The sequence below is a fragment of the Gymnogyps californianus genome, chromosome 8 (genome assembly GCF_018139145.2).
Source record: "Gymnogyps californianus isolate 813 chromosome 8, ASM1813914v2, whole genome shotgun sequence".
In the NCBI taxonomy this organism is placed as follows: Eukaryota; Metazoa; Chordata; class Aves; order Accipitriformes; family Cathartidae; genus Gymnogyps; species Gymnogyps californianus.
Window position 1 is genome coordinate 26,341,399 of NC_059478.1, and position 70,904 is coordinate 26,412,302.

Below are 70,904 nucleotides of genomic sequence, written 5' to 3' on the forward strand. Positions count from 1 at the left end.
TTATCTCCTGCGCTCCCTGTCCCCGCCTTGAAGAAGCAGGGCACAAATTCACGTGTTTTGACCTTCCTGTGGAGGATGCTGTGGTATCCATCGTGACCTACAGTAAGGCTGTATCTGCCCTGATTCGAGCTGATGTCACCCTTTCCAGCCCCACAGTACCCGGGCAGAGAAGAGATGGCTGTCTTACCTGGGATGGTACAAGAGCGACTACAACCCTCTGTTCTCTGCCTGAAGCACCCACTGACATGAGCTGCAGTTTCATCGGCATCTTTTATTACTTAAAGAAGAGCTGAAGTCCAGATCTGGTCTCACTGCCAATTTACCACCCTTGTTCGCTTCATCAGCTCAGTCTAGACTGGTACCAGGGAACAACATCGGAACGGGCGTTAATTAAATTTGCAGTTGCTCTGCTCTGGCAAAGCAACTCCATAGCCTACAAATGCACTGAGGTTAGCAGGAGGCAGAAAAAATAAAGGTGAATATAGTTTTTTGAAGAAGGAGGAGGAGAAAAATTAAAGCTTTGTTTGGTGTCCCTGGTTTGGGTGACAGGCTACAAAAAATGAAAGCTGAGACTTTCAAAGGATCTTTTTGGAGACAGTAAATGTACTTTGGAGCTTTTAATTTAATCAGACTCCTTTGAAAGCAGCAGCCAAAAATCTACTTCCTACGAATACATTTGGTTTTGGCAAAGTGGAGAATTCTGCTGGTCATGGGGCTAATTTGACGAAGTCAGGAAAACTAAAGCAGGAGAGAAAACCCCAAAACTGAAGTGTTTGGCACAACAGAAATATTTAAGGAAGATGCTCCATTTTCCTTGGAAGCTGGTGCAGTTGATGAGCTGCCCCCTCCGGAGGTCTGCTCTTGCTACAACTTTATGAGGGATAAAACACCGTTTCCCATCAAACTTGGCTATTCTTACGTCTCTATTTGCAGGAGTTAGATGCTTTTTCAAGAGACATTAGTGGAGTTGAAAACATTCATTCCCCCCATGTTTAAAGAGGTAATTTGACCCCTGGCTTCTGCCCTGGTATGAAGCAAAGTGGGAGCAAGAGGGGCCATACGCTATGGGTCTACATTTCACGGTTAAATCAAGTATGGACCAGCTGATCATCTGCATTGAATTAGCACAGCTCTGCCCAGTGTGTTAGTGGCAGACCCAGATGACACCCTTGGGATTCAAACGTAGCACCTGCCACAGAGTCAGTCCGGATTTTTTGGTCCAAGGCAATATTAGAGATTAGATCTGGATATCATCCCTCCCTAATGCTCAGGATAACAGCAGTGGGTTCAAAGGATTTATTTGGTTTGGCAAAAAACCCCCATGATTTGAGTTGGCAGAAACATTGCTTCTCAACAAGGAAAACCACCCTAGGTTGAATGATGGGTCATTCCAATGAAACGAGGCTGAAACTGTTCACTGAAATAATTTTGAAGCTGGTGAATTTTGGTTACTTGCAAACCCTGCATTTTTGGCAAGTTTATCTATTCCCCCTCAGCTCCAGCGAATACAAAGAGAATATAAAGCCCCTGCTTATCACCTGCTTTGCCTCCAGCATTTCAGCATTTTTCACTTGTTACATTTTCACTTGCTAAGCAGTTTCTGAAGCTGCAGGGCTTGAGGGTAGAATTTGGTGATCAGAGCTTTTTTCTAGACACAGCTTGCATTAATCAAGTTTTTGTCAGAGAACCATATAATTCATGGTGTATGAACACACCAGGAGTTCATACAAAGTTTTTATTATTCTCTATTGTCAGAGTTAGACCAAAATGCTCTCCAAAAAGAAAACCTCGTAATTTCTAAATAGAGGAGTTTACACTTCACTGAAGATCAAAGAGGAAACAATCTAGATCAAAAATAATCCTGTGAATTTGGCTTTCATTTTTCTCCCCAGCCAGCAGCATTTGGCCAATATTTTGTCCTCTGTCTTTGAACAAGTGCTATTAAAAAGTAAACGAAAAATGCTTGCCTTATAGGAAGTGCTTAAACAGGAAATTCACCTTCATATCATTTCCCGGCTGTTATAAAATTAGCTTTAGCAGAGAAGGGAGAAGTGGAGCAGTGAAGTGCACAATCGTTTCTCTTCGTTGTAAACACCTTTAGGATGCTGACCCAAGAAGAGCAAATAGCTACGAGCTGAGGTCGGGAGGATGGCTGATTTGTAACTTTGATACTAGCTACTAAAATTGAGAAGGAAGGGGGAATAAATCAAAAGAGGTCACAGTTCTGTAACACTGACAGTAACACACAGGTGATGGGTGCTGTCAACATTATAAACTATATACAAGACAAAGCAGGACTCTTTCTTTTCCCAAAGAACGCAACAACAACAAAAAAGGTGTATATAACACAGTTGGCACATTATCGTGGGGATGAGGAAAGGGGGCTTCTCCTGAACATTACAGGCTTAACTCATGGCAGTCCAGAGGACAGTTCATTTGTCTAAAGATACATCCTGTCCCCCTTCCTCCTTAAATATTTAGCGAAGACCAGGCCAGTAGCAATGTCTGATGCAATTGTGGTGCTAATAAGACGTTAATAAATGCAAAGTTTTCCCTGAAAGGGAGCACCTTACTCCAGGAAGAGATGAGGGTGGGTGGGGGTTCAAGGAGTGACATGTCTAGTGCCAACCTCTGATGCATCTTCTCATGGGCAATGGTAGCTCATCTGGCAGTCAGTTGGGTAGGGTGTCAAGCCCAAGGGACGCCGCGTGCTGCTTTGCCCGGAGCCTTAGGTTCTCAATACTCGTCGTTTTACTGTTCAGGCTTGGAAGGGAGCTGGAGGCCTGCAGGATGGGTGAGGACCAGACCTGCTGAGCGTGGGAGAGCGACTGGTAATACGACTGACAGTGCAGAGAGCTCAGCGGCGCCATGTTGACGTTCATGCCCAAGTAGGGCATGGCAGACGGTGTCCCCATTTCGAAGGAGGAGTAATGGACCAAGTTGTTGGTGGCCGCCATGTGCTGGCGGAATTGCTCCTGCAGACGGAAGAGGCTCAGGGGCGAGGAGGAGTAGGAGTGAGTCTGAGCCAGGCCACTGCTGGATGAAGGCGTCACAGTCGCACTGATAGGGGACTCTGTAGCAAGAGACAGAGGGGATGGGGGTTATTTCTACAGGCTGGATGCAGGTGCTGATCCGCACTCCAGTAGGGTTCGGACTGCAGCATGGGCTTCTCTCTTGCACCAGGAGGGCAAATGAGAGGGGCTGTGTTAGCTCAGGAGAGCTAAACATGCATCTGTTCCATACTTAGCATCCTACAGCATAGAAATGGGGCTGACGTCTTTGCTATGGCTTTTCTGCTGCCACTGGACACTGTTCTCCCCAAGCTCTAACCTGAGCAGATGTTTACTGTTTCTGTTCTCCTGCTACAATAGACATCATGCTCTCTGTGGGTCCCGTTTAGTGCTGGTGACAAGAAGACAAGTCTGGACAGCCTATCTGCAAGCACCCACGCCATAGGGAATAAGGGACTACACCCAACCACCAGCATCCCCCTTGGAAACGCCAGGTCCTGACACCAACCCCCATCAAGATGCTGCCCCTCACCTGCTTTTGGGCTCGCTCTCTTGCAGTTCAAAGCCTTGCTGTCCACACCAGGGCTCTTGTCCACTTTAGCCTCGTCCAAGGTGCTCTTAAACTCCTCCTCTCTGTCAGTCTGGTCCTCGGGCGCTGACTCGCTGGCCGACTGCTCCGACAGGGTTAGGTTGAGGTCTGTGCCTACCTCGCTCGGGAGGCTCTGGACCTTCTCGGTGTCCGGGGTGGTGGCCTGGGTCTCCAGCACAGGTGGCTCTGTCTTTCCCTCGCTGTGGCTCCCTTCACAGTCCTTCTGCTTCTGCAGCTGCTCCTTCTGCAGGCTACGCTGCTTCTTCCGGAATTTGGCTCTACGGTTCTTGAACCAAACCTTCAATGCCACAAACAGCAAGGGAGAAAACTGGTGAGAATCCTGCTTAGTGCCAAATTCAGCATCATTCAGCCTGGGAGCTTCAGGGGAACCCCAAGTAATGAGCTACTGCAAGCCCACTGTGCCCAAATGTCATTCCACTTTGTTGGATCTTAGTGCTCTACCTGTTTTCAGTGCTTCTACAAACAGCACAACAAATACATTTTTTAAAATGTCCAGCCTTTATGTTGAGTCTTTAAGCCACTCTACCAGTGTTGTTCTTTGGTTTTTTGGTTTTTTTTTCCTAAATTGGTCAGGCAGTTGCGTCCAACCAGAGTGTCTTGTAGCTGAGTCAGATGAGATTACATTGGCTTACAGTACAGTGCTCTGTTAGTTTCTAAAACTATTTGGTTATAAGTGTACCAAAACTATGGCGGCAACACTCAAAATAAGTCATTACAGGCACAGGCTGTTATCTGGGAACTGAATTTAGGGAAGGAGGAGAGAATCCGTATTTTTTTAATCTAAATCAGTAGACATAGATTGGAAGAAATATATTTGCAAATCCCGTTAGTGCTGTTTGGTTAGTTAGATGAGGAAATGAAAATTTTGAAGATCAAAATGTCTTGACATTTATATAAAAGAACTATTTTTTCCTACTACTTATCCACTTCACACTGAAGAACTTGCTATTTAGTCTTTTAAAGCCCAGCAATGTAAGAACCTCCCCACCAGCAGGTTATGAAGCACATTGCACTAGCTGAAACTAAAAAAAAAAAAACCCAAACCAAAACCAAACCTTGGCCTGAGATGTTACAAATATCGACACTGGTGGAAAAGAGCAGCTGGAATTACTTGGGTTTCTGCTCTTCTGAGAAAGCCAGAAAAGCCTTGCAAATAAATAAATAAGTAGACTTCTGTTGATGTTTCTAAAATTTCCCCCAAAGAAATGTGAAAGAACAAATGAAAACCAGTGTACACTTCAGACAATCCTAAATTTAAAAAATGTGCATGCGGATTAAGAATTTCTTTAGCAGATGTGTGACTTCGGATGATTTTATTCCCCCCGCCCCCACCTTTGACAACTTTACTGCCCAAAAATCTTTGGTTACACTGGAAGAATCTTGAAAGGTCAAGGGAGCTGTCAACTCTCTGGGAACCCCACTATATTCTTTTAAACATCCCCACTCACAAACCCACAAAGTATCAGTACCTGGACTCTGGCTTCAGGTAGGTTTGTGCACATAGCCAGCCGCTCTCTCATCACCACATCTGGGTAGTGAGTCTTCTGGAAGGTCTTCTCCAGCGCCTCCAGCTGTTGGGCGGTGAAGGCTGTGCGACTTCGCCTTTGTTTGCGGTGCTGGGATCCATAACGTGCCTCCAAAATGATGTCTTGAAATGTACAGCCGTTGGAAGACAAGAAAAGTGGCCAATTTAATTATTGGAATTTGTATGCTGACAGTCGAATAAAGCACTTGCTAACACCAGACAAACCTACCAAACTTTTTTTCATGGCTCTAGATCTAATAAAACACATACACACCTTTTGCTGGTTAATTGAGGTGTCTGAGGATAGGATATAAAACCTCTGACTAGAAAGCCTGTTCTGGAGAGGAAACATCTTTCTATGGCAGCTGTGGAAACTGTTGAGACTCCAATGCTAAATTTGGTTGAAATAAGCCAATCTGCTCCAACACCAGTGGGGCAGGACATGCAGATGCCCAGACCTCACCATGGCATAAGCCTATTTCATTAAGAAACACAATTAAAAACAAGGTGGGGAGATTCACCATTGTAATCAGGAGAGGGGCCCAACATTATGTGTCATGTTCTCCTTGAAGCCAAGGGCAGAGCTTCAGTAGGCTTCAACGCTGCCATGATGCGCTGTACTGAACGGTGGGAAGAGTCCATGCAGCTCGAACACAGCCGCTTCTAGCTCATTTTGTTGGCTGCAGCTGCATTAGAAGACACGCATCTTCCCAGAAACCAGGCTGAGCTGTCTCTTCTTCAGTGTCTTGTATTTAGCTCACTATAGTCTTCAAGGCATGATATTGGAGAGCTGTTCTGGGCTCCAGTTCAGGAAAGCACTCAAGCTCATGTGCTTATGTGTGTTTAGCTTGAAAGTATGTGCTTTACTCAGTGCGGACACTCTCCAGCATCTGGGGTGGAAACGCCAGCCAGGACCAAGTCCAGTCCCACTGACTGCAAGCCCAGAGCTCATGTGCTGAGCTCTTCTCAGTAGAGGAGCTACTCACAAGGTCTGACTTCGCAAACTATGCTTGCAAAATTGAGGGCAGAGAAGAAATTCAGATTGGGGAAAATCTGAGGCCGACAGTAAAGGGCTTATTATTTTACCAGAGGCATTATTATTGCACAACAGTTAGTGGGAGTAGAAAGATCTTAAATCAATGAAAATAAGTTACTTTAAAATGAAAAAAACCCCTTTATTATGCAAGTTGGGACATGCTGTGCTACAGCGTTGGAATGAAATAGTCTGGCGAGAGGTTTGCTCTCAAAGAGGAAATGCAGAAAAGCAGTGTCTGGTATCATTTTTAATTCAGTTAAGAATGTGACTTCCAGTAGAAGGGAGGAATGAACACACTAGAAAACAACCTAACAGGGAGAAAAGTCGGCATTATCAGCTCGTGGAGCCAGATGAAGGCTCTTGCTGCTGTGTATTTGTGCTTTTGTCACGAGCATCGTGGCATGAGTCTAAACAATAAAATAAAACCTGCTGTCAGGCCAGCCCCAGAACCACACAGCCAGGTTCCAAATACATTGGCTAACGAGCGTAGCAAATCAGCTTTGCACCGCTCAAACATTCCTCTTCCAAACTTCCAGCTGTTTCATTCTAGGTCAGCATTTTCAGCGCCTTTCTGGGTGATTGCCAAAGCCACGTGGTTTTGGCAACCTGGAAAAGACGTGATCAGGCTAAAGGTCTTCAGCCAAATACAATATAGTGTTGGTTGCATACAAGAGACTTTTGTGTTCGAGGTATCGGAGCTCCTCGAGGAGTTAAAACGCTGGTAATAGCTGCCACTTTGGAGGGAAAGAGACAGTCCTTGGTGCATTCAGACACAGCTCACAGTGCAGCCAGGCAAGGAGAAGGGATGTTCCAGGACAAGGAATTGAAGTTACCCCACAATGTTTTACAAAGCTAACATTTGTGTCTCAAGTACAAGAAATCAGGAGAAAGGACACTGGTTAAACACCCTACCTGCAGGCTGGAATATTCCCGAATTTCTAGAGTAGAGGTTAGACCTACCAGCTCCCCGGAGGCGGTAGCTCATGCATTAAGTTTGGCCACTCCAACAAGAGCCAACCAGCAATTATTTTAATGTTTTAACTATGTTTTCAGGCTTTGTGCAAGACGGAGAATATAAATTGCAGGTGAGGCTTTGCAGTTACAATCAGAAACCTCTGATTTCTGACTTAAGGTCATTTGCTTTTGTGCTGCTTTATTCTGACTGTCCCTGGAAGGCAAATGAGATCTATAACCTGCACTGAAAGATATTCAGAAGTAACAGAATGTGAAGTAACTGCAAAGAAACCAGCTTGTAGGTGTATAATGCCTACCCCGCCAATGATAAGCAGACAAGAGGACTGTGGGATTTAATTTGGAAAGTCTTCCAGGTGGGTTATTAATTTTAAAGATAAGAGGTCAGAAAACCAATTGAATCTCCCGGTCAAGAATACGAGAAGAGCTTTTTAATTCTTTTTTTTTTTTATCTCCCTCTGCTTTTACCCTAGTTAGGGTCAAAGACATTAAGTCCTCCATGCTCTACGGTAAAAGATACAGGTGATCACAAAAATATTTCAAGAGATCCTTGCATCTAGAAAAGGGGCACCTTGAGACCCAAGGTCTGCAAGGCACATTGCAGAGTTCAGGACCATCTGCTCCCGTCTGACCACCTACACGCTGAAAGGGTGATGGAAGGACAGGATGGATGACCAGGGCAAGGAAAATGCCCACCTGTCATCACTCTGCAGCCCAGCGGTAGAGCCAGGATTAGAGTCCAGGTCTCCTTGATCCCACTTTGGTTCTTTTTCAATGAGGACAGTGACTCCCAGTTCTGCCCTACGGCCCCCCAGAGATCCCACAGGCCACCGTGAGTGGTCTGAGGAACCATGTAAAGGAGGTCACTACTAACAGCTGGATAAGGGAACATTGCTGGCATGAAGATTTGAGGGTCAGCTGTGGTTCAGGTCAGCTGTGGTTCACTGATCCAAAGAGTCCGAGACTTTTACCACCATGCCTTCGTGGACTACCCACCTAGGAGGACTGTCCTGAAACTTCTGCATCCTAATTTTGACTTAAGCCCATGTCTCTTAGATTTAGCCCACTAAAGTTGTCCGGGTAGATAATTTTTTCCACCTACTCTAGGCTGGAAGGAGTCACTCCACATTTTTTGTCCTTTAATATCAGACAACTAGAAAGCTATCTTAAAGCAGATGTGTAATTTTCAGTCAGGGAAGATCATTCCATTCTGGGAAGGTCTCTAGAATTGCATCTATGGTAACTTTTTGCTTTAGCTTCAGCATACCAGTTGTCAGGTCTGCTCTACCACACTGCATCCAAGCCCTGACCAAAATGGTGATGTGGCAGCTGTTGATCATTTGCATTGCAGTAGCCTTTGATGATCTCAGCCAGATCTGGGTGTTTTGTGGTAGGCTGAAATGTAGAGCAGATATATTTGCCCTACTTTGCCAAATATTCTCAGGTCTCCATCAATTATTTTTGAACAATTTCCCCTACCAAATCATAAAATACTACCTGGACTTTGCACTTCCTTCTAATGACTGTATCGATGTAGTGCTGTTACACTCGTGACTGAACACAGAAAAACAGATCAGATGCTCTGGAGCAGTGGCTCCTGTCCCACTGTCCCACCATCAACAATGCTGTATAAATAACACTCTCTGGGTAAAGTCACATGTGACTTTTCTTTGAGCCTAAAAAAGCTCTTTTATGGAAGGCAAAATACAAACGCAACAGAGAGGGAGCCAGCAGGACCTGCAAGAAAGTGTCACCCAAGCCAAAGCCTAGGATCCCCATGAAGAAATAGGTCAAGGTGAGACCCAAAGAAGATGCAAATGAAGATCATTTTCCAGAGAGAAAGAGTGTTTGGTAGGACAAGAAATGGAAAATAGTTGCAAGAAGGGGCAACATGGAAGAACAAGCTATGGCCTGGGATGGCAGGAGATGGCTGTTAGGGGATGCAAGTTCTGGGCCCCTCAGTGGGGGAATCCAATTCACTACGTGCTCATATTGATTGTGCTGTTATTTACTAACAAGAAAGTAAAATTTCCTGCTATTTTTTGTTCACTTGTTAAAACATATTTCGGTGTCTTTTTAACTCTCTCTTTTCAATCCCATACAGTGGGGCTGCGTCCCTTCTCACCCCCAGGCTCCCCAGCTGTTGGAGACCAGTCTGCAGCAAGGTGCAGTGCTCCGCTGGCAGCCAGCACTGGAGGGCATGTGTCACCTGCAGAGCTTGGCCACATGGCCAGTATTCAGGAGCACACCATGCCAGTTAGCTATGTCACACTCCAGCTCCCAAAGAACAGTTTCGCGCAGTGCAAGCAACAAGGTTTTTTTTCCCAGGGAACGGCAAAAGCCATGAGTTGTTCTTACCAGCCAGTCTCTCTGCCAGGGTGAGGGCATGCACCGAGGGCCTGTAGTCGGGGGCGTGCTGGGCTTGCTGAGCTGCCTGCTGGTGGAGGTTGTACATGGCGCTCAGTGAATTCATGGCATGGAGGGAGTAACCGTTCACTCCATAGTGCTGCATGGTGACATAAACCTGAAAAACAGCAGCCGGAGGAGAGAGGTGCTTAGGAACGTGCTATTCCAGCGTCCTGGTGTCTCAGCAGAGCTTTGGAAATGCTGAGCTCAAACTTAAACGGCTGCATGCAAGGCTCACTTCCAACCTGCCAACTCCAACCGGTTCTGGGACAGGAATCAAAATACCTCCTGTAGACCTAAAGCACCAGCAACATGAGTCTGGCTTCTGAGCTTAGAGACCAGCATCTGACTATATCCCCCTCATGATATGCTGAACATAAGATTTTTTTACATGCCATAATAAAATTTATCATATTATTGTGACTTTTAATGAACCTACCTAGCTCTATCCCAGGACTAGCTGGGATTTTGTCCCTAACATTGCCTCTCGTGAGCTGTTCCGTAATCCCATTGCTATAATGTCAAATAATCTTTCTTATCTGAACCCACTCATGTGTAATTTGTTTCCATTCATTTTTCTTAAGGTTCTCCTTAACAAAACACAAATGATACAGGGGAAAAAAAAAAAAAAGCATGTGGTGTAAAAGAAAATAAATCTGTAGTGTAATAGGACCAAAAATGTTATGGCTAAAGAGGGAATTAAGGTTTGCAATAAATACTGACATTTCATAGCTCAATAGCAAGGAAATTATTTCAAAAAATGAATGGCTTTTTTTCTACTGTGGGCTCTGCATGAAACTTGAAGCTATTTTCCTTACAGACCATCTGTAAAACTGAGCTAATATTGATCTCAAAAGCGGAGTGATGCTTCATTCATCCCTGTTATAAATGAGTGAGGGCCTCCAGGATGCTGTTTCTGTAGTTTGTAAGACATCTGAAAGGAAGTTGTGAAACATTTGCCACAGAAGAAAATTTTTAAAACACCATTTACATCAGCAATTCATTGTCTGGAAACTCAGTGCAATGAATGAACATTCAGAGAAAGAGGTCCAGCTGCACTAACTTAAGGAAAGCAGACAGGTTATGTAGGCAACCTCTTAGAAAACAGTCTGATCACTGGAGGGAGGTGGTTCAACTCCCACGATTTTAGGAGAAACCTGATGCATTGAACAGCAAAAATTTGGATGAGCAATTATCTGCTGGTTTTTCTGTACTGAGAAAAGACCTTCAATTTTACCTGTAGAGGATTTATACCATGGAGGACAGACTCGGTGAAGAGGGAGGAAAGGAAACAAGTTGGTCCCACTACCCCTCCTGCTCTGAATTCCCATTCTCTCCCAAACCACCTTGATGTAGGAAGCACAAACATGGAGTGACCTTGTTTAACACCCAGAGACCAATCTGTAGTTCCTGGGAAAAGCAGCTGAATTTCGTACTATAAGGTCTGGCAATGACCTGGGGCATCTTGTGACTTCACCCTCGCAAGCATCTCTCCATCGTGGTGCCCAGGAGCGGAGGAGGGAAGCCATGCAGCTGGAGTTTGGTCAAACACTCTGCCAGCTCAGGGATGGTCCTCGTTGCTCTGGAATGTTTTTTTCTGACTGAAGGATTTTGTGTCATGAGTGTGACTGCTGCCTTTGGGATTGTCTTCTCAAAGAGGCTGCAGTAATTATAAATCAATAATTTGGGAATCTAGCACTCAGGTTCATTCCTGTTTCCCCAAGTCCCTTCTGCTCTGCCACCACATCATTTCAGTGCCAAGAGCCCTGGTGGAGGGTGACAGATCCAGGTGTGGTTACACCACAAAGATCTGATATACACCCTGATGCCACCTTCATTTGCTTCGTGTCTCCCTGTTCGCCCACTCTAGATTCACTCCACAATTCTTTAGTTTTAGACTCAAAAAAAGATTGGTGGCTATCCAGCACCTACATAGAATCATAGAATCATAGAATACCTCAAGTTGGAAGGGACCCACATCCCACCTCGCTCTGTGCAATGCCAGCCACATCCTTATGGCCCATGGAGAATGTTACCGTCACGTCCTTTCCTACCACATCCTATATAAGAGTATAAGAAAAAAAAAAAACTACCTCCTACTTCAAAGTACAGACAGACAATTTTTATATGAATAGCTGATTTATTGAAAAATGCATTTAAAGGTGCCTGAGACACATTTTGTAGTTTTTAGAAAAGCAAAGACAGCCCCAAAACACCATAACAACCTTCATCTATACCCTGTTAAGTTTTGATTCACTCTAACAGGAGAGAAAGCCAGTGCTATTCTAAGCTGAACCACTGTGAAAACAGATATTTTTAGTGCAGATGCTGACCTGAACACAAGAATGCCATACCTCTGCTCTATTCGATCTTAGGGAAGACATAAGCAATGCCAAAATTGTTTTCTAGTTCTCTGATCAAGGTGAGGGACTTCACATGCCAACAGATTTTTGGCATTTGTATTTTTCCCACGATGGGTTCACAGCGAAATTACAGCAGGGATGTTGCTTTGCTGGACTGCACAGCTTTGCTGCTGGTGGCACATGGTAAAGGACAGGACCGTGTCCCAGTGACATGTGCCGTTGACGTGGCCACAGAGGACATCTCCCATCACCTGGAGAAGACCTGCAGGTCCCTGACCCGGACACTACCCTGGATGGTTCTGGCGGCATCTGTGGCGCAGCCTCACCCCATCCTTGGCATGATTCATTTCCAAAGAGCATCATCCCACCCCAGCCTGCAGCAGATCAGCGCTCAGCGTGCACCAAGCTGGCTCCACAGGTGGCACTGCTCAGCAGGTCCCCATCGTCAGCGAGACCACCGCAGCCAGCCAGCATCATTTGCTGCTTTGCTTTCGCAGTCCAAGAGCAGGACTGGCTTTTCTGGCCAGCAAGGCAGTGAAACAGAGGTTTGCAACTTCATTTTGCCTCCTCCCTTCCCACCCCCTAACTTGTGAACCGCCTGGCTGGTTCCACCAGCTTTGGCCAGCAGGGTGGAGGTCTCAAAGCTTATTAAGTTCCTGTGTGTTTCGTGAAAACCATTTGAGGACACAGAACCTATTAACTGCCCTGGGCTGCCGCCAGACCTCTGTCCTTAATAGACGCAGGAGAATCCACACCGGGGCTCAGCCTTGCCAGGAGATACGTGGGAGGCCAAGTGTTTTTGACTCTCAACTCACAGAAACGCCTGTTTCTTTTCTAATTCCCCTTGCATGACGTTGGTTGTGTACCAAGCTGGGACATTAAGGGAAAAATGAAGAGGGAGAGAAGGGGAATTTTCCCATACTATACAGCCTTCCGAGGACACTGCCAATGATGTTGTGTCTGGAGCCCAGTGTTTCCACTGAAACACTTGCTCCAGGAAGATTTCAGTTTATTTGATTGTTAAAAGATGCTTTTGTGTGTATATACGTGTCTGAACAAACTCTTCCGGGTGACCTAGAAGAAAGCGCATCAAATAAAAAATAAAGAAAATAAAAAGCAAGGAACTTAATAATGACGGACCCAGGACAGGAGTCAATACCCATCACAGCTTTAGTGATAACTGCCTGGCGCGCTGCAGTGCAGACGACAGGCAGAACTTCCTACTCACTTGTGCAGCAAATGTATCATCCCAGATTCAGTATAAAAAATGAGGGAATTTACTGAGCGAGACTGTTCAGCCTAGTAAGCAAAGTTAACTGAGACCACAAACAGCTCCTGTTTAACTGTCAGCTCCGAGCACACTCCAACCCCAATAAATTAAATATTTAAAAGACATCATGCAGCAATTTTTTTTAATGGAGAAAGCCATTCATCAAGCCACCGCTGTGTTTCACAAGCTGTCGAATAGTGCTTACACTGGTTAAAATAATCTTTATATTTCATTAAGCAACCAAATAAGCTGATCCCTTCCCACTGGCTGTATAGATGGTTTTAATTTTCAAAATCTGCAAATGCATCTTTTATGTCTTTGGGTGGCTGGAGGGCCTCAGGAACAGCCGCAGCCGGGAGGAGGATGAGAGCAAAGTTTGAGCTCCTGCTTTCTGGAAGGGTACGGGCTTGAGCAGTTGTCGATACAGCCGGGAGGGTAACACAGGGTCCATTCTGAAAGAAAAGGGATGCCTCACCCTGATTTTGTGCATCAGAGATCGTTGAAGAGTTGGGAGCGGTGGAGAAAGGAGATGGGAGCTGAGGAAAGGTGCAGGAAAACAATAGGTGAGAGGAAAAACTCTCTATAGGGTGAGCCTAGCCTGGGTTTGCCCCTGCCGAGAGCCTGTGGGCTGATCCCACAGCATTCGCTCAGCACAGGGGGATGGATGCCTCCGTGTTGTGCCTGGGGCTGGCACCTCCTGGGGCTGGCAGTTTCCTTCTGCACAGCCCCTTGGGGCCACATCAGTGACTCTCCCATCCCTGGCATCAAAAGAGTTACTCTCTCCCAGCTACCCATGTTTTGCAGCACCAGGCTGTGAGGTCTCCACGCCATGCCCTGTGCCGGACCCTGCTGGGGTTCCTGCTCCTCCTGCCTTTGCAATCCTGGCATTACTACCTCAGTCCCAAAAACTCTCCTAAGGCTTTTACCTCTCACTTAAGTTTTCACCATGGAAGTCTCATGGATGCTGTGCTCATTTTTCTTCCCAAGCCTGCAGACCCCCTCAGGCTGTGTTCTGCCAGGATCTGGCCTCACAGAGAGAACCAGGGGTTCCCCTTAGCTTTAACTGCTGCTGGCTGTAAGAAACCCAAGTTTCTCTATCCTCTACATTGCTTAGAGGCCAGCCGACGTAGGTCTCTGCCCATCCCAGACTAATCCAGAGAGCAGACCACTCTTTATTCAGCTGCTGCTGTTCAATCTGATGCAAAACAGTTTGCACATTTACCAGCCGGGAACGGGAACCCCGTTACCCCGGAGCAGGGCTGCATTGCTCCAGCCACAGTGTGGCCCATCCACCCCTTCCCAACACTGGCCTCAAAAACCTCAGGTTCCCATGAAGTCATATAGCACAAGAGTGGTGCAATTTATTGTACACCACTTGACAGTGTAGCATATTTGGCCCTGGGCTTTAATATTATCAGCTTTGGCTTCTCAACTTTTGTAAAAGGCTTTAAGTTTCCCTATTTAACTGGTAACTAATTTTGTATCCAGGCACATAATTCTGTCCTGAGACAAGATGCGAAGAGGAGAGACCCATGCGTTTCCTCACCAAGTGAAAACTCCTGTTCCCAGTGGCTTGTGTTTGTGTCTGTGTGGAATTGAAGCAGATCTGGGAACAATAAAATATCTTTTAAAAATAAGATATTGAAGTTTTCTGAAAAGTACCGTGTAACAAAACATCCGTATTTTGCCTTCTATAAGGGGGAAAAAAACCCAACCCAAACCACAAAACCCACCCTGGAGCTGTATTAACTGCACGCAAGAATTTGAGATCAGGCACATTTTCTGCTTGCTCCTCTCCTCGTTTCACTACCTTACTCCCCCCATCAAAACATCATCAGTCTGTACCTGGCTTCACCTGCCAGTCACACACAAGGCCTTTAACAAAAATACAGAACTGACAAAACTCATTAAGGGAGAAACGTATCGATCCCTGCAGCCTGCAAACTCAAGTGTCACTTGTGCTGGCCACAGAGCTTGTGTCAACGCTGGAGAGCTTGTCCCCACGCTGAGCTGTCCTGAATAAGGACATCCATGGCAGCTCCCTGTGCCGACGCTGCTTGGGAAGAAAGAAATATTAAACCAAGACAGTGGTTTTGCTCAAGCACATTAGTCTGGAGTATCACACCCCCTTTCCCTGCCAAATCTAAACTGAGTCGAGATGGAGGAATTTTCTTCAATAGCTTATTCTGGCCAGTTTTCCCAGGTAGAAGTAAAAAAATGCCTAGGAAAAGACATTTGCCTTTCTCAAGCAAATGCCATTGGGTGAGATGAGTTTGAGGCTGGATGTAGGACTTGAAGCTTTGCAGGGGCTTTGGACCATTTTGTCTTTTCCCTTCAGCTGGTCCCTCCAAATACCGAGTCATCCCAAACTCAAAAAAGTACTGAGACTAAATTCATCGACCTACACAAGATGCTCAGGTGCCATCATGAAGAATGGGGTAATAAAACCTATGAGTTAAAAAGACTAAATTTTTCCTAGAGAAGCCAAGAAGAGAATATCAGAGCTTGCTTTTGACTGGTGGGCACCATGGGGTGTTACGTTATCCTTTCATTAAATCTGTCCAGAACTTGGGAGGGTTGGTGATGGGGGGGGGGGGGGGGGGCGGGGGAGGGATATGTATGAGGCCTTCTTCATGTGGGAAATAAGCTGTACTAAAAAAGTTACATCTGGACTTTGGCAACTCATCGGTAGAAGTGAATTTCAACACCATAGTTCATTTCTGATGGAGACATTCATCAGAGATGCGTTTGAAGTTTGGAAGAGCTCGGCACCGCCTCGGGTCTGCGCCCTGATGCAAGACACAGCTTGAACATGGGAAAAGCATCAGGAAAAAAAAAATATCATGAAAGAAAAGTCTGGTGCTCTTGTCTGGTGTTCAGGGTCCTGCAGGTGACAGAAAAAAATAGGAGCAGCCCTGTCAGGTAAAAAGGACAGTTGCGGTCCTCCAGCCCGAGTGCCTGCTCAGGTGGTACAAATCGCTGCTCGTGTTTATGCAAAGCACAGGAACCCGTTGTTCATTACTAACGGGGAGTAACAGCAAGTGGTTTGTGCTAACAACATCCCTCTTATTACTGCTAGCAATAAACAGCATCGAAAATAAAATCACAACAAAATATTCCACACACACCCCCCCGAGCTGTTCTGCTTTATGATTTTATGCTTTGAGTCCTTATTCAGAAACACTTTAAATCAGCAAGATAAATAATGAATCTCTGTCTCTGCTTATCTGACAGTCTAGGAAAATAGACTCACCCTATATGCAGACATTGGTTTTATATGTATTTGGTACTAAATGAATTACATACCTGGGGGGTTCTGAATAAATGATCCTTGCAAGAGGTTTTCTTCAATCTTTTTTTTTGTATCCCTAAATCTTTAAGATATATAAAGGTCCAAAATCACATAGGATAATAACCAGCATGTTATAAATCAGTTTTGTTCCTCACGTGAGATTGCTGAATGTCTAAGGAAACAATCTCACCTTTGTACTGGATGAAATATAAATAATTTGAAACACTGCAACACATCATATTTTCTCATTCAAACATCAAAGTCCGAGAGCAACATGCACCATAAAAACAGGCTTCCAAAGGACTTTTCTTATAACTGAAATAAAGGAATTGAGAACAGCTCTCAAAAAAATCAAGATTCCCCATTTCTGATCTTCCTGCAATATTTCTACACCTGTGTAAATCCCTGGATTTAAATGCAGTTAATTTCTTAGTGCAGAGTGAGATCTCAATTAGACCTGGTCTACATGAACAAGTCGCAACCCACCAAAAGCAAAACCTGACTGATTACACGAATTCTTGCAGCTCACATTCAGCTACTACTACTGACCTTGGTATAAACGAAAAAGATCTTTCTCTTAAAACCAGGAGGTTTGCCAGCAGCCGAAATGTGGAAATACTTCCATTTAGGGACAGCATCACAGTTTTTAGGTAGACCTTGTAAAATAATTGCCTCTGTCGGGGCTGTGTTGCTGAAGAGCACAGCAACTGTATTTGTAATGCTCATTTATTTGTAGCAGAAGCATAATAGGATGTGAGAGGGTTTGTGAGTTTTATAAAACAAACCTCAGATCATCCTGCTGAGACGGGGAAGTTTTATTGTGGGGCTCTACAAACTCAGACACCAGGTTGCAAGCGGCTGAGATAACAGGCCCTGGCTGACAGAGGTAACTCACATCAGTTGCTGTGGCTTTTATTTAAGGCTTTTGTAAAATCATCTTTCCCCCCCCCCCCAAAGCCCCAGATAACAGAACTAAGTGATTGATTAGACAGTTCTTGGCAAAAGACTTTCCAGCGCCTCTGTTTACAGAGGCATGCTTCAAAGGGCAGGCTTGCAAAGTCTGAAATAAAATAAAGACACTCTCATAGTCTTTGCTTTTGAGCCAGTTTTAAGGCTTGGAGCCCGGTGATTTGCAGTGTAGAGCCGGGACTGGGATCACTAAACATCACTGTGGTGCTAAATCTCATTTGCCGTAATTTACGCATGACGATCAGTGCTTACAGATCAAATCGGTATAAACACACCTCCCTTCTCCCCTTTGGAGCAGCGCTCAACCCTCAGTAAAAGCTCTTGTAATCTATATTGAAGCAGAAACATTTTCCTGGGTAAATAAAAAAAAGCTCTTCATATGAACAGCATTTTGGCTCTAGTTTCAGGATCTCATTCTGCTTCCAGCTCGGTCAACAGCAAAAAAAAAAAAAAAAAAAAAATCATGCATTTTAGATTTCTTATGATTAATATCACAACAGAAACAGAACCCTGCAGACCAGACCGACCCCAAGGAGTTTGAGTACCTACAGCCTGGCTCCGCCTGCATTGCTGCCGCATGCTCCACGTTCATGGATGTGGAATGCAGCAGCATCCCGCTGCAGCCAGGCTCTCACGTCCCGGCGCTGCCCGTCTCTTCTCACGTCTCGAGACCTGACGGCATTTCTGCCTCCGGTCTGGCCCTGACTTCAGAACTCAGAGGAACCTAAAGCGCTGTGCAATCAGACTACTGAACTCACAAACAACTTAAAGTGTTTAACTTGGGTGTTTATATGAAAAAAAAAAAAAAAAAAAAAGTAGTACTTTCCCCCCTCGCCCCTTCCAAAACAAGCATGTTTCTGGCTTAGTTGTATTTGCGTGTGGTTTGTCTGGCTCAGCCCTTCCTCTCGCTTTTGCGAAAATGGCTTTGCTTGAGAAGCATCATTTTGTTTGCCTTAACACTGGCAAAGGGAATTTTCCAAATCGGACGATGGGAGAGGTCCAGACTTCCCAAACTCTGTCCTTCTTCAGGGCTGCTGGCAGCACAAGGGGTAGCTCACTGCTTGCTCTCTGCCTCCAAAACAGTTTTGCCTGCAGCGTATTTGACTGCAGACCACCTGCATGAGCAAACTGACTGGCTTGAAGGCAGCTCCTTGGGGTTCAGGAATCTCCACCATCCCTGGAAGATGGAGCAATATCCTGGAGGATTGTAGCCATGACATGGTCTTGTTAACAAGACAAGGATCTACAGTTTTGTGTTGAAATATGTTTTTAAGCCTGCGACATTTAGCGACCAGGACCTCTGCCTGTCCTGAGCACCACAACCATGATGCTGATCTTACAATCTAGCCCTGAGCCCTGACAAGAGAGCCAGTCACTGCAAGAAGCGCTGGCAGAAGACAGCCCTGACAGATAAGCTTTGTAAAGATTTGCTGAGGCAGTTAAAGGCATTCCCAGTTCCCCTCCTGCTGCTCTCAGGTGCTGCCAGCCTGATAGCTGGGCTGGCAGAAGGAAATGTCTGCTTGCTCTGGGGGCTCCCAGTGTGATGCCTCAGATGAGATGCTAGGCTCCAAGGGCAGCGACTGGGATGAGGCATGGAGGGAGAGTAATTTCTCCACCCACCATCACTACTCATCAAGTAAATGTAAGTTGGAGCCATAAATTCTGGATGTTAAGCTGAGAGCAGTTAGATACGCACACGAGGAGGAGAGAGCAACTCATCTTTGCGAAACGCAGGGGTTTGTGCTGCGTCGTTGGAGTTTGACCCACTTGGCACAAAATGACTTTCCTAGGTGCTCTTTCAGCTGGTTAGCTGAAAAGCTGCAAGGCTGTGACACCAAGTGCAATTTTGCTTAAAGCTGATTTTGGAGAGATCTAAAGACCAAGTGAATTTTGAAGGAAACAGGAGCTGAGAGCCTGAACCCAGGATGTTTCTGCAGGTACAGCTGGACCCTGGGTCTACCCCTGCAGACGATGCTTATAGCACTCAAAACTACAGTCACAAAACACATGGTGGCAATTGCTTCTGCTCAGACTAAGATCAGCTATAAGGCAAAATGACAGACAAGTCCTACCTTAGTCAAAAAGAAAAAACAAAAAAATCCTGAAAGGCAGCTCCAGCAAGCCATGCAATTGTGGGCACTTTTAATACCTTAAAAAGACAGAAGTTTGAGTTTTCCTTCTGTACAAGTGATAACACTAATTTTCTATCTACCGTTAAACAAGCTGCTTGAGTTCAATGGCTTTTACAAGGTGGGGAGAAGACTTGTGCCACCTTAAAACAGGGCCACGAGCTCGAGTTAGCAGCAGAGGCGCCAGGGGCTGGGGAGCACCGCGGGTGCATGTAATGCTTCCTTTCCCGTAAGCATTTGGATCCGTACACCGAATTAAGCGCAGTTGCCAAGGTAAGCAATGTATTTTGGCCACCAGCAGGTGATCTGTGCTTTAAAGAACTGCACACTGCAAAGCAGGCAGAGCAGCTAAATGTCCGCTGGGTTTGGCGGGGAGATGTGCAGTCGTTCAGCAGAAGCATGTTTACCCAGCTTGGGCTGACACACACCAAGAGCACACAGAGCTGCTGCCTGCTTTCTCCCCGCTGGCGCTCAGTATGGTTGGCGTCAAACAGCTGAAGACATCGGGTTTCTGCAGCTCCCTTGGTAGGAGAATTTTCTACCCCCTGAGATCCATCAGCTCGCCTCCCCCAGCCCACCTGTTTCTCTTTTTTTGAAGGATCCTAGTAGAGTTCCCAAGCATCACCCCCCACACCCCCCATACTTTAAGTTTCAATGTCTGGACAGTTTAAAGCAGCATTTCTCATGTATGTTTGCTCTAGCCGTGCAGAGGCTGCAATTGGTCCTAGAAGAGTTGTGCCAGCAGCTATCAGGAAGAAATCACATTTGTATTGTGGCCCACCCACAACTCCTGGCTGTAAACACCCGTTTGCCACCGTTTGGAGAACTGCTGGTCCCTCCCGGATCCAGCCCTGCTCCCAGCCCTCCCTCAGAGCCTCTCTCCTTCCCAGGAGCTATATCTGCACCAGACATGCTTTAGAAATCATAAGGAGTCTGATCCAAAACCTGATGAAGTCAAAAGGGAAAAAAAATTAAAATAATTCAATTTCAGTAGCTTTTGGACTGGAACAGACTGGCAGAAAAAGACCCAGGGTTTGGCTAACCCCAGTGCACCATGAATTAATTCCTGGATATTTAGCTGCATTTCAGAATTCTCCACCCTCTTTGCAACAAGCGTATTTTGATAGATGTTGCCCCAAAGTAGGTTAGTTTATCAGTAGCTGCATAGGATTGGGAAATTTGGGCTTTATTGAGTCCATGTTCTTCAGCATTTTCCCTACTTCTATGTTTTTGCCAAAAGAAGCGAGGTAGCTATAAACATTTCTGTTCAGACATGAGCAGTGGAAATCAGCACTGAACCTTTCGAAAGGGTTCAGACCCAACTGACATTCGTCAATGCCTCAGCAGAAGCATTTCCAACTTGACGAGCTGAATTTTGGGATGCCCCTGAAAAAACACGGAAAGAAGAAATGGTGTCTTAGAAAACATGGGCTACTTCTAGCTAAAGGGTTTACCCATAGCTTCACCAGCAAAACCAGTAGATAGCCACATCAGAAAAGCTTGGTCCTGGACCTTCTCTGCAGCACCTTTGTTTTGGCAGGGCTGGTTGTGATGATGACAGAGGGGAGAGAAACTCTGTTCACTCCGGCTTCTTTTCATACGATTCCCCTCTTCCTCAGCGAAGCGTTCTTTTAAAGGATAAAGACACTGGGAACAAAACCCACTGCAGTCACTCCCTCTATGACTATATTGTGCAAAACTTGCCTGGCCAGCCTGCCCTTCTCTCTGACCTGTGGGCAGCTCCCCTGGCTCTGTTTCTTTGATGCAGGTAGCGACCCCGGCACTAAGGAGAAGCAACATCTGCCCCGGCTCTGTGAAACAGAGCTGCATCTTCTGAGACAGCAATAATATCACTGCGGGAGCCTGCCGATTTGTGCGAGCACGAGAAGACCGTCCCGTTTAGACATCAAGATCTCTTTAAATTAGCAGGGAAAGCTGGAAAGCCAATCTAAACTGGCTTTCTGTATACTGACGGTATGATTTTGGATGTATTTTTGCATTGAGTACGTTGGTGTAATTTAATACAACCTCTCATCAGTCATGGGGTAACTCAGAGTTGAAGTCACTCTTACCCTTTCAGGAATTTTCTGCCCTTACGGTTCTTAGTTAGAATGGAAAAACTGAACTTAGAAACACGATCTGAAAGCCAAAGGGTTGTAGGTCCAAGTCTCTCCGGCTGGGGCAAACGAGGAACCGGGATTGACTTGCATCGACTTACTCATCGCTGAAAAGTGAGCATGGAAGGGAAAAAGCTAAACAGTCAATGTGCCAGTTCTGAGATGTGTTTAAGGGAAACACAGAGCAGTGAGAAACTGCAGATTCACTCTGTGCCTCCCACTGCACAGGGGACGTGGACCAGGGAGGGTGTAACACCTCTCCTCCTCGGGGTGAGCCCCATCGTGCTGTCCCTAGGACAGGCAGGGCAAGGGGACAGCCGCGTCTGCAGTGGGGCACCGCTTGGGGCTCAGCCTTTGCGCCCCATCGAGGACACGACTCGGACCCCGCGGGTGGGTGAGGAACTCAGCCCCCGCTGGGAACGTGGGACGACCCGGCTGCTTCGGGGCAGCTGTCCGCGGCTTGGAAACTCAAGAGAGGGGAGGAAAAAAGCGGCAGGGATTACTTGATAAGCTGGGGAAGAGGGGTGCTGGAGGTTACCCCCGCAGCCCACCTCGCTGAACCCCGGCCAGGCCGGGAAGCAGCCGGCGGCCCCCTCCGTCCCCGGGACCTCCCGGCCCCCGCCCCGGCCGGTCCCCACCGAGCCAGCTAAGAGCAGATTTCGCTCCTCATTTGCTTTGTGTTCCGTGCAGAGGTGAGAGGAGAGGGAGAGAGCGAAAAAACCCCTCCAGCCCTGCCTTTGGGGAAGCGGGAGGCTACTTCAGACAAAACTGTTATCCATTAACATCCAATTATCACTTGGTCCAAGCCATTAATTATAAATCAGCCTCCTAATTGGGATAATTAGCTCTCTGCTACTTAATGTAGTATGACTGATGCGTTTGGAAAGAAGGTAATCAGTCCATTTGTTTAGCGTTAGGCGAACAAATCCAACTCTCATGGTTTAATTTCAGCCTTAGCCTCTCCCCCTCGGCCCCCCATCAGCATTAAAAGCTCTTTGCAGCCCCATTAATTGTTTGGGAATCGCGGCGGGGATGGGCACACGCAGCTCCACGGGGCTTTCGGGAGGGCAGCCCCCGGGCCGGGGATGCGACCGGGCCCGCCGCTTGCCGGCCCCCGCTCCCCGCCCCCCCGGGGTGGTGGGGATTGCTGGGGTTTTGGGGAGGGGGTTAATTAGAGGGGACGAGTTTGAACCCGAGCGCGACCCACAGGTGCGATCGCTCCGGAGGAAGCGAGGGGCTCCGTGTGTCCCCCCCCCCCGCATCCCCCCGCCACCGCGGCCGGGCCTCGCTTTTAGAAACCATTTCGGGGAGAGCGGATAAAAACTTTCCTTCTTCCTTTTTAATTTTTTTTTTTCTCTCTCTCCTTTCCCCCACTTCCCCTGGATGTCTCATTAATGCCGGCTGCTCGGCGAGCCGCCGATAGCTGCGGGACATGATTAGATATTTATTACTGTCATTTACATGGAAAACTTGAGCTAACCAAGTGGAACTGGAGGGGGCCGCCGGAGGGGACGGGATGGGGCGGAGGGGGGAGATTTCTTTTTTCCCGACGCTGGAAGCGGAGCCGAAGAGCGGGACACAGCCGGAGCCCGGCCGGCTGGAACGGCGGGTGCGGGGGGAATCCCGCAGAGCCCCCCCCGTCCCCCCACCGGGAACGGGGGTTTTGGGCCGAGCCCTCCCCGGGTCCCAGGCTTTGGTGCCGCTTCTTTCCGCCCGCGTTTCGTTTCGAAAGGGATCGGGGAGCGCTCAGTGCGAGCATCCCACCGGGAAACGGGGGATGTTGCTCATTCCCTCCTTTCTGCTGCCGGGCTCGCCAAGGCGACCCTCGGGGACACGAAGGACTCGGCCCGGGATGCGCTGACCCCTGCCCGCCTCCCCGCCCCCGCCAGCCGCCCGAGGTCCCCGCCTGGAAATAAATGAAAAGAGCAGCCGGGGAAAGCCGCCGGCTCCGGGGACCGGAGGGCTCCGTGCGGGGCGTTTCTTGCCCCTTCTCCCCCCCCCCCCCAAAAAAGGGGCAGCCACGGCAGGTCTCACAGTCAAACCCCATCTCCCTCAGAGGAGAAACTTCCCCGAGGGCTTTGCTTTGGGCTAGAGGAGGCCGTGTTCCCCCCCCAAGGCGGGACCCCCCTCTTGGGGAGGTCACCCTCGCCCTGTCCTTGCCCCCCGCAAGGGAGACGGGTCCCCGGTGCCCCGGGCAGCCGGCACCGAGCGGGGACACGGACTTTTTTTCCGCTCAAGTGCTGGCTGCGGCGGAGCGCGCCCCCCCCTCCCCTATCTGTTATCCTATGGCCCGAGGGGCGACTCTGGCGGAGATGTATGAGACCTCTTGCGGTAAAAATATGCATGCTGATCCCCATTTGGTTAGCCCTATAATGGAGGTGTAAATAGGTTTCGACTGCGAAGCCCTTAATTTATCAAGCGAGCCTGACAGCGCAGGTCCGGGATTTATATACCTCTTAAAGTGAGAGCGGGGAGGGGGGGAGGGCGGTACAGACCGGCCCCCCAGCTCCTTGCAGGCGGGTCCCCATCCGTTTTGCCGTCTAAACCTCGCAAACGGGTGGTGTGGGCGTGTGATTTTTCCCTAGAAAGATTTCCTAGCGCTGCCGGAGTCTTGCCGTCCCCTCCGCACTCAACTTCCAGCCGCATCAGAAAAAAAAAACCAAACCCAACCCCAGAGCCGCCCCCCAAGCGGGGCCATCGCCCGGCCTCCCCCTCTCTCCCGGCCCCGCTCGGGGTGGTTTCTGCCCCCGGCGAGCTCTCACTGGGCTGCGCGGCTTATTAAAACATCATTATGTAAATGGAGGGGGAAAGTTGCGCTCTCCCCCCCCTCGGAGCCCGGCAGACGGAGGGATGCGCGTCCCCCACCTTCCCCTGAGCCGGACTGCACCCCGCTCTTCCCCGCCAGCTGCCTAAACCCACACCGGAGCGGGCCCAAGGTCCCAGCCCACACGGCGTTTCATGTGAGCGAGGCCCTGGGCTGGTAGTTGGGGTTTTTCCTTTTTTTTTTTTTTTTTCCGAGAAAGCGTAGTATACTCCAAATAAAGCAAAAAAAGAGGGACAGAAGGGGATGGAATTTGCGCTGGAGCCCGGGCTGGGCTTCCCCTCCTCCGCCGTCCGCGCATCCCTGCCGGCGGCTCCTCCGCCGGGCGCGGAGTCCCCCACGGAGAGATTTCCCGCTCCTCGCAAACAAGCCCCAAACTCCCCTTATTTCCCCCCGCATCCCCAGCCTACCCGGAGCCGCGCTGCCCCGGGGTGTGTGTGGGGGGGTTCTTACCTGGGGCGGCGGCGGCGCAGCCTCTCCGCCCGCCGTGGGAGCGGTGACACGCGTGGGAGCGCGGCCCGTGGGCGCGGCGCTGCGCCCCGGCCCGCCCTACTCCATCCGCCCGCGCTGCCTGCGCGCTGCCTCCGCGCCCGGCGGAGCTGCCATCTACCGGGAGGCAGCATTGAAGAAGGATTTTTAAAAGGAGCTTCATAGCGACCCGGGAGCTACCCAGCAAGATTTTCAATGGTCCTCCACCCTGTCAATCAAAACGGGGCTGCTGATACACCCCCATCCCCATCCCATCCCACCCCCCCCCCCCCACTTCTTACCAGTCATTTACTCCAAGCCGAGGTGTAAACGCCTAATTAAATCCCTGGGAGCGGATGGGATGCCGGTGGAGGGAGGAGGGCTAGACCCAGGGCCGGGGGGGTGATGGGGTCCGTAAAGGCATAAGGGAGGGAAGCCATGCCTCCCCCCCTGCGCACCCTGCTTAGCACCACGCTAGAGCAGACCCTGAAGTTTCCCTCTCCCCCGATGGCCCCTGTGTAGTGGTGCTGGTGGGGGATAATCTCCCAGCGTTAATTACAGAGCCGCCGCGGCCCCCCACCCTCCTCCTGGCCCCCTCTCTGTCCCGGCTTAGCCTGCTGCACCCCCGGCTGCTCCTTCAAACGGGGTGTGTGTGGGGGGGGTGACGGACACACGACACAGAGAGATAAAATCAGGAATAATGGAAGGAGCCCAGAGGAGCTGGGGGCTGCGGGTCCGCAGCCCGCCCCGTCGGGAAAGCTCCGCTCCGGTAGCCGGGAGCACACGGGCGGCTCCGCCAGTGCGAGGGTGGGGGGGACAGGGAAGGCAGAGGGAGGGAAAGCGGGCAAGGAGGGGAGGCCACGGGGCTTCGGCGGAGAAGGAACGACCAGTTAACGCATCCCCCCGCTTTTCTAATTTTTTTTTTTTATACTCTCCCCCGAAATACTTTTTTTTCGGGATGTAAAAAGAGGAAAACCAGCTTTTCCTTTTCTTTTCTTTCTTTCTTTCTTTCTTTCTTTCTTTCTTTCTTTCTTTCTCTCTCTGCGGGGTTTTCGCAGGTACCTTCCCATCCAGCGGTCGGGCTGGTTATCTGGCAGAGCTCGCTAACTGGAGCGGTGGTTGTGTTTGCTTTTCAGCTTTGCCATGCCTTCGCAGCAGAAAGAGCAGTTTAAAGCCTTTAGAGAGATTGCTAATAGATGCCAGTTCCTTGCCTTTAGATTCTCTCCCAGCCCAGGAGGATTTAGGATGGGATTGGGAGACGAGACGCCATTTCAGGCTCCAAAACACCCTGTTTTAAAATGACTGCGGGTAAGAGGATTAAAACAATAATACCCTTCTCTTCTTGAAGGTTTTTTTTTTCCTCTCTCCCTCCTATAGAAAAGATTTCTTCTCCCAGAGCAAAACCGTTTAGACAGGAATTAAGGGAACAAGAAAGAATAAGAGGGGGGGGAGAGGACCTTTTAATTTGAGCTTGATATTTTGTACAAATTCTGACCAAAAAAAAGAGGGGGTCGGTCTGGCTTAGGACACCAGAAGGCTCCAAGTGCCACTTTCTTGTATTTCTTTTTATTGTATTTATGTATTTTTTTTAATCAGAGGTTATGGGGAACCAAGGGATTGTCTCAGGAAAGAGAGGGAGGGGGTGAATCTATTGAAATCTATTCCAATCTATTCCAGCCCTCACTCCGCCAAAGTCCCGCTTGCTCCCCAGGAAGGAGGGGAGCCCCTCGCACTGCCTTTCCCCCGCACCCTCTAATTAATAACCACCCGCTTTCGGCCGGGAAACCGATTGGGCGAAACTCGGCGCTTTGATTGCCGTTATCGCTTTTCGGGGGCGTTTTTCGGGGCCCCGTGCCCGGGCTCGCCTGGGCACCACCCCGCAAAGCCCGCGGGGAATCGCCCTCCTTGCTTTTTGGGGGGTGACTCTGCAAAGAGATCCCCCCCCCCCCCCCCCCCGAGTTTGCAACCGGCACATTCCCTACTCCGCTAATCACAACGAGTTGAAACGGGGGACGGCGGGGAGCAGGCAGACGATGCTTCCCAAAATTCAGCGACCTCCCTGGAAGCCCCCCCTCGCCCCCCCAAGCCTGGCTGGGAGCAGCCCCGCGGACCTGTAGCTCGCAAGAGCTGGGGCACAAACCGCAACCCCGGGGTGCAAAATATCTGCTCAAGCGGCCGCCAAACTTTGCAGGGCTCCTTCGTTTAATGCAGCGGGGAAGGGCCTCCCCGTGTGGCGGGGGGGGGGGGGGCTGTGCCCGTCGGGATGGGGGCAGTGCGTCTCCTCTCTGGTTTCTGAATTGTCGCTTGCAGCCCAAGCACAAAATCCCAACCCCTCCGACCGCGATTTCACCATTGTCTCGCCTTTCTGCTCGCCGAGCTATCAAGCACGGGAGATTTTGTGATTGCTTCGATGAAAAATCCTTAGTTTTAATTCCCCCCCCCCCGAATAAATAATAAGTTTCCCTCTGTCTTCAGAAAATCTTTCCGAGCTCTCCAGCGACGGGATTTCTGCTGTTTAACCAGCCCCTATAAATAAATAACTGCGCTTAATTCAGTGCGTCTTTGCAGAAACGACTAAATAGTGCATTTAGCGCAGCTCGGAAAAGTAACCCCAGTTTGTCCGCAGAACTGATTTATCACATTTCCCCCCCGCCCCAAGGTATCGATGTGGGCAAAGCCTCAGGAAATCAGTTCTGTCGAGATTACAGGGGTTTCTTCTCCCAAACGCGGGGAACCGAGGGAGGGATGCGGGCTGAGCAGGAGGGAAGGCAGTCCCGGCAAGGGGCGGTTTGCAGCGGGGGGGGTCCCCCCACGACCCCCACCCCGGCCCCGCTCCCTCCCGAGCCGCCCCGTCCACCCCGGAGCTCCGCAAACTTGCGGCCGGCACCGAGTCCGACACCAAACCTCGGCTTTGCTGGGCGAGAAATGCCTATTTCCCCCCCCGCCAATAAAATAACAACAACAATAACAATAACGATAACAACAATGGTTTAAAAAAAACGGGGGAGAAGGGGGCAGAAATCGGGCAATATTTTCTGTGTAAGTTTTGCAGCGCAGAACAAAATGAAATATGAAAATACATAAATCTGCCACCCCGCCTTGATCCTGCACTACAAGACGGGGTGGGGGGAATTTGTTAGTTCGCCAAATAGAAAGGACATTTCAAGTTTCCGTGATATTAACGGTAATATTTTGGCTAACTGGCCGGGTCTGTACATGTACCAAAAAATCCCCTTCAAAGACCATTTTTTATGTCTTTCCTAAGTGAACCGGGAATTTCAGTTTCCAGGTAGGCTCTAAGCACCCTCACCTGCATGACGGGAAGGACAGCTGCTACTTTTAATTTGAAAACTGCTTTTTGGAAAAAAAAACACTAATCAGTGGGACCGTCAGGGCATAATGTTGGAAGAAAATTGTGCTTTCCTCATTTTATTTAGAAACACATGTAATTTCCCTATCTCGGGTATTTTACACACCCTACCCCACCCCACCCCATCCCCATACACACAAAATTGTGTGTTTGCATTTGCACAGAAATCGTGGCTGTTTCCTTCAGAACAACTAAAATCAAAGCCAAGCTGGTTATGTTTTAAACAGCTAATGCATTAACTTCCTCCTGCTCTCCCTCTCTGTTTTTTTGTGAATTTTATCGCACCTCTTGCCCGGACAGTAAACTGTGCTAGAGATGTGGACGTTTAATTTTAGGTTGAATAAAGAGAAATAAAGCTCCATCCTTGGAAGATGGACAAGGAAGAAAACTGCAAACACTGACAAACCTCCTTACCCTTGGATCTACGGCAGATACAGTGCAAGACGATTTCTACTTGCCTCAAATTATAATGGCAACAAGGTCTTAAAATAGCTACTTAACTAAATCAAGGCCACTTTGCTTGGTTTTGTTTTGGGTTTGGTTTTTTTTTTTTTTTTTGGTATGGGACATCTTTTGGGGGTTTGAAATGTTCCAGACATTGTCCAATACTTTGTCTCCGACGCCAACCGCATTCGTGTGAGACCGAAAGGGGATTAACTTGTGAACTTTTAAAAATCAGAACTTAAATGAGAGGCAAATCTAGGCCACAGCTCATTGTGGGAACCGTTTCTTAAGCAATTAAAGCGAGAAGAAATTCCTCGCAGCCTTTTTCCTTAAAGCAGCTTTCTGAAGGATTTAAGGAGGACTAGTGTCCGGTCCATCAAGAAAGATTTAAACTGCACAGTGATATAGAAAATCTCCACTTGCTCTTATTTAAAGGGGCACTATCACCATTTCCATAAGACCCTTGACATTGTTTCTTTAATCTTGTTTATAAACTTAAACAGATTTTAAAAGTTTTTTTTTTTCTCTTCTCTGCCTCCTTTTTTTCCATGAATTCATTGAAAATATATTTGATGCAGTATTTGAAAAGAGACCAAAACAGGCTCACTTTTAAGGATTTTCTGTTACTAAAAAGTCTCAAGCCACAGCTTGCTACATTTCTCCTTTTGCTCTTGGAGGTTTGGAGGAAAGTGAGATTAGTGGGAAGAAGAATTTATATTTTTTTCCTCCGAGGTCAACTATGCAATAAAAGTTCCTTTCTCCCTAAATTAGGAGGACACAAAGCACCTTTCCCCCCCCCAAATCGACTCAAACCTTCATGCGACATTTGCGGTTTAGCACATTTTTCCTTGACTGAGAGCAGAATTATATCCTAAGCAGCCTCCTGCAATGTCAGGTTTCTTTCTTTTATTCCCTCCCTTCTCTTTCTTTGCCCCACTATACTTGTGCTCTCTCCTTAAGTCCTGGCTGTTGTGGCTTGTTCCTACCCATATTTAGAGGTCAGCCAGTATTTCTTACAGTTTTTCCAATTTGAGCTACTTGGCAAGGTTTTCTGCACAGCATTAAAAAAATACCTGCTAACCTTATTCCAGCAAAACCAGTTGTTCCCCCTTAAGTCTTAAAAAGAAGAAGAAAAAAAAAAAGAAAGTGAACACCTTGGAGTCACCAAAGCTTTTGGTGCTTATAGCTAATTAATAGCCCTAATGATATTTTTCCAAGTCCATGAATACATTATGTTTGCAATCCAAAAAGGCGTTAGCCCCATTCAAGGGTACTTCAACATCTGCTCATTTAAGGGCAATTAATCATTTTGATATATGGTTTAAAATTGACTGCTTCCAAGGGACTTTTTTTTTTGACAAGAATAACAAAGCAATTTGCCAGGAGCCATCTTCTGGACATGTTATTAGCAGAGCCTTCATCTTAAAGAGGGTTTAAAAAAAAATCCTCAGATTTAGGTACCTGCTTTAAAGGGAACCCAACACCTTCTCTCTCCCGCTTGCTTTCTTACACTTCCTCCAATTCTTCATCTAGCCTTTCATTCCTCTGACAAGAGTTAGAGATCTCTTCCATCTCAGACCTGAAGTTTATATCTTGATTGCAGAGGCATGTGGGTTTATAAGTTTGCCCCTCCAGGAGAAGGTGAGCTGGATATCATGAAATAGAGAGCAAGCTCAGCTCCTCCCATTTCCACTCTTCCTTAATTGTGATAATAACTAGTTTTATGTGTTTGAGGAAAAATGCTTCATATTCCCTCATTGGCCTCATCATTCTCTCAAAAGCAGCTAAGGGAATTTCTTTTTTTTTTGCTATTAACTGCAGTTTGTAACTGTAATAAGCCATTCCTTAGTTTAGCCTATTTTAAAAAAAATACCTGTAAGGAATCAAATCTACCAAGAGTATTAGGTGAAAACAGCCAAAGAGATCAATTTTTTCAGCCCCTGGTTCCTGGTAAAAGTGTTAGCTGAGAGAATGTAAAGGGGAAGTCTCTCCCGTGCAGGGAATTTAAAGTATAGTTATGACGGGCAGATCTACTTATTTATTTATTCAGTGAATCCCAGCTGTGTTCAGAGACTCCTGCCGAACAGGGGGCCTTTTCTAGCCCAGGAGCTGCAGATGAAGTGAGAAAAAGGAAGGCATCCAGGGCAAAAGAGATAAGCGGGAAAGGTGATGAGAAAAGGCGAATAAATAGAGGAGTGATGTGTCCAGCACCACCTCAAGCGCCAGGGGCAGAGCCGGGAAGAGAGGCCTCCTTCGGCCGTGTCCCTGCCCTCCCGGGAGCGATGGCCTTTGGGGTCCGGCTTCCCATGGGGGCACCCCACGCCTGGACCGCTCTGTTGCAAAGGCACAGGTGTTTTTCTTCCTTTCTTTTCACAGGCTGCCTGGAAAGAATCAGCAAACCAGAATTTTTGCAATAATATATCACAAATGTTCCTATTTGATTTAAAATGTTATTAATTTTCTTCTCTGACTTGATGCACCAAAAATTCCCTGCGTGTTAACACCTGGGTTGGATTCACAGCCCTTTATCTGTGGCTTTCCTCTGGTCTGGGACCATCCAGTGCCCAAGCTACTCCTTGTCCTCATCCAATTTTTATTCATCAGTCTAAAGCCAGGGGAGATGTCGTTGTTTGCTTAAAAAAGGTTATCTAAATGAGTGGAGTTGGTTTAGAAAATGTCCCTCTTACAGAAGATACGGATTTTGATCAGGAATTTGAAACTACCCTCAAAATAACTAAATAGCCTGGAAAAAAAAAAAACCAACTAGGGAAGAAATGTGGGCAGTTCTGGTTCGACTCTGCTGCTGCCGTGTGTTGCAGTTGTAGTTTGGGTACGAGACATCTCCCTTCTCCTCTGAGGATGGAGCGCTGTGGGCAGATGACATCTCCCAGATCACGTGGGGGAGATAGTGTGAACAGGAGGTTGGACCATCAACCGCCACATAGCCAGAAAGACCTGGTAGCTCCTTGGTTTTGAGGTCTTCGGAGGAAAAATGTTCTTCCTCCCCAATGAGGCTTGATTAATGACAATTTAATGTCATTCCAGACCCTTCACCTTCATATTTTGCTGAAAAAATTTTTTTACATTTGTCTGTATTTTACAGAAAAAATGCAATGAAACACCTGAAAACACCCCACTGTTCGGTCAGGCCCGCGGTTCAGGAGGGCTTGAGCACAGGCTGAAGGTTCAGCCCATCTTTTTCTGCCAGAGGAGGAACTGGGGAAGCCTGATCTGCCCAGTCCTTTTGTGAAGGGTGGGCAATGTGGGGGGTTTTTTTTGCAGCTGTCTCTCCCATGGGTTAATTTAGGGGGAAATAATCTCTTGGGGCTTTACAATGGTCATACCGAACCCGGCATGAACAAATCCACCCACCCATCTTCACAGACATCCTTTATGGCCTAGGTCCGCCTGCGATTTTAATATTCTTCACGCTCGTCGGACGCGCGGTGGGATGCTGCCTCTCCTCTGACAGGCGTTTCCTCGCCAGAAAAGCCTTTCCTCGCTTCTTTGAGAGGTGGGGAGCTCTCCACATGGCCGCTGTGCTCCGGTTTGTTATTTAAACCCTGATGGGACTCGTGGAAAGAAATGTGGATGTGAAGGGAGGCTGTGATAGGGATGTTACAGCTCCTGGAGCCAGTTCTCCAGCTCCTGGAGTGCAGGATATGTTATCCAAGCGAAACAGAAACTCCAGAAAGTTGCTTAAATTCAGGTCCTGCCTATGCGCCTGGCAGGGAGAGACTTTGCTTTTTCTAGCTAGAGCCCCATCCCACGTGAGCAGCAAAGGAAACTCTGTCTCTGCTTTGCTTACCTTTGCAGCACCCCGTGATTCAGGCAGCTGCCATTAGCTGTGGGGATTTTTTGTTTGTTTTTAAGAGCACAAGGTAAGTCCGTAAGAGGACTTGCTTTCTCTGGGAATGACACGATGCGCCTACCTGTGTGGGCACAGGTCATGTAAGAAGTTTGAGGCAACGAAGGAGTTTCTGACCCCGATTTTCCTGAACCCTTAAGCCACTGTAATAGCCCTCCATTTCCTTAGTTGAGGACTAACTCTGCACTGTGGGATGCTCTGAATCCAACATCATGTCTGCTGTGGTTTATCCTCCAGAGCACTGATTCTGCTTATCCTTGGGAGAGACATTGCTCTTGCAGCTTGGTTGCATCTAAGTGTGGACCTAGGCCCAATGTATATTGAGAGCTGGGTTATCCCAGCCTCCCATCACTGAAACCAAAGGAGGGCTTTGCCATTGGGACTAAAGGTTTGGCCCTCACCCAGCACATCAGACCCAGAGTTGGATCTCCCTAACCATCTTTTCAGAAAGAAGTCCAAATATTAGTCTCGTGGACATCAGTGCAAGCTCTGCCTATCCTGGCAGCGAGGCTGGATGCAGTTGAGCTCTGTTTCGCTGGTATAAATCCAAAGTAATTTATTCAAAAGTGATGATATTTATCTAGATTTACATCATTTAGCACTAAGTTCGGTCCTTCGGTAACGGATGCTCAAATGCATGACTGCATTTATTTTGTACCTACCTCTGAGCAAAATGACAGATACGTTTCCTGGGGGATAAAATCCATCTCCCAGGCACAAAGCCGGGCTAGCCGTGTTTTCCGCAGGAGAAATTTCAAGGACATGAGAGGGCTGGGGAAAACGAACTCTCCCTCCCAGATCAGGAGTGTGGCCCAGAGGCCACCTCCACCAGCACTTGTGCGATAGTGGCTCCAGCCCTTGCATTGCGTTTTGAGCATCTGGAGGAAGCGTTTCAACCCAGTTTCCCTGCACTGGTCCCCGGTGCGGGGATGCGTTGGCCGCAGGCACCAGCCAAGTCGACCCACCACGATGCCATCTCCTGTGCCATGCCACTGCTGTGGTGGGTTTCTCTGAGGGGAGGACAGAGGAAGGCAAAGGAAAATGAGCCCCACTTAGTTTTGGGTAACGCATGACATGAAATATGTTACGTAAACCTCTTATTTGAAATGATTTGTCATCCCTCTGCCTCTCTCAGCTGCATGTAACTCTATCTCCAGACTATTATAGTATCAAATATATTTTACAAGAGTTTTACCTACAGGTGACTTGCTCTTTATTACTGGATGTAGGCAAAATCAATACTTTAGTAACTAGAAGATCATTTATTTTGCTTTTTGAAACATTTTTCAACAGTGGGAGAGCAGCTAAACCCTGCGAAGCTATGATTAAGAACCACAAACTCTACCTTCCTTTCCTTCTCCCCCTCCTAACCCATTTATTGACTTAAATAGGTAATTTCCAAACCCAGAACATCATCGTGAACAGCCACTGCTCGTGCACGGTTTTCTTTCTTTTTTTTTTTCCACTTGCAGACAGATAATTCTTTAAACTTGGGTAATTTCAAGGGGGAATCAACTTAATATAAATGTACCTGTCACTGGTTGAAATAGAAGCAGATTCTGGCCTTTCAATAAGGCCACTTCTGCAGTCCCACACTAGGGAAAAATCAAAAATTGCTGGGAACTGATAATGCATTCCTCCAGCTCCACAGCCCTGATGGAGTTCAGTCAGGCCAAATACCCCGGCTGCTTTTATGTGTTTATTTTACCTTCTGATTTGTTTTGAAGGTCATATGATGCAAAGATGTTGGAGAGAAAATGCTTGTTGTTTAAGGAGGTTTGTCCCTAAGTCACAGCGCTCTGCTGCCGGCAAGTGCCCCACAAGGAGAGGAAAATGCTACCAGGCTGGTGCAGAGGAGAGAAAGGCTTTTGCCTCTTCTCCCCAGCCACAAAGGTTTTGTTATCCTGCAGGTTTACGGTTCCTCTTGCAGTAGCCGCAGCTGATGGAGCACTTAATCAATAGTGAGATAATCTCAGGGACCTGAAATGTCCATGTGTTATGATGCTTGGGAGGATGGACTTGGAGGGAGCGAACAAGTGACATTGCCCTAGCCGTGGAGGCGAGGGCTGCTTGGATAAAAACTCAGCCTTCAGATGTGCAAGAAACAGGTGACATCTATATTCCACCTCAGCCTGGGGTTTTATTCACCCTCCTGGTCAGCTCCTGTGAGCCGAGAAGGGCATTCCCCCATCCAGCGGTGGGGAGGAGCAGCCGGGTGCCAGCAAACACAAGGAGGAAAAACCTTCCTCCAGAGAATCAGCTCTCCAAGCACCTTTCGCCCACCCCAGGATGCACTTCCCACCCACCCCACCACCTCTAGCCACTCTGCAAACTGCTGGTCCAACAACATCCCGTAACATGGTCGCTTTGGGGTCAGCCAGCCCACCCAGGGTCCCGTCCCCATCTCATGCTCCCTTCCAGCAGCGGGAGCGGGATGCCAGCTTTAAGAAGCCTCCTATATCTGTAGGGGATAATCTGTGCCTCCCAGTTTGTGAGCTGCTGCTGAGACTTGGTACCTCTGTTTCACCCTGACACAAGGAAGGAAAAGCCTTGGGTATCTTGCCAGCTTGCACATCTGAAGGAAGCAAAAGAGAGCAGGAGAGCTTGCTATGAGAACAGATGGATGATTTTTGTGTCTGCCCCCCAAATATAACACCTTTCCGGGGGAGTAAAAGTGGACTAAAATGTCACCACTGAAAAAAATCAGAAAGAGAGGTGGGTCCAGTTTTTAGGCTGGTCCACTCTGAATTTGAATATTTGGGATTTTTTTTAATGGTTGCAAAACATGTATTTACAAGTCAAGAAAAAGAAAACTAAATCGTATTTCCCAGTGGAGCATTGCTGTCAGAGAGCTGTATTTCTGACGTGTGGGTCCACACCGGTGCGGTGTTTATGGGAGACTACGCCTCCCAGGAGGCATCGTGCTTATATCTGCTTGACTTTTTTGGTGCATCAAGGGAACCTGCCTGACCTGTGGTCCAGCACTGGAAATGCAGCCTGGCTAGAGAGCAGGAGCTGCAGGAGAAGAGGTAAACCAGGCTGTAAAGCCCTAAATGCATCAGAGATACATGGAAATGGATGTTTAATTTTCTTATGACAAAGCAAAGGGAAAACCAAAACAGAACTGATTTTCAGAGCACTGAAATGTTATTTTTTCCCCCTGAAAAATTAAATGATTTTACTTTTCCCAGTGTACTTCTGTCCTCCACAATTGCTATGCTGCAGGAAACATGAAATCTCCAGTTCCTTTAACTCTATGTTGGACTGAAAAAGTGTCGAAACAGCTGGATTTCCCTCAGGATGGGTGTTAGGTATCTCAGTTGGCTCAAGCTGCTGTTGTTATTTCTGATTTCAAGCCTGAGAGATGAAATGATGAGGGGGCCATCCGAGGAGTTAGGAAGATGAAAACACGGCTGTGTAAGGGGGCAGGCTCACGGCGGGGCTGAGCGTGGCTGGAGCAGGCAGGTGAGTGATAGATCTTGGCTCAGCATCGGTGACCGGTCGGACAGAGCCTGGCTAGCGAGAGCCCATGGTGAATCCCCCCTGGCTTGGGGAAATATTGCTTTATTCATATAACACCACTCTTGTATTGTTCTTTGGGTTTTTTTTTCTCAAATGTTGACTGTATCCATTAGTTGTAATGGCTTAAAACAAGATAATTTGCCTAATGTGCTATCATGGGTATTTTTCCTGCGTGGGCTCAGCATCCCTTTGGTTTTAACAAAACTTCTCAACCAGCCACTGGGTATCAAGTCAAACGAGCAAAGATGTTTGCTTAAAAACATACATATGCACATATTTGTATACCCATGTTCAAATACATGCACAAGTGCATGTGTATAACCTACACTCTCCAGACGATATGATTTATCATCTGGAATGTTTTTTGATAAAGTCACAGACCTTCAGAATCACTTGATTTTCCAGAAAAATCTGATATAATAGTCTGCTGGTGACAAGAGGGATTTTTAGGGTTTCTTTTTAACAGGTGTTATCTCTTTTAATGAAATCTAATTTCCTGTTTTGAAGAGAAGAGGCTGATTCCCTCACTCCATATAAGCAAGGATGCTTCTTTTTTCTTTCCGGCACAGCTACGCAGGGTCACACACACCGGGGTTCGCAGGGTGAGGAGCTCCTAGACCCCGCAGCCTGATGTGGTGCTGCACATGTATTCTCACAGCTTTGCTACAAGGGCTGTGGGTATCAAGGCACGACCCTGTGTCCCCCAAAATAAATAAAAAGCAGGGGGATGTACATAAATTGCTGCAAGATGGAAATAAGTTGCCCGTCAGGAGTTTTTCTGGATTTGAGTTGGGGTTTGTTTTTTTCCTGCCACTCGTCCCTGCTTTTGAAACGATCTTGTCATGCAGGAGGGTTGGCAAGTGCAAAGCCCCTTTGTGTTTTGATTTGGGTAGGGGTAAATCTCCCATACGTATAAAACCTCAGGTTTTTGGAGGTTCTCCACCTCCTGCCAAAAAAACCAGGCTGTCTCCTAATGCTTGAAAGGCCTGCGGGCAGGGGAAATGATGTGCCATCACCACTTGGTGCCTGGTCTTGATTTCTTTCCATTTTATTCAAAGCTGTTTTGCAAGGATATTTTTACATGGGGCTTTTCTACTTTTTCTATTTCCTCTCAGACTCATGGCGGAGCTGGCCCAGGACCTGGCTCTGGCTGGTGGCAACATCTCATCAGCACATGCCAAGATTTAAGCATCTCCCAAAGGTGGGAAGGCTGAGGACCGCCAGCCCCTTACATGGCTGGCCGGTGTTTGAATAAATTACATGCCCCCGTCTCCTGATGCTGGACGCCAGCATGTCTGGAGCAGTGCTGTGGCTCTTTTCATCAGGGTTTGCTGACGATGGTCAAAGTTTCACCCGGGAGAAATGCTGCCCAAGCCCCGCTGAGGTCTTGCCTTCCCCTCGCCTTTCTCTTGCCAACCCCAGCCAAAAGGTGAGGGAAGTCACCGGCAGGAGGCTGGGAGGTGGCAGTTCAGGAGGTCTCACCCCCTCCGCTCCACCATCCACCGTTCCCACTAGAGGTCTGGCCATCTCGCATTCACAACGTGTCCGGCAAAGTTTGTGTCAGGGGGTTTAAACTTTAGATTTGTGTGACCAAGGAATTCCCAATTCTGTTGCATGTGTTCCCCTGTCTCTCCCTCTCCCCCTCGTCTTTCTCTTGGCTGTGAAACAGCACAAGGAGACTCTTTGTATGCTCCTAATCCTGAAGCAACACAGCTTTAGCAACATCCAGGGATAAAAGCACCATCAAACCACAACTTTATGGGGGCAAATCTCCTCTAATCCCTCGCTTTAGCTAAACAAAGCTTCTTGCCCTAATCCGCTATCGCTTTAAAAAAAAAAAAGCTCAGATTTTGTTTTTAGTAAGAAGATGATCCAAAGGACTAATTTTAAGAGAGACTAACCAACTCTGACAGCTTTTAAAATAGACGACAAGAAAATAGATGCAAACTTCCCTCTCAATTCAAGGGTTTTCAGGCTATGCAATAAGAAAAATATCCAGGGTTTAACTGCTTTCCTTTAAGCTCACTCTTATTGTATTAAATGCTCTGACCAACTCAGATTCAAATCACCAGGCCTAAATGCCATTTGATCTTTAAAAAGAGAGTTAAAAAGTGTGCATATTATTCCCAGGAAGGCAGTCCAAGGAAAATCAATTATCATAAACAAGGATTATATTACACACACGGTCAATATGGAAAAACAAACACGGTGCTGATAATGGGCTGTTGAAGTGGCTCACATCTGAAGCTACTTTGACTGCATTAAAGATAGTCCTTTATTAATTTAAGGATGGGTGTGTGTAAGTATGGTAGTGAGGAGTAACTGAGCTCTTAAACAGTCAGGCCGAGCTTTCACTCCGAACCTGAACCAAATCTTGACTTTTTCTTCCTTTTTTAAATTTTCTTTCTCTCAGGAGGTAGGAGAAGTGTTACAGTTTGGCTTGGGGGCTTCAGCGTGTGTGTGTGGTTTAGCGCTGCTTGGCTTCAGATGTGAGAAAAGGCTGGGCTTGGGGGAATCATGGGGAACCCCTGTGGTCCCCTGGGGACCCCGCTGGTTTGAGTCTCAGCAGTGAGCAGGTGCCCATCTCACTCCCATCTCATTCCCTGGGTGTTGCGGGAAACCAGTTAAACCCATTGGTTTCTTCCTCTGGTTTATATCTCTGCACTTGGCAGGGTGGGGATTTTTGGGTTTCCATCCGTATCTAGTCTGACATGCAGCAGTCTGCCTGGCGGATGAGGATGAAGAGTGGGGTTGTTATGGCATCATGGTGTCATCCTTATTCATGCTTTGCTCCGGAGGAGCAGGAGCAACCTGCACCCGCATTTTTCCATCATGTCTGATACAACCTGAACACCTTGCTGATGCGAGGAGGGGGACGTTACCATGGCTTTACCCCCTTGGCGCACCTGGGCAGGGAGGGAGGGATGGACAGGGTTACCCATCCGTCTGCTCCCACACTGTGATCCTGCCCCAGAGCAGGGATGGGACCTTTTCTCGTCACAGATCCTTCCTTCAAGCTGGGTGGGGAGCAGCAAAAAACCCAAAAAAAGTATTTCTGTCCCCAGGGGAATTCCAGCACTCTGAAATGTGGTTTGGTGCAAATCTCATTGGGAAGTCAAAATTATCTGCGGATAATTTTGGTGTCATGACGTCAAAGGACGTGAGTAAATACCGAATACGGCACGAACATGGTATTAAATAAAACTGAAGCTGCGGGAATGTCTTGACATAACATAAAAGTAGAAGTTAAATAAAGTGAGGAAACTCCCCCCCATGTGGAAACTTGCTGAAATGAAGCACTTCTGATGCTCAGCGCACTGAGAGAGTCTGGGCAGATTCTTTGGATGTTTTCCCACTATGAAAGGTTGTCGAACGCGACATGTTTTCGCCACGTGTTGGCTGATCACAGTCAGATGGGGAGTGGTTCTGCCTGAGGCGTTCAGAGCATCCCCCATGGAGCCAGCTCATGGGGGAGCCCCAAATCCCTCCTTGCTGCTGCTCATCCCTGCCTGCACCAACGGCCGTGGACCCCATTTCACCTTTGAGGAAAGCCACTGATGACCCCCAAATGCTCTACCTGGTGGTACCCTGTGCTGGCATTGCACCCCACCGGGCACACTTAACCCACTGTGAGAAAGAGCGTGTTTCCCTGCAGCCCCTGGCTGTCTGGGTGTGGGAGCTTTGTCCTCGACCAGAGATGTGTATAATCTTTGGCTAAGCTTCCCCAAGACCCCCAGCTTCCCTCTGAAAGGCCCCTTTTGAAGTCTGCCTGGCGTTGCAGGGTGTGTTTTCCCGCGGAGGGTGTATGAAACCAGTAAACACCATTTCTGGACAAAAATCTCCAAAGTCCATATCCTTTCAGCCTGAAAGTTTCCCTTTCTCATTGACCTGTGCCCAGAAGTGACTCCTGATTTGAATAGCAAATAGTAGCTGTCTTTCCTTCCACAGCTAAGCCATTTTCTTTTCTTCCTCCCAAAGCAAGGTGGGATCTTCTCATGACACCCCTCAGAGCAGCCGTGCCGCTGCAGAGGGGAAGGGGAGGCAGCAGAGATGGCAGGTGCTGAGTGGAGCCCCCATCCTGGCTCATGCAAGGAGCCTTTGATGGACCTGTTTTTATCTCCACAGACCCAGGCAGCGGTGGTTTTCCACCAGGTAATGATGACCGTGCAGAATTGTCATGGCACGGGGCTGGGATTTTTCGGAAGCAGCCTTTGGTTTGGCCAGCACAGCATCGGACCACTCAGCAACGGGTTGATTTTACAGCATCTCATGTCACCTGCTGATTTTGTTGTGTGTTCAGCACCGGACATGGAATAGGGAAACCCCAGTGGAGGAGAAGGATGATCAGTAGAAAACTTTAATATTTTGAACCCCAGAGCATCCCTAGAGCAAACATACACCCCCCCATCCCAGCCCCACACTGCAGGACAGGGATGAGCCAGTGGGTTGGGGCTAGCAGCCCACAATCAGGTTCAGGGGGGACAAAGCTTTTGAAAGGCAATAACTGGATTTTTTTTTCAATATGCTTCTCCTCCCCGTTGGCCTTTGGGAAAGCTGCGATTGTCACACACCCTGGGGGACACAGCCCCGAGGCTGGGGGCTCTGCCTTTCCCAAAACAGCCGCGGGAAGTTAGCAGGTAAAAGGGGCTTGAAAGAGCTCAGCTGAGAGTTGTGGAGGTAATGGGATGTTTTCTGTCCCTCTGATGGAGCAGCCTGGGAGAGTTTCCACAGGTCACTGGTACTTTGCCTTTTCAGTGCTCTTCCACTGGAGCGGGACAATGGGGAAAGCGCCTTCATTTGCTTTTGTGCTAATGAAGTCAAACAAGCATCAGGGAATTTGCACTAGGGCTCTGTCTTAGGGGTTTGATCTGTATTAAAAAAAAAAAAAAAAAGACAGTTCTTTGGGTAAAGCTTATCCCAAAAAGCATCTGGTGGACTGAGGGCATCTCCTTTGTTTTCAAAAGTTGGGTAGCTACTGGGAGCAGGGGATTTTTGTCCCTAGATTTAGATTTGAATCTATATTTTTCCCCTGTTCAGGGAAAAGTGGTGGGGTGTGGGAATACCTAGTTTGAGCTCATTGCTAGTAATCAATCTGTTTGCTGAAAAATAAGTTGCAAAAGCCTACAGTCTGGCTGGTAATCCCATTTGTCCTCCACCCTTAAATCTCCAGGTCCAGGAGTCATGTGAGGGTGCTAGACTCTCCACTTTGTCTTTTAATCAAGCTGCAGAAAGGGACCTATGTATCATTTTAGAAGTCTGAAAACCAGAAAGGAAATGTGTGACATTTTGCTTCATTTTTCTTTCTTATCTTTTGATAAGACTTGGACTTAAAAGTCCAAGCTATGGACAAAGGCACTGAACAACCTGGTGGGAACATTTTGACACTTAATGCAATTATTCAGCATGCTGAGATATTCTGTAAGATTGTAAAATCCGCTCCTTTGTTGTCTATATGAACCTGGCTGAAATCTGTGGAGTTCACCGTATCACTACTACTGTGATATCACTTCTATTTTTCACCCTAACGAAGTGACTGGGAGCAGAGTTTCGGCCCCAGGTTTTGAGTCTAGAGACCAGAGCATCCAGCTCTCTTCTTCAGCCTTTTCTACTCTCTATTGCTTTTCTTAACATTTGATGTGAATAGCTCATAAAAACCCCTGCAAACAGCAAGCAAGCAGCAAACCCAAACATGTCCCCATTGCAGCAAATGCTGGAAGAAATAAATTTAGCTGAAAAATCCCTGTCTTGGTTTTTTGTTATATTTCTTTCTCTTGGATAAGGCAAAAGAAGGGGGAAAAATTAAAATCCCTTGGTTGCAAAAATGCCTTCAGTCAAGTTCTCTCTCTTACTGACAGCTCAGTTCCAGCTACAGGAGTCTTAATGATATTTTGGCCATAATGCCAAGAGAAGCAAGAAAGCCCCTTCAGACACCAGGAGCTTTCACCCGACTGGAGCAGTAAGTAGACAGCTGAAATGTATCTTTGAACTCAGGCAGGGAAAAATAGTTTGTTGTAGTGTCCCTCCTCCTCCCTGCATTCATCTCACCGCACTGGCACAGTGGACGCTGGTGCTACGTGTGCCTGGTGGCTCGGGGCTGTCACCCGCAGGGTGGTTAGGAAGGGAGGATGCAGGCTTGGTGCTAGCTGGTGCTCCTTTTGCCGGGGTATCATCTCCTTCTTCTGGCCTGGAGATGTGTTGGTAGGGCACAGTGGAGGATGCCTTTGGCCTTTTTAATTGTATGGGTTCTGCAGATGTCCCACGGCTGCAAACCTCACTCTGGTCACCAGCAACATGCATTTCCAAAGGTTCCCATGGAAGGAAAGAGGCTGGACTTCCCCTGGCCAGCAACCAGTGTCACCAGTGCCTGTCCCAGTGGGCTGTGACACCTTACGGGCTTAAATGTTGGAGGTTTGTATTAAATTGAGGTTGAGCTAGGGGAGAGGGATCTGCTCTCCTCTTAAGTGTAGGTCTTCCAGGGCCTCCAGCTCCCCACTGGTCCAGGTGGACTTGTCTCCTGCCCTGCAGCTTGGATCAACCGCACTAAGCCCTCAGTGGTTGTGTCTGGCAAATGCGACTGATCTCATACCCCTGAGTCTGGAGTCAGGGACTTCTACTCCTTTTTTCTGCTGCTGACACCAAACCTGCAAGCTGTTTCTGATGGTGACCCTGTCCTTGGAGCAACCCTAAGGCATTGCAGGATTGTCCTTATGGATGTCCAGCCTTGTGGCAAAGGGCATCGCTGTGGAGACTGCGTGGTCCCCTGCTGCACCTCTGCCCTAAGAGCATCTCAGAGATGTCCCCTCCTCTGCCCACCCCTTCCTTGTGTCCTCCTCAGAGTTGAAGGCAACCCCAAGCAGTCTGGGAAAGATGTTTAGAAGTGACATCCTGGTGCTTCCTGACGCCAGCCCTGCGGCTGCTGGGTGCTGTCTCGCCCGCGCTGGGTTTGGCAGCCGACTGGGGTGCTCAGTTAACAGCCCATCTGTAGAGGCGAAGCCCCAGTCCAAAGAAGAGTGTGTTGTACTCCCAAGGCTTTGGGTGCTCAGTGAAAGTAATTTTAAAAAATCATCTTTTACCCCTTAATCAAAGTCTTTATCCATATGTTTTAGTTGCCTTTAAACCCCAGCTGGAACCGTTTGCAGATCTCTCTCGGCTATTGGCTGATCCTAAGTAATAAGCACTAATGTTTGAGCTTCAAAATCACTTGCAAAGTTGCAGTCTGGTAAAGCCATCTGGTTGAAATCTGTCAGTATTTATTATCCACTGGAAATTTCTCTCTGGACAGCTCTGATGCTGTCTTTCGTTATCATGGAGAGCTGATCATATTAAACTAATTACAGGGAATAGCTGATGACAAGTTCCTCTTTAATCTGCGATCGTTTTTTGAATCAGAATTAAGGTCATTCTCCAAGGCCTTGATTTTGGAAACTCCCTGGCAGCAGTTGTTAGCTAGGTTAAAATATTTACAAATCTGTGTATCTTCTGTTGCTGTCATTAGCAATGAATAAGCAGGGATTTGTTAGTTGGGCTCAAATTCACCATTGTTTTAGAGGTACTAAGTATTGTTCCCATGTACTGCTTACACCACGTGGGGTGGGTAAGAGGGGCTTTCACACATTCAAGCTTGCCACATCAATTTTTCGTAGTCAATGTTAGGTAGCCTTTAAATCAACATAATTTGTTTCCCATCTCTAGACTTGGACGTACCAAGAGAATGCCAGTCTGGTCTGTAGGAGCAATGAGACAAGGCTTTCCAGGCTACTAATGTTTCTTCAGTGCCAGGCTGTGAACTGAAAACGGCCTCTGTGCAGACTAGTCCCTGCCTGCGTCCTTAAAGGCACCTGCAGGCAGATGGGGCAGCTGATGGGGCAGCTCACGGGGCCAAGGTCGGGCAGCTCAGGGGAACCTCCCGATCAGGAGGTTTGTGCCCCCGCGGTGAACAGCAAATGAACTGGAAGGAGTCACCGAGACCTGGGGACGGCTGGCTTCGGCTCTGCCTCCCTGGTCTGCTTGCCAGTGGCTTGCAGGTGAGACGATGTAACTGCTGTCTGCCTTAGTTTCCTTGGAGTTAAAGACAATCCCTTATGGGGAGGTAGGAGGGAAATCTTGGTGTTTTCCTTTCAGGGTTGGAATCCATTTGCTTTGGATAACACTTTTTTTTAGTTATTACCTGGCTACATCCAAAGTTTGGAGGACACAGGTCTATCCCTTTCCATTGCCTTCAACAGTCTAATGTTACATCTTCTGCTCATGTTCTGCTGTGAGACCTGGATAGCAGCTTCTCTGCCATGACAGGTTGACTTCTCACCTGTATTTTTCCTCCCATGTGGATTTACAGGAGGTGAAGAGTTTGCTTCTTAATGTTTATAAAGCCTGGTGAGGACACTGCTTTCCAATTACCTCCATACTTTTTAATTATTTTCCTGTAATATGACGTAATTTATAGCTTGAGCTTACTGCCAGGTCCCTAGGATGTAACTTGGTATGACTGCCTCCATCCATGCAAACAGGAGCAACTGGAGTCCTTCCCTTAGGGCTTACTCAAATACACTATATTTAATAAGAGTTAATCCCTTTAACACAGTTGCTGGCCTTGCCTTTTAAAATTGGATTAAGACTGATGCACTATAGAGAGTTTTTAATGCCAATGAACTCAACCTGTTCTAGAAAATGGAAGTTGTAAACACAGTACGGATGCTAAGATCAGTCTAACCCTAGGAATTGGCCTTGGGAAGAGCTGCACAATGGCCTTTTTCACACCTTTAACTCAGCAGGACCTGAAGGCAAATCTGCAGACAGATGAGCAAGGCTATGAAGAGTTCAGCTGATTCTCTGCCGCTCTCTCAGAGGCATAATTAAATGGCAGCTAGTGCAAGTGTCCTGAGGAGGAAAAGCACCAGCACCAAGAGACTGGAGAAGCCAAGCCCTGGAAGTGACCTTAAGACTGGGTAAAACTGATGCAGATCTGAATTATTACTGGAAAGGAAAAGTGAAGCAAATAGAGTGTGTGTGTGTGTGTGTGTGTGGTGATTGACAAAGGGTTGTGAGACCTGCGGGTTAAAAAGAGCTGTAGAAGAAATAGTTCTCATTCTCCTAGAAATGGCTTTGAGAAAAAATCCTAAGCTCCATCCTTTTGGGTTAATTTTCTGAAAAGTTTAGATATTCTGTTATCCCATATTTGGGGACAAAGTGTTTTACCTATACATTTTCAATGTAAGTATGTATTCAGATTTGAGCTTGAAGGGATAAACGAAGGTTTAGCCCTTACTTTTCACTCAGGCTGGTTTCCTGAACTCTGATCTACTCCCCTCCACAGCACAGAAGTTTTCCATCTGATCTCTTTTTCAGAGCAATGAAGAAAAAGAAAAAGAACTAAATGACCGTATATGTGCCTGGATCTCAGATGCAAATGCAAATGGGGCAGGATGGAGGCTGTCCCGTGGACAACACCCAGACTCCACGACACAGTCGGGACTTGTGCACAGGGCTGGGCTCCTGGTACTGAGCACGGCTGTACTGATGGGCAGCCGGGACTTGGCTTGATTTATTTCCTCCATACCTTTCATGCTATTTCTAATGTCTTTTACTTTCCAAAGCAGCAAGGGGAGAGAAGCGTTTGCTTAGCCTCCTCTGTTTGCCCCATCATTTGTAATATGAAGCCATAAAATTAAACCCAGGGTATCTCTAGCCTATTGATAGGCATCGGTAATCTCAGATCCCTTCCCCTAAATGGAAGGGGCAGTTCATTGACACAAGCAATTGCCGGACTGCAGTGGCATTTGGATGGGGGGGGGGGGAAGGAGTAAACAGACCTGGGAAACTCCAGCTTGACATAAAAAACAACGTGATGGATAGTCCACAGTGACCATTGGCTCCAGTGGCTGGAGGACAAGGAAAAAAAAAAAGCAAGCAAGAAAAAAAACCAGGACAAGCAATCTGCAACCAGCCTAGGAAGATTACTGCCATAAAAGCAATGCTGGAAGGGGCTAGTTATCAAGTGGAAAACAAGAAAGTACAACTAGCTCCCCAGTCACCAGATTTAGGGGACTCTGGTTGGAAGGTTCATACTCTGGTGGGCCATTAGAGCAGAAACAGAAATGGATGCAGTAATCCAGAACATATTGAGTCTCTAGGTTACCATGAAATATAATGCAGGGAGAAATGAATTATTTTCCAAGGGAAGCTGTAGAAAGCACATATATAGACTTTTTTTTATTGGAACTGTGTTATCAACAGTCTCTCTTAATAGTCAAAAACAGCTTCTTATGTTTTTTATAGAGTTTTAAAGATCCCTCTGGACATGTCTGGAGGGGCTGGATGGGGGGAGCTGCAGGCAGAGGAGGGAGCGGGGGAAAAGAAGGGAGGTAAGTGCCGTCAGAGTGAGCACAGTGCTGATTTCCTTCGGCTGTCTCAGCATTTGGGTATGGTGCTGCATTATGTTAATTTTGCCTCATTCCTTGCACAGAAATAGCGATACACATCGCCTCGGTTACCTGTGGAGCCTAGCTGGCCTGGGTGTTTTTCTTTGCAAGCGGGTGAACCAGCACTTCTCCAAAAAATAGATGGAGGTAAAAAAACGTGACTTAATGCTGTTTCTACCCATCCTAGAGCACCCACAGGGGATGGTAGAAAGGCAGCTGGAGGAGCCCAAGGAGAACTAAGCTTCTCCTGATTTTGGAGGTTCGGGATCATCTCCTTGTTCTCCTAAGCCCACGTTTAAAGAATGAAAGAATCTTGTGAAATCCCTCTCATGACATTGATGGGACTTTAAATGTTTGAGAGTGAAAATATTAAGGCAGATCTAGGAGGTTATGATGGGTTTTTCCATGCACAAAGAGCAGTTTTATACTTTAACATCTGTATCCGCTTCTAATATTAACACCTCATGAAAGAGCTGATGATGATGACATGAAGTTGTCATAAAATGAATCTTGAGATTATAAAAATAATGTGTAGTAAGGTCTCTTTTGCCTTGTCATCTGACTTCTGAGGCTCTGTCCTGTGTGCATGTCATGTTTGCAAGGCTTTTTGACAACCAAGGGTAAAACAAAGAGGAAAGGGAAGGGGAAGGGGAAGGAGAAGGAGAAGGGTCAGGGAAGGGGTAGACCCTAAGCAAGCTGAGTTGCCTGTCTCGCAGGAGCTGAGGTTTGAAGAGACCGGAGCCACGGATTCAAATCATGAGAGCTCACAGCAGAGATTTTTAGTCACAGCAGAGTCCTTCCAAGAAAAAAATTGCTGAGTTCCCATGATGGAAAGAGCGCACAAATGCATGAAAATCACTTTGCTTTGCAATAGCCTGCCTGTGTCTGGAATTGGGCAGCTGCCTCTAGAAGAAGCCTCTGAAATGTAAAGACTGCTGCATGCAGGAAGCAATCCACTGGCCAACAGTGCAGGGATATTGTCTTCAAACCACAAAGTTGGACTACTTGGAGTAAGAGAAAAAAAAGGAAAAATCAGTCTAAAACTCAGAAATTCCTTGAAAAAATGAATTATCTCGGTCAGAAAACGTGCTTGATATTCTGTCTGCCCACCTAACATCACTGTTTTGTCTTCTCCCTGTTACTCCACAAAGTTGTTCAGCAGAAGATCTCATAGCTGCAGTTTTTACTCTGGTTCAATATTAAAAAAAAGTACCTATCTTAACAGATTTCTTAAAGTCCAGCTGATGCTATACCCAATATATAGAATAGAATACGCCAGGACTGTAAACAGAGTCTCACTTCAGCCCTCTATGGAGCGGTGCTGATGGCAGAATGGACTAATATACACAAAGTGAATTTTACACTAAACACAGAAAAAAGTAATTTCAGAGACCCAGGCAGTGATCTGCCATACTGTGCAGTCTAAATTATCTTTTTTTTTTAATAGCCAGCAGAGAGGTGCCTATCTCAGCCTAGCATTCACCTCTTCCGTTGTCCCCCCGCTGACATATGGCCCTCTACACCAGCTCCTGCCTCGAGGACCAGCCTGCAGCCCTGTGGGTGGATGGGGGCCCTGGCAAAAGCCCATTAGGAAGCTGTGGGATGTGAATGCTGCAGCGTGGTGAGCTGAACGGGCGGGCGAGTGGCTGTGCCATCTTCCTTGAGGGGAGGGGGTTCATCCAGCTGCCGGGTATCCCAAGGAACAGAGATCCCAGCGTGGCACATGCTGGAATTTCTTTCTTGCTGTGCCAGTTTCCAGGTCTTGCGGGAGCATTTGGGGTGGCGGTGGGGGCAGATTGGCACAGATTTATGTGCCAGGCTTGTCTCTAGCTCTGACTCTGCTGTTCCGCCTGGGCTTCCTTCATTTAGAGTCCTTTGTTACAAAATGTAATGGATATCGCCCTAGGAGCTGTTTTCAATTGCTCGTGACGACGTAAGAAACAATTAGGCAAAGCATATTTTTGTTTATATCTTCACTACCTCCTTTCCTCGGAGAGATTTAGAGATCCCTGGCTGGTCGGGTTATTAAAATGTTGCTCTTGGAGGCAGAATCTGAATGAATCTTGCAGGGTGGATTGGGGTCGCGACTCCCCCCGGGCTGGGTAGGGGTTGGAGGAGGAAGGTAAGGGGAGAAACCAGAACTGAAAATAACAAAAGAAACGGAAATCTAAAGAATTTATTTTTTTATTTGCTTCAAAAAGATTTCCAAAGCCACCCTAAGGGCGGTTTGTAGACTGGTATTTTTCTACTGACAAAACCTGCTTTGGACACTGCAAACTGCCAGGCTTTGACCTGGGACTGAAATCCATATTTCAGTGCTTGTGGCTCGTCAGCCAGAGACGTTTGGCAGATGATCAAGGCAAGGGTGGAAAAAGCGATGGTGTGGGAGGCAGGGGTGCCAATGCTGGTCCCTGAGCTGCAGGCTGGTGATGCTCAGGGAAGCTCATGGCTTGGGTTGTCCCCCCCATGCTGGGCTGAAGGCTGAATTCAGTGGGATGTGCCTGGACACAGGATCCTGAGCAGGTCCTCTGTGTGTTGTGGAGATACAGAAAGGGACTGAGAGAGAGGAGGCATCCTTCTGCCTCTCTCGCTCCTTCAAGGGATGCTGATGGTGGATGTGGGCTGGTTTGGGTGCTGTGTCACTTGGTCTGGGATGAAAAAGGGTGCTCTCAGCTCAGGTACCCAGCAGGAAAGGTTGTCAGCCAGGTCCTGAACCCAGTGGGAGCAAGGCCACCCAAAGGGAGAGGTGCTGTTGAACAGGAGGGAGAAAGGGGAGAAAGCCCCACCAGCTACTCAGGGATAGAGGTGACAAAAGGTGACAAATGCCTGGGACAGCATTGAGAGCAGTGGGATGCGAGTCTGTGTCTGAGTGCAAGGACAGGCTCGATGCCGGGGCGTCTGAGCACGCGATCCCATAAGCTGCTCCGTGCTGGGGCTTTCCAGAGAGAAGCCAAGAAGCAGAGATTGCTGTCATGTGGGCTGTGGGGACACCAAGCTTGAACCAATATCCTTCTCCTGACATGGGACTGATCTCTATTGGATGTTACTATATGGCCTGTCTCCTTCAAAATGGCCCAAATAATGGGGTTGCTGCGGTCATCCTTTGGGAAGAGGGCTCTCCATCTATTAGACATGTTGCTGTGTTTGCCTGGAAATGGACCCTGCTTATAAACACAAAAACAACCGAGAGCAGCCAATGCCAGCGGTGAAATACTCTTGCTATCTGCAGGCAGACACAGTGCAGCCCCATGCCCCCATTAGGGAGGGCAGGCCCCTTCGTCAGCTTAATGAGCCCAGCGATCTGCATGCAAACAAGGGCGGGTGGAGGGGAGCATTCATCACTGCAGAAAAGGGCTTGGAGATGCTCACAACACATGGCTTGTCCTTGGGAAATTGTAGCCTGAGGATAACATAGTATTCGGACCTTCATCTGGCACAGGGAATAAACTGGAAGCTGCCTTCCTCAGTCATTTCAAATAAATCTCAGTTACTGATACAAAAGGCTCTCAGGGGGTCATTGATAAACCTCAGTGTGAAACCCAAACAGCACAGCTACCTCCTGGTGAGGAAGGAGCAGGTTTAGAATGGGTTAATTAGAAAGATAATGAGCTAACAAGGCTTCATTTCTGTTCAGTGGCTCAATGAGGAATTCATTAGAAAGGCTTAATCTAACTGAACAATCCCGGGGCTTAGAGAGATTGCCCATTGATTGCCAGCCCAAACTGTTTATTTACAGGTTTTTGCTGGCTGAAAGGTCTCATTCCTTTATTTCTAAGGCCATTCGGATGTGCCATAAGGAGACGTGTGTCCCCAGCAAAAAGCAGTAGCAATAAAAATCTGGCAGTAAAGCCAGATGGGAAGGAAAAAGGGATCGATGTTCCCAGTAACACCAACCATCTAATTTCAGTGTGTTCCCCCAGCTGAGGATGGGGCCAGGGGAGTTTATATGTAGGGTTTGGGTGCTACCGGAAAGAGAGGAGAAATGAAGTGTTAGGAGAGAAAAAAAAAGGAGCACAAATGCCATGTAAGTGGGGAGAAGGGCTGGAGCTGATCCCTCCAGGCTTTTCTCTGTTTCTCACTTCATAGCATAAAATGGGTGCCATTTTGAAAGTCTTTTCCAGGCGCTTTCAAACACCCTGGGGAACCTTCCCATCTTGGGAGTGTGAGGTGCCTCCACAGGGCCAGGGAGAAGCCAGGAACATGCCACTGGAGGTAATCTCAGAATTAAATCTCTGCAGACAAATCCCCTTTCCTCTTAGCCCTCTAGCAGCTCTGCTTCTCTCCCTTGATGAGTATTTAAGGCAGGAGGTGGGACTTTGCACTGGAACGGCTGAGGGATGGCCACCTTTCCCACCACAGGACATGAGTCTCCAGCACATCAGGCACTGGTGAGATTCACTGCAGCCCTTCGTGGTTCCCTGTGGTCTGGTTTTCATGTTTTTACGAACTGAATCAATGCTGGGCTGGGTTGCACAGAAGTCCCAGGAGGATTCCCTTGTTGAGATCAGCCTCTGACAGTACCTCCCTCCTGAGAACTGACAGTTTGGTAAAATTTCAAGCCAAAACCTCTGTTAATGCACCCTTTTGATGGTCTGGCCCTGTTTTGGAGGGGTCCCCTTCACTGTTATGCTGGGTTTCTGTTTTTTTCTTTCATGGGGAAGCAAAGCTCTGTGGTCTGCTCCTGGAGACTAAGCCAATGTGGTTCGTGTCCAGGAATCTTGTACCAGAACTTCCACCAAAATGCAATTGTGGGGTCATGAGTTTGTTCATGACCTCACCCACCCATCTGGCGGTGCTTTTTAGCAACATGTGATGGGACTATATTTAGTGGTAAAACTACTGTCCTGGACAAGAGGGCAGGCTTTCTAAGGAGAGACAGCACCTTTCATAAGGCCATCTGCTATTGTCAGAAAAATGATCAGGATGATTAGTGTAGACATGAGTGAGGTTGAGGGCTGGAGCCTTTCAAAGATCCCTTGGGCATCTTCCAGTGGTGTAAAAGTGAAAAAAACTAGAGTGCCTTTAAATAAATAAGAGACCGGTAGCTGATCTGCCTCGAGTCTTTGTAACCTCTCTGTGGTCAGTGAACACAACCTGTCGATCAGAACCATTATGTTTGCACCAGTGAACGAGGCTGGTGGTAATTTCTAGATGGAGTATGTCAGAGCCACATTATATTTGCTGAGGTCTCTAAAATCTTGCTAGATTAATAGCCTTTAAAAAAAAAAAATCTATCTTAGTGCCACATTAACCACAGGCCACAGTGTATTAACTGACAAAACCCAAATTGTTCTTTAATATTCCTAAAGCTGGTGTTAAGCACAATAAGAACAATTTTCACTTTCAATAAGAATCTGACCCTGGATTTGCCCTCTGCCCTGACCTGGGTCTTTCTCTACAACCATGAGGGACCATGTGGAGTCGTTCTGTGCTCCCTTGAAATGATGATAATTAAAAAGCATTTGCTTTCAGATTTTTCTTCCATCTGATCATCCCTTCCCCTTTGGTCTCTCGCCCCTCCTGGACGTGCAACTGGACTTTCCATATTTTTTTTCTGCATCATTACTGAATTCCTCTGTTCTTCTGGTGAATCATAGCACACAGCAGTCCAGATTTTATTTACTGTTATGTTGGACTTCCTGGGGTTTATTTATGGGAGAGAGAAGCAACACAGCCCACTATTCAGTGCATTATTCTGCTGATATTCTTACTGGCTGTGTGCAAGTTAGTGGCTGTCTTTCACGTCAGTTTTCCCATGCTGTAAAGTCTGAATAGCAATACCTGTCTGGAAAGCATTGGGTGAAGTTTTAACTGGGCAACTTTAATTATAATTACAATGAAGGATATGTCAAAAGTTGGAAAAAATTAAGAATAAGTAGCAGGGCTTTTTCCCCCATGCAATGTGTTATTTAAAGGAAGAGCTTCATATGTCTCTGGTGCTGATACCTGGACATTTACGTGGTTAGCTTCAATGTCCACAGTTAGTGCTTACAAGTGATTTGCAAGGGATATGAAACCTCATGCTTCAGGGTTTAAACTGATCTCCAGGTGTGAGGATATTTCTGTGTGGTCATGGACCATTGGCCATCAAGCAGTGTTATTGCACCTTCTGCTAAAGTCGCTGGTGCTGGTTCCTGGCTGGGATCAGAGATGCGAGCCAGAATATGGTAACGCCTGGCTACCTAAAATTGCAACCAAAAGGGGAATATTTGGAGGGAATAATCAACCACATATAATGGAGGAGAACTGCAGAAACCCAAGCACCATCAGTTACACATTGTTTAACGAAACCTCTTCTCCAGCAGCATGTTGGCTTGGGAAGCAGTCATCTTCCTCCCTGCCTACCCTCCTGTCTCTGCCTGCCCTGTCAAGCACTGGGGCACTGCAGCTATCTCAGTGATCAAAACAATGAAGTTTAAAAATGCCCTCCTCCTTTGCCTCTTTTTTTGAGGACGGATTTCAGCCCGGATCAATTGGCTGATGAGCGTGGGGGGATGGAGAAACTTCTTAAGCCAGTCCAAGGAGTGGCTAGGCCTCCCAGATTTAGAGCAACTGAGGAAATCAGGGTGTCTTCTTCTGGCCAGGAAATTTTTCTCTCCTGTTTGGAATTAAAGCAGCTGTTATGCATCTCGGGCATCCATCCCTCAGACATGCCGAATGGGAGAAAAAGGACTTGTAGCACCTGATTTGCTTTCCAAACTGACTGGCAAATTTTCACGCTTCAAAAATAAGTACAGAATGCGGAGATTTGCAAATAGGCCAAAGAAAAAAAGAGGAAAATAACTTCATTTGCTGATTTATTCAGAGCAGAGCAGACAAACAGCTCTATTGTCAATTTGGAGAGCTTCTGTAAGAGAAAGAAAACTCTCAGATTTCAGCATTTCTGACAGTCTACTTCTTTAAAATCCTTTAAAATCCTGCACCCGCAGCTCCTTTAAGAGTAAGACCACATAATTCACTACCTGCACTGATGGTTGCCGATGTGTGTTTAATGGTTTTGGCTGCTGCAATATAAAATCAGTGCGTGGGTAGATTTTATTTTCCTCGATCAGAGGACTTGGTAATGCTGCACTGGTGCAAAACTGCAAAATATTTATTAGCTCAGAGAAGAGCGTGGGAAGAATTGTTGAAAGCAGAATTGATGTTCCTAACTTGCAGTTTTCTTTGCTCTTGATTTTAGATACCTGCTCTTGCAGAGAAATAGTTAGGGGGGTGGAAGGAGAAAAGCGTATTGTCTCTGTGTTTCCCATGCATTGTTCCCTATGAAAGCATCTCCCTGCAACCTTTACCTTCTGTTCAGACAGCCCCAGCCTGCGAAGAGAGAATGGCAGATTTGTGCTTTCTAAGCTCCAGATGGGGCTCCTTTCTTCTTCCTCTGTAAGTTAATGGTGTCTTGCTGAGACCAACTGGGCATGTAAAGATTTGGGCAAAACTCACAGCAGTGGTCTCATAACCTCAAGGCTTCACAGTCTCATCCCAATGTGACGGCCGGTCCCCAGCGGAGCTTGCCTGTGGCTCTGATGTGGTGCCAAAGGAGATGGGGAAGGTTATGTTGATTACGTCTGTTTACCAATGGTTAAATAAATTAAAAGCCCATTGCAGACCACCAGCAGGCCAGGGTCCCGCAGCCCCTGCTTTCTGCACAAGGTCCCGTTTGCACTCTGGTATTGCTCTCTGTGTGTCAATATTGCCAGAGAGACTGTGGTTTGGCCAGGACGAATCTTCACAAATAAAAATAGATGAGATCCGAGCTTCCTCCCTCCAGCAACACCAACCGCCTCAGCCAGATCCTCTCATCAGACCGGGGTCACACCAGCAAAGTCAGCGGGCTGTGCTGATTTGCACCAGAGGGCAGCTGGATCAGCTCCCTCCTTGCCCACATCCTACGCTAAAGGCAAAGACAGGAAGAAACGTTTGTGGGATCCCCTCTAAGACCTTGGTAAGCCCTGAAAGAGCCTGCAGGAGGATTTTGTACTTTGTTGTCACTGTTGGCACAGCATGGGAAGGGTCTGCCCCTGATCATGGTCCCGGTTTGCTGGGCAGTGTGTAAAGTCATTGTAAGGGACAGTCACTGTCCTGAAGAAAATGTAGTCTTAATAAGTGGGAGGAGAAATGAGGCAGCGAGAGAAGTGTCCACAGTGACAGGAGGCTGGGGAAGAGCTGGGAAGAGGATGCGGTTTCCACTCGGGGGTCTGATCCAACACTGTCACTCCAGCCCAGCAGGACCCTGTGGGAAGGAGGCCTGGAGGGTAAGGAAGACTAAGTGGCCAGCTAGGGCTTCTCTGCCTCTAATTTCTTTGATTCTCTGAGCTAAGCCATCAGATCCCTATTTGAGGATTTTTTTATAATTCATTCCTAAGCAGCCAGATTACCAGCCATATGGACAAAGGGTACTAGAGAAAGATTATTAAGATTATTAAAACAGATTATTTTTGCTGTTGGAGCAGAAGTTGTGATCAGTGGGTAAGGCTTGAGCTTTTCCTCACTCCTATCACACGCTGAGATGGTTCCCAGTGCTTCTTCATTTCACCTGTGAGGGCTTACAAGGTCTTGTGCCTTTCAGTAGTTACCCTGGGTGCCTCCAGAGACACTCCTGGCTCTCCTGGTGCTTGGGGGTGTGCTGGTGTCCCGTAAGACCTTGTTGATCAAGGCAGTAGAGTCGCATTGTGAAAAATTCATCCCAACTGTGTCAAGAAAGTGCTTGCCTGGTATTTCAGGGAAGGAATATACCAATGAAGCATATGTCTGCAGAAAGAAGAGCTCAAACAAATGGCAGAAATTGAGACCAAGATGTTTCTTGGGGGCTCTGGTCATCTTGTCTTCTATCCATTGCTGTATGGCTGTTGGGAAAGGGGGCAGAGGCACAGTGAATAGCCTGGTTTGTCTGTCTGTATGCGTGCAGTCTCTATAAGGGAAGGGATCAAATCCTTTTTTCTGTTGACCTGCTCCAGCTGGACAAGTTTCTCTCCTGTTCATGCTGCTGACTGGTTTCCTTTGCAGTAGGAAGGATATAGGCCCATGAACTCATCATCAATGCAACAGCATGCTAGAGGTGCATTTCTCTGGACTACATGAGGGCTGGTATTTATACATGAATTAAGAACCACACAGTCATCCTGCCAGAACACCTGCAGATCCCTTTAGTAAGAAGGTTTTGATCTAGCTGAACTTGCTGGAGTCATCTTGTAGCCACCAGTGTCTGCCCTGGGCTTCCTGTTGCTCGCACCAAACACCCACAGGACTTGGGAAATGAATGACACAGCAGATGCTTTCAGGGTAGAGAGCTGGTGGCCACCAGGCAACAAAGACAGGGGCTTCCATACTTTTACTCGCTCAACCTGACCTCAGAGCTGCCAGTGTTTTCTGGAGCAGAGATGTATTATCTGTTCTAAAGACTAGAAAATCTCAGTGTGGCTGATATCAGGTGCTACCTGTTACCAATGATGGTGAAAGGGATGTACCCAAGACTGAAGATTTACCCATGCATCACTATGTGTATGTGTGGAAATCATGTCTGTGAGTCCCGTTTGCTCTGATGGACACTTGTGCTGGAGGAAACTCTAAGACAATAATCCCAAGAGGGAATCTCATCTCTGCCTGCTCACTCTTTTGGAGAGATGATCTCTATTCTCTCACATCATCCATCACTATATTTGTGATGCCATGAGCGTATCTAGCTCTATAGCAACAGAAGAACAGAGCACAGCACTGAACCGACAGAGGAGCTACTGGGGTAGAGAAGCCCCTGGGAAGGCTTGGCCACAAGTCACTACAGAGAGACTTGCAGAGGTACCAGGCACAGACGTTATTTTTGGTATAAGTGTTCTTGTTTCAAGTTTTTTCAGGTGTGAAGTTTCCCTGTTCGACAGCCCATCAATCACATAGGGGGACACCATTAATAAATCTGTCCATGCTTCTCCCTTGAGCTTGAAGAAAGAAAAACTCCAACTGTTAACAATTATTATAGAAAATTAACTCCATGGCTTTAAACAAAGTCTCATTGCAGGCTATTTTTACATTGTAAGGAGGGGGAAAAAATCACCCTAAGAACTACAATGATATGAATTTAAACTTCTTTGTAAAACACAGACATCGGACAAAATTTAGTCCTGGAAGTAGAGGCAAGATCAATGGCTTCTCATACTCTCCTGTTGAATCTGACTCCTTGCTAGCTCCATTTGTTGACTAAGCACTGCAGAATGGCATAATGGGAGTCACCAGCATTACATCTAAAAAGCCAGCAAGGCCTGCTGCAATTTTCCAGGGTCACCCCATAAAAAAGTTTTCCCCCTCCTTCCTGAACCTCTCCCAGCATTTGTTGGCCGAGCTTGGCTGTGTCTTTTAGAAAGCCTCCACTCTGACTGTCAGTGATGAAGAAGGTGAGTGATGGAGAACTCCTTCCAGCTCTTAGTAAGCCATTTCAATGGCTAATTATCCTGGCTGCTAGTGATTTGCATGCTCTTACTGGTTTGAACCTTGCTGACTTCAGCTGTCAGTCCTGGATGTTGTCATGTCTTTGTCTTCTGGATTAAAAAGTGCTTTCTACCAGGTGAAGGAACCACAGATTGTGATCCTATCTATGGTACATGGGAAGCAGGAAGGATATATCCATGGGTGAAGGTCCTGTCATCCCAGAGCTCCCCTTGGAGAACAGCAAGATCATGCAGGAAATTTGCTTGGGTTTTTCCTATGTTTATGCCTGCTCAAGAACCACCCTGTCTTGGCTGCTCTGATCAATTTGCACACATCAGGGAGTCAAGATTAGACACCAAGGAGCTGTCATAAAAGTGGTGCAGTTCCCTTCTCCTCAACACAAGTTCTGAGCGGCCACAGCTCAATAGACTCCTGCTTTGCCCCCATAGCCTGTGGTCACCTCTGCACAGGCACTTAGCAGAGGTCTCCTCTTCAACCCATGTGCTTCCTAGGAGCAAAGTGCAACCTTCCTGTGTGCCTCCTCCTACCAAAGCTCCCTGTGCAGTGTCTTTTCCTTCTCTCTCTCTCTGTCAGAAGCTTTCTCTGAGTTGATGAATCCATGCACAGTAGTAGGTTATATTCATTTGTCTTGTTCTCCAGTTCATTTATCACAATGAGTGCTCTGTTGTGGAGAATCCTCATAGAAAGTCCGCTTATTCTCCTGGTTGGCTGAAATGCAGCATTTCAATCAGCTGATTGCTTATTACTGTGACCTTGCTGGAAAATCTAGGCAGCACCCAGAAGAGTGGGGAGAGAGGTCTTCCTTTGTCACTCTTCTCGTGTGGAAGAATGACAATAGCATTTTCATTTCTCTCCTACTGCCTGCTCTGAAGAGTTTTGCCTTGGCATTTATTTTCCCATTGCTATTTTCCAATCACTACATGTGGGATACAAAGGTTTCTTTTTACCACTCACCCTCAAACAGTTCATTAGCTGGGAGGATGGGGAGGCTTGCAGCTGTAGGCTGATAAAGGAGTGCATGCATATAATAGACACCATGGGATCTGCAGAGGGTCCTCAAGCACCTTATTGGTGTCCGGGGGAATGGATTAGGTAAGGATTTCATAGGTGTGCCTGACCAGTGAGGCATTACAAAGAGGATTTCGAGGTGTGATACAATCTCCTTCCCATCTGTCCCTGGCCCCAGGTCCCACAGGATTGCTCAGAGGATCCCCAGCTGTTTGCAGTAGGGCATCTGGCACCACATTGCAAGTGGCCACGGCAGGCCTGCCAGTGAGAAGGGGACAATTAGTGCCATCCTGGGGTGATGCTGGGGCACCTCTGGGGTCTCCAGCCCAACCTCCCATCTAGAGCAGGGCTGTTGCCAGTGCTGAGTCGGGCTGGCCGTGGCTGTGTCTAGCCAGGGCTTGAACACCTCCAAGGATGGAGATCCCCCACCTCTGGTGTCCTGACCCAGTGCTGCACCACCTGCATGTATTTAATTGTTTCCTGCTGTCCAACATGAACCTCCCAAGCCACAATATGTGGATATTGCTCCACGTTACATTGTCTGGCACTGCTGAGAAATGTTTTGACTCTGTTGTCTTTCTAACCACCTCCAGTTAGTTGTAAGCAGCATTAGATTCCCCCTTAGTCCTCTTTGATGGACTAAACAAGCTCAGCTCCCCTCATGTCTCCTTGTAGGACATGCCCCAGACCCCTTTTCCCTCTTGACCCACAGATCCTAGACTGGATGTTTCCAGCAGTGGCCTCACCAACACTGAGCAGAGGGGATGATAACTTCCCTTGATCCCCTTGCTGCAGTCCTCCTAATTCAACAGTATCTAGACCAAAAGATGGGCAAAATCCATCTATCAGCACTGCATCACTGGCTAAAGCCAGAGAGAAACATGGGAACAAGTGACCTCTTAAAGTGCCTTCTACTCTAACTTTTGTGAGCATGTGACCCACACTGTGAAACCATCCCAACTGCCTACAAAAAAATTTATGGGGCAGATCTGCTCCTGGGCATGGTGTAAATGGGTGTGATTTGCCCTGATTTTTTCTAGCACAAGTGATGCCTGCTGATGGTTTGGTTCGTGTATGTGGCACATTTCCCCTGTCACAGCCACACCAAGAACCATGCCAGTCCCTACAAAGTACATGCTACTTGCGGGTTCAGGCTTGCAGATGCGTGCATGGATTTAACCTTAAGTATGGCAATACAGAGGATTGCATACTTTTAAAAAAAGAACTATTCAATAACACGTCTCACCATGTGGACGCTACTCTTTAATATCTTCTCCTGCATCCATCCTTTCAGTAGTAAAAGACTTAGCAGAGGAACATGACGCAGCCTGAGCTCTTCCTCATCACCAGTCAGGACAAATGGATTCCAGTAGCAGAGCACACCATGGCTTTATCATTCTTTTGACAGGTAATTTTCTCCCTGGTGAATATATCTGAGGCTTTCGCAAACCACCTCTCGGTGGCTAGAATGAAGTTGTTTCACTCCTGGCAGCGAGGAACGAGCCCGGCAGTGGCGTTGCCTTGTTGCTCTGTGTCTCTCTGAGCCCCACGCTCCTGAAAGCCTGGTGAGATTCTTTATTATCCCCCGATTATGTCATATGTCCTCACTTGCCTGTTATGACCATCAGGCATGTTATTTATTACAGTGTTTTTCCACCAACCTGTTGTGGTCCCTTCTCCGAGGCATTTCGCAAACCACTAGGAGATATTATTCTCTCCCAAGAGTTCACAGTAGAAAGGTTTACTCAGCTACAAACTCAGTTAAGTGTTGCCCCTCACTTGCTAGCAAAATCAAAATTCAGATATGAGAAGGGCTGTGGTGTGTTGTTGAATGCAAAGAAGCAGATACAACCTCCACTGCAGGGAGAACCAACACCGCAGATTTAAACAAGCTGGTAGGGGCATATTGCAAGGAGGAAATTCAGCGAAGGAAATAAGGTAATGGGTCTAGAGAGAAACTGGGGAAAGAAGTGGAGGCTCCAGCAGAAAAGCTTGGGCTATATGCTCAAAATAAGGGTGAGAACCTTTCCAGCTCTCACATGAATATGAATGCAAACAGGCTACCATCACTGCTGTCCTCTGGGATGTTTCAAATCCTCCAAAAAGATCTTAAAATCCCAGCATCCCAGGTCAGGGTAGAGAAGTGGTCCTGCAGTGGCACCTGCAGAGTCATTCGGCTTCAGTGTTTGGCTCATGGTGCCTTATCAAAGCAAGGGCTTGAGCATCATCCTTGGGTTTGGCTGCTCAGGAGGAACCCAAACAACAAGCAAGGCAGTTAAACACAGTGATATTTCCAAGTGAAAGTGTGGTTTGCTTTTGAAAAACTCTTGGTTTTCTCTCTTCTCCCCCCCCCCCTTTCCCCCCCCCCCCGCTCTTTTAGTTTTCAGCCAGACCAATTCCTTGAACTGACACAATTTGTCACATGTCAGGAGCATGAAGAAGGGGACAGGAATGCACAGAAATGTAGGGTGGGATGGGAATGGAGCACAACAGTCCTGATATAAGTAGGCTTCAGCTGGGGCAGAACCTACTCCTGAACTGGTGAATAGTTATAGAAAAGACCAATGTTGTTTGTTGGACATTGTTTGTTTAAAGTTTTTCCACTGGGATTTCAGTAAATCTTCTTTGGATTCAGGGTCTGGCATACTGGAAAATCATATTTCCAGTGAAGCTGAAATGCTGAGGCTGTGCAGAGCCGGGCATGTGCTAGTGGAGCCTGATCCTGCCACTTCCAACGCAGGGCCCCAGGAAACCTGTCCCTTCAGTTGTCACCTCGCTCGCCTCTCTGCATCTCTCTTCAATCGGTCCAGCTGGGTCTGACAGCATTTGAAAGCTTTCCTCCCTCCAGGCCTTCGTGGGTCAGTGCCCGAGTCTCAGATCTGCTAGTAATGAGCCTTATAAAGAAATAATGAGCCGGAAAGAGAGGAAGATAGGGAGAAGAAATTCCTCCAGACATTTGGTTTATTATTACTTTTTTTTTTGGCAATAGCTGTGATCCAGACTTGCAAAGGTTGCTTTTCTGGGAGAGATCCTTTGCCACGTTATAGCTTACTCCACCGGTTCCCTCACTGCAGTTTGGAAGATTTAATATTTCTGTTAAAACACAGGAGTCCTGAGCAATTCAAGGGTCTGAATTTCACCACCTGAGCAAAGCCACTGAACTGGGCCATTCAATACCTGGGATGCAGGTAACAACTAGTTGTTCCCTGAACAAGTCAAAGCTTGGCTTTGGCACCAAGCTTCAGGTCCTGGGAAGACACAGAGAGTAAACGATGCTGGGGAGACCTTGTCAAGTCATTGCTCTTCAGGGCTGCAGGTAACGTAAGGTGCTGGAAGCATCCCGTGGTTGGCTATAGGTCCTTCCTCCTTTGCAACAGCATTATATGGGTGCTGGTGGTCACCGTGCAAAGCTGGGGGAATATTTCTTCCAGCTGGGAATATTTATTTCTAGACATGATTCTGAACCAGGACCAAGACAAAAATGAAAACCAAAATCTTCCTGAACAGAGAAAGTGACGTAGTTACCTTGGTTCAGGTGTAATGAAAAATTCTGCTTTACTTCTTACCATTTTAATTTGAATTACTGGGAGGTAGGTGTTTCCCTTAATTTGCTCAAATGCTAACATTAAAAGTTGTAAAGCAAGAAATAGAGAATTGAGAACACTTTGAATCAGGAGGGGTGGGGGAGCCCATGACATAAGTCAGATTTCCTTTCTTTCTCTTCTTTTTTTAACTTGAAAAAGACGTCATTTCAGCTGAGCCATTCCCCCAAATAGACAAATGATGAATTAATTAGGGAGAAGGGCTCTGGGACTGACTGGCAGAAAGCCTTCCCCATGGATTGCCTCCTGTCTTGCAGAGTATCTGGACCGTGACTTGGCCCATTCTTGCAGCGCACAAGTTCATGGCATGGTTTCTCCTCTTCCGTCACTTACCAGTGAAGATCTGGGTGTTGTGAGGACAAGAAAAAAACAGCAGGGCAAAGCCTTCCTATTTCTGTATCTTACAGATTCCTAGGGATGCAGAGGAGAGTTAAGACTTAGAGTAATCAGGAATTAGAAAGGTTCCTCGTAGACCATAGCTCAGCTAAGACCATGATGCACAGCTTTATACAGAGAGGTTATTTTACTTGGGGGTGCCCCCAAAATTTCTGGGATGGCTTTGTCAGCCCTGTCATAGATTTCACATGTAGAGCTGTTTTCTGCTAAGTCCCTTACTGGGACCTCTGATCCTTTTTGCTCCACAACCCAGCAGAGCTCTCTTCTGCAATGCAGAGGTAAGATCCCTCCTCGCCTCCCTGCTTATAGACCCAGGAGCTGCATCAGCCTCTTTTGGCTCTTGGTTGGCAGTGTGGTCCAGAAACCTGCACCTGGGTCCCTGTTGGATCATTTGTCCAACCCAAGTTCTTGCCTTACAGTCATTTAGCCAAGTGGCGAACCCATTTTAGTACACTGTGGTTGTAGTGGGATCTGAAACCACCAGTCTCTTGCTTTTCCACCCGTAAGGACCGTGACTGTCTCCTTTACCGAGGCAGACTGCAAAGGGAGGAAGGTGCTTCCGTGACCACCACAGGGGCAGCTATCAGGGTTTGCACTGTGGAGCTACCTTAGCGATGGAGGGAATGCCGAATAGGGGGAAAGATGTCCCAGGGGCTAGCTGAGCGAGAGGCAGCGTGTCCCTCTGCAGCTCCCAGCTGAGCTGGGCAAGCTGTGCTGGTGGGTTGGTGGCCCAGAGGAGCCCGGGCAGGGGGGCAGGCTGGGCTGTGGCATCGGTCTCCTGCTCCTTGTGCCCCTCTCCCAGGCCTCCCCGAGCCCCCAGTCTCTGGGACACAGCCCCAGCCCTGTGAGCCTGGCCAGCTCTGCTCAATTTGAGCAGATCTATTTAAAATTCAGCCGGGAGATGGGCTCCGGCTTGTTACAATGCCATTGCTGGAAATGGAGTCATCACCAGAGACTATTCCTTTTTACAACTTTAGGTATATAGATTTCCTCTCAATTCAATTTTTTTTAATATAGTGTCTTTAATACACTGTTTCTCCAAACGCTTCAGCAGATAGAATTGAAATAATGAGATAACGCTTTGCAGAAGTGTGTGCAGCCGCTCTCAGACGGGCAGCGGTGTAAAGCAATAGATGGAGATGGAGCAGAGAGTACAAGGTGGAGGCAGCATAACTTGGAAGCAGCAGTAATATAAGCAAAGATTCACGCAGACTATTACGGTGAGCACAAGGACTGATGGATATGAGGAAAAGCTTGTAGTCAGGTGCGCTCGGAAAGGAGGAATTAAGGAGCAATTTGAATTGAGGAAAGATAGCTCTAAAGGGGAATGCATTCAAGGGAGGGATGTTTTCAGACAAATGGATCAAGGGCGGTGAAAGCAAACCTTGATTCTCTCTGTTCATCAGGAATGGAAGTTTTGTTTGCTCCTCCATCACCGCAATATGAAACAGAGCCAGGGACAGTGTAGGTACCGCGGCTCCGCTCCAGCGAAGTGCTTAAATCGCTGCATTGCCCTATTGACTTCCCTGGAAATGGCCAAGCGTGCAAAGATACAAATGCACCCAGCTGGAAATTTCTCTCTGAGCCTATTTTTGCCAGATAATGTTGATAGGAGAAGCGCAAAAGGTTTTAGAGGAGAAGAACCGGTCGGAAGGGGAAACTGTGTTTTAGTCTCATTAACACACGAGTGACAGAACAGACTGTTTTCATGTTTTTGCTAAAAATAAACATCAAACTAAAACTATTCAGTGAAAAATGTGAACAAAATTGGAAAGCAAACTTAATTTCATCCACCTCAACTTACTTTTAATCGGTAGGGAAGAGCAGCATGAGAAATTTCAGCGCTTTTTGTTTTCATTACCATTTGGACTGGCAGGAAAAATGAAATCACAGGTTTTCCTGTAAAAGGGACAATCCTGTCACCACTCAGCCACAGTGAGCGATGGGAGAAAAGTTGAAAAGCTTTCTTGGACTGGGATTTCTGAGCCTAACCAGTGACGACTGAACCCGAGGGTAGTTTCACTGGGACTTCTTAAGGGACAAATCTTGAGTGACAGGGAAAGCCACGGGCAGACAGAGGCTGCTAGTCAGAGATCAGGCGAGAGGATGGAGCAAGCTCATGACACCCTGCAGTACCAAATGGTTTTGAATCGCCCCTGGAAATGAGCGGGGAGCTGGGGGGTGTGATGAGCACAGCACGGTTTGCACAGAGACAGCGCGCCCCTTGCAGCTGTACTGATGCACGCAGGTGCATAAGTTCGGGGAATGAAATTATCGATGGGGTAACCCACGATGACTCCATTGCTGAATTATTTGGGGAGCCCCTACTTTCCAACATGCTTGTGATAGCTCCCTTCCCAACGCCCCCTCCATTTCACAGGGCCAAGCTGTCTTTCCTCGGTACTCGGTGGCTCCCGCCAACGTCAGGGTGATCTCTGCATGGAAGCTGCTCACCTGGCCCTGCCTCTGCTCTGTCTGGAGGAGGCTGCAGATCCCCAGATCCTGAGCTGCTCAGAGAGGTAGGGATTTGGCTGGCCAGGAACCGTAGTGGCGATGGGGAGAGGGACAGACAACCCAGGATGCTGCCTGGCTAAGCTCTGCTGTTGCAGCATCACCGTGGGAGTGATGGGTGCCGGGAGTCCACCAGCTCGGCACAGCACAGGGCAAACCATTACAGCCCCGTGGGGGTTATAACCGGGACCTGTCTTGAATATTGAGACAGGCCAGTTGAAAAATGTCAGGGGAAATGTTGTGGGGAGAAGGCAGGGATTGCTCCTTTCCCCAGGGCTTCCGGGAGCAAAGCTCAGGAGGGTTCCTCGTTTTCTGGCTGCTGCTTCTCCTTTTCCAAACCTGCCACTAAAAGCTCAGTGAACATCTCATATTTGCTCTGAATATGCCAGTGTTTTAGGTAATGTGAAAGGAAATCTCCTGCACAAGAAATCCCAGTCGGGATCCCCATTTCTAAGTGATCTTCAGACCTTGGAATAGCTTTATCCTTGTAGAGGATGGGTGGTGGCTCTGAAAGCAGAGCTCAGCCAAGCTGGTGGTGTTTGGATCTAGGATCCTAATTTGGACTTAAAAGAAAAGTACAGAAATGTGAATTTTGATTATGTTTCATTTAATGAGTTTTGAAAAAAATTGGAGCTGAATTAAAAGTAACAAAAAGCCAGGGAGATGAATGACCCTTATATTAAATTCAATTGGCTTTTGTGCAATTTGTTGCATAGCGAAGCCTCGTTAATACATTTTGCAGGTGGTTGGGTCATTTGTCATCAGAATCGCACTTTATGGAAAGCAACTTTCCTCTTTCTTCAGTTATTTTGCTCTGAAATGAGTTTCCCTGGGTCCTGTCTGCTGGCAGGAGCTGAATTGGCTTCAGCAGAGCCACATGGTTTCATGGCAGAGAAGGGTCTGGCCTGTTATTTTCTAGATATTTATAAATTATCCTTATATAACATGGTTTATGGATAGTATCTCAAATATATGTAGCCGTAGCCCTCATATATTAGAAAGAACCCAGCCCTATATTATAGTTAATAATATTTATTGTTTCCTTTTGTTTTTCTTAAGAGCCAAGGCAGCTTCCCTCTCCAGAGGGAAGAAAGGCTGAAAAAAAAATAGAAAAAGCTTATTTCGTTTGCATTTTCCTAATTTGCTTTCCTCTGGCTCAGACATGTGTTGCCTATAAGCTATTAAAACTCTTTCTCTAGGGTTATTCTCCTCCCTCCCTCCCCCATCTGATATTCACAACTTCATTCTGCCTGGATCAATGACTGCAAATTTGCTTTATGACAACTTGAACAAACCCATGATGGATCAGAAAGGACCTCAAAGTAGGCTGAAGCCTACTCAAGTCAAGAGCACCAGACACGTTTGTTAAAGACCTCATTGGCCTCTGATCCTTGGGTTGCTGCAGTATTGATTTTTAGGGTCCGAGCTCAATTGTGCTGGAAGTCGAGTCGTATGGAGTCGCATGCTCGTGGGGGAGACAGGAGCTTTATAATGGGAACGGATCGATGGGGAATGATTTAGCACAGAGGGACCTGGAGGCTTGGCAGGAAAGTTAAGCAATAATCGAGTTTTGGGCTCAGAGCCGTTTCAGGCTGGCGTGCTGCCTGTCTCGCTCGGTTCGCAGAGCTCTGGGGGCACGATGCCGGGTCTGTGCGTGGCAGGTTGGCACAGGTCCCGGCTGGCTCCGGGCGCGGCAGGCGGCAGACCATGCCGTGTGTGCACGGGGAGTCACGGTGCTGATATCATTAATCTCGAGTGGGTGGGTGTCAGCCTGCTTTCCCAGCCCTCCCTAGGTTTAAAATAAAGCAAGCTGGATCTTCAGATGCTGTGAACCAAGACCTAGTGGTGTTAGTCTGCTGCAACTCTGGGCTAACCCCATAAGCAACTTTAAGGATGCAGAGGCTGAACACAGAGAGCAGAGCACATGCAGAAGCGGCACATTTTGCACAGGCTTGTAAAAGTGTTTTTTTCTTTTTAAACTGTGACTTTCTTGCAAACAGAAGGTTTCTCTTTTCTCTGACCCCTGCTCCATCAGTATGGCTGGGGAATGAGAGACACTTCGGCAGGGACTGGCTTTCTGCGGTGTGTCAGCATGCAGCATCCTGGGGCCCCAGTCTATACCTGGCTTGCCCCTAACTGATATAATACAAAAATCCAAGCAGTCCCACTAAAAAGAAAAGAGGGCAGGTGGCAGATGAAGCCCTCAGGCTTTGGGTCCAACTTACAGTTCTTTCTCCACTGCTGCATGCCTCAGTTTACCTCTACGATGTGCAAGTAAACACCTGCTTTGAGATGGAGGTGATACCTCTATGGTGTTGCCATGCATGACACCCACAGGTTGTTTTCTAAGCCAACTGGGGTTTTATATCTAGGGTGACTGTAAGCAAAGGCTACCTCAAGGCCCCTTTCTTTTATATCTGAGCCTTCAGGTCATCAGTGTTGTGGCTCTGCCTGACCTATAGTGGCATATCTGACCTCATTTGAGTCCTAATACTTTCAAGGAGTGGGGAGTTGTCTGAGACGGAGCTTGAGGGGCAAAATCCAGCCACCATGCCAGAAAAGTTCTGCCTTTTCTGCCTTGTTGGCAGAAAGTCCCTTTTGTCACTGCAGCTCTTGAAGCTGGCTCCAGGAGCATTTCCCCCTGCACGGTGTCCCATGCGGTGGGCAGGGATGTCGCGGTGCCCCAGCTCCAGCCGGGAGCCAGGATCTGTCCACGCAGCGGTCCTGGCACAGCACAAAACCCACGGGTGGAGGGGGAGATGAAATGTGCAATAAGAACAGAAAAGAGGCTTTTCCTGCTCAGCTCAAGCACAGGTAATTTCCTTCTCCTGTGAGGAAACTGGGCCTGGATCTAATTAATAAAGCTATATTCCCTAATAGCAGTCCCTCTGCAGCCTGTGCTGCTGCCTGGAGGCAATGAGATGGAGGAGGACTGGGAGGAGAGACAGGGACTTTTCCGAAGGGGTGGCAGATGCACAACCCCTTTCCTGCAGCAGAGTGGGGTGTCAGGTGAGCTGGACAGAGGCAGATGGAGGCTGATATTTTGGGCTTTCTCCCCTTTCCCTCCCCCTCCACTGCCATACCTGCCATCCATGCATTAGTATAAAGGCCTATCCAAAAATCCAGCAAAAGATGCCTGTCTCTGCGTTGCCTTGTTCTTTGAGGCCAGCACAGCCTTGCTCTAGGAAGTCCATGTACAACAGTGAAGGGTTCACCAGCTGGCGGTGAAGGGTTTCTGAATAGCCATGCTCCTTCTCTGGCCACCTTCTCCTGCATCCAGTGGTTTGGGCTTCTGAAGGAGAAGGAGCCCTGCAGAGGTACAGGCTGGGACCTCCTGGCTTCTTGGGCATCTTTCTTTGTGTGCAAGCATCACATTGTGCAGTCTGTTGTCAACACTGTAAACGGGTCCAGAGAGGCTGTGGGATCTCCATCCTTGAAGATACTCAAAGCGCAGCTGGACAAGGCTCTGGGGAACCTGATATAACACTGAGCTGGATCTAACCTCAAAGGTGACCCTGTTTGGAGCAGGAGGCTGTATTAGAGGCTGGACAAGTCCCTACCCATCTAAATTATTCTGTTATCCCTCCCATCATCCCATCAAGCTCAACCTGAAGATTAGTTTGGTTGTTTCAAGCCCTTCTGCTCCAACTGGAAGGGCTGTTTCAAACTATTTCTCTTGGTGAAAAGGTTCTTCTTCTTTCCCAGCCTGGGCATGTTCATGGTCACGTCCTAGCTACCCCCAGTGTCCCTGTCCTGACCTCACCTACGCCTCATGTATATCAGTGGACGGGTCTAGCAGAAACAGGGTGAATCTCCCTAAACTGACAGGAAAGACTGAGAGCAGGAGTTGGCTCAAAGCCCAAGTAACTATAAACAAAGTCTAGACAACTTGCCTAGATTTGCTTAGACTCCATGTTCAGTTTTCAGATGGCTAAATCTGAGACTGAGCCCTCTGTGCCCACGTTCCCCACAGCTTATCCTGCAAAGAAACATATTTCCTTTGTGCATCATTTCTGACGGTATTTATTTGAGGGCCTCTGCAAGGAAAGCTCTGCCTTTTGCTCTCTGGATAGACAACTTGTTCCATCCTGCTGATGCTAAGCGACTGCTGGTAATAGATGCAGGCTCAGAGCAGGCCTAGGGATCCAGATAAGTGCAATTAGTAAATCTTTGCTTGGCAATTCACAATATTTTGGAGAAAAAAAATAGTGGTGTCTTAGCGCAGTGACAGCTAGGTGCAGCTTGTGCTCTGAAATCTTTGCAGAGAGGTGGGAAGAGGCGGCCAGGTTTTGTACGTATGGGCAGATTATAAAGTGTGGGGATTAGCAAAGAGTAATTACAGTGCCTCCACTGTATATTAAGTGTGTGAAACAATATATAGGCACTCAGCGCGTGGCAGGCATTATGGCTGGGTGTCATAGTTGACGTTTTTAATATCCATTATTCAAAAATTGATTCCATGCCTGACTATCAAGCAGCATCCAGATATAATATGGGAGTAGTACCACACAACAGCACTGTCATCTGCTAAGAGCTTTACAAACATTAGCTAATTCTGCCTACCCTCTCCATCGGCGACAGGTAAGGGCTGTTATTTCCGACTGTCTGAATCCCCGGGGAGAGCTGGGATTAGATGAAGTTGCTCTGGGGAAGCTGCTGTAGATGGTGAGACCACAGCAGCCACGGGCATCCAGGGGGTGAGCAGCACAGAGAGTGGCCGTAACTTGGAATGACCCCCAAATTCCCCCAAAACACCTCCAGTGCTCAGAGATGCTGAAAAATAGGACCTTTTAAAAATCCTGTTTTGTGCTCACCTTTATTTTTTGCAAGCATTTTTAGGAAAGCTTTTCACTTTTACCTTTTGCAAGCACCTCTAGGAAAGGTTTTCATTTGGGAATTTTTTTCTATCTTTGTTTGGTTTTTCACTTGGGCCCTCAGGAAAGGAAGAAGTAAGGGCAAAAAAGGTAAGGAAAGCAATAAGCAGATGAAGGGAAAAAAGCCCAAACACGAGAATAATGATTTTTCTTGTTTAAGTGAAAAAAAAGCACTTTGTCAAAAAGATGACTTTTTTTTTTTTTTTGTGATTAAAAGTATCTGATTTGGGAAAAAAAGCTTTTTTCCCCTACTGAAAATATCCATGACTCCAGAGATGAACTGATGTGTGGGTCTGAAGTGAGAGCCTGGCTGATTTTTGGTGGCTCCACATCTGCTTGCTGGCTGTTGACAAACCAGATTTCATCTTCCTCTTCCACCCCCGCTTGACTCCAGGAATTTCCGTTCCCAAACCTCCATCTCTTTAGGCAAATCCTCTCTGAAGATTACCTGCATTACCTACTTCTCCCCGGAGACAGCTTCCTCTCCTTTGCTATCAATTAACAACAGCTCTCACCAACCCCTCAGCTTAATTGCACCATCTTTAAAAGCAGCCCTGACGTTGACGTGCCTTTTTTCTATTTTAATTTCTTCCTCTGAATTATTCTTTTGCTTCTGACTGCAAACCCCAGCACTGAGGTCCTGGGGGGTTGATGGTCTCCTGCCCTCCTCTCTTGGCTCCCGGAGTTTCCTCCCCACACCCATGCCAGCATCACAGCTGGGGGCATGAGGTCTCCTGGGCTTGTATCTCAAACCCAAGCGGCGCGTGTGATGAAACCAAACAAGGTGATTGTATGGAATAGCTGTTTTCCAGGTCATGTAGTCCTTTGTGCTGGGGATATATTTGGAGGTTGTGTTAAAAAGCATATGAGTGTGTGAAGGGTAAGCTCCAAATTATTCCAACAATCTGCACTGAGGCTTTAAATGTGAAATGCAGAGCCAGTAAAGGATCAGATGGGATCTTAATCGCAACACCAACAAAAGGAAAAGCAGTGCAGACTCTCCATAACCTGCTTGTGTCAAAACCAGGGTCAAATTGCCCCTTGTGTCCTCCTGTTCCCTTCCTGGGTGTCTGCTCTCCCCTTTTGGTGCTGCTCGTGCCACAGGAAGACAGGGAGTGAGTCTTGCTCAAACTTGGGTACCTCAGTTTTTCCAGGGTCGTTCAAGAAGCGTTTGTTCCCTGTAAGGAAGGATGTAATCTTGATTTCAGAGGTGTCTTCCAGTGGGGAAAACCAATTGTTTTTTATGAGATCTCTCCGTATCTGCCTGGCCCAAGCAGAAGCAGGACTGAGTGCCCTGCTCCTCTGGATATCGCAGGCTCGATACCTCTTTCCAGTTGGTGGCTGCTCTGTGCAGAGTGTCACGCTGCGAGGTGGAGATGGGGCTTACCATACCCATCAGTGTACCCCAAACTTTGCTCCAGTGTGTGCAGCTCCGGTACAGCAAGGCAAAGAAACACAGACATGCCCT

General features: G+C 47.4%; 1 protein-coding gene across 2 annotated transcripts; it reads right to left on the reverse strand.

The window, feature by feature from the left end:
- Positions 1-2,672: 2,672 nt before the first annotated feature.
- DMBX1 (diencephalon/mesencephalon homeobox 1) lies at positions 2,673-25,057 on the reverse strand. Of its 2 annotated transcripts, XM_050901255.1 has the most exons (5): positions 24,975-25,057; positions 9,513-9,678; positions 5,091-5,269; positions 3,544-3,898; positions 2,673-3,073 (listed from the first exon to the last, which is right to left on the reverse strand). In XM_050901255.1, exons 2-5 carry the CDS (start codon positions 9,664-9,666, stop codon positions 2,673-2,675), a joined length of 1,089 nt encoding a protein of 362 aa, XP_050757212.1. In that variant the 5' UTR covers positions 9,667-9,678; positions 24,975-25,057. The 2 variants fall into 2 exon arrangements, with proteins under 2 accessions (XP_050757212.1, XP_050757213.1); XM_050901256.1 differs by lacking the exon at positions 24,975-25,057 and having other exon boundaries at positions 5,091-5,286; positions 9,515-9,681.
- Positions 25,058-70,904: the final 45,847 nt, after the last annotated feature.

Excerpts from the sequence above, each read along its gene's own strand:
- DMBX1 (XM_050901256.1), bottom strand. The coding sequence starts at position 9,666 with ATGCAGCACTATGGAGTGAACGGTTACTCCCTCCATGCCATGAATTCA. Across the intron at positions 3,899-5,090 it reads TACCTGAAGCCAGAGTCCAG|GTTTGGTTCAAGAACCGTAG; the intron begins GTACTGATACTT and ends GTGGCATTGAAG. Across the intron at positions 3,074-3,543 it reads GAGAGCGAGCCCAAAAGCAG|AGTCCCCTATCAGTGCGACT; the intron begins GTGAGGGGCAGC and ends CTCTTGCTACAG.